This window comes from Mastigoproctus giganteus, chromosome 1 (assembly GCF_048544385.1).
Source record: "Mastigoproctus giganteus isolate SK-2022 chromosome 1, ASM4854438v1, whole genome shotgun sequence".
Lineage (NCBI taxonomy): Eukaryota > Metazoa > Arthropoda > Arachnida > Uropygi > Thelyphonidae > Mastigoproctus > Mastigoproctus giganteus.
Window position 1 is genome coordinate 183,340,870 of NC_143575.1, and position 72,089 is coordinate 183,412,958.

The window sequence follows — 72,089 nt, forward strand, 5'->3', positions numbered from 1 at the left end:
CTCTGTTTTGATCTTCAGTGTTCAAATCCTTTCCTGTCGAAAGATTTCCGTAGACCTTCAAAACTAACAGTTTCATGTTAACATAAAACTTCCGCTGACATAACATAGGAATGAATATAATATTTTCATTTTGAGAACATTACCTTTAAAAAATCAAAATACAACGAATGAAAAGGTCTTTTTAATCTTAAACTTTCTTAAAGTGACCATAAGTATAAATTTTGGGTTCATATTAATCTAAAAGAAACAAGCATATCTGAAAGTTACAACTTTTAAGTGCTCATAATAGCCAGAAGAAATATCATGACAACTGTGACTCTTTTAGAGAGTTTACTATATTTGAATAAATTAACCATTTGTCTTGAGGTAATTTATGTCTGTAGAGGCTCTGGTAAAAAATATTTTTTAGTATGAATACTTCTGAGATTAGTTGGTGCCGATGAGGTCAAGGTTTCTCTACTGAATAGAAGGAAGGATTATCTGTTCTGTGTTTTCAGTGCAAAGATGGGCACTTTGGTGCTTAAATAGACTCTTGATTGGCTATTTTATAATCAGAGGTCCAGGTCAGCTGCGTTTGATACACTGTTAGTGTAGTTGATAAACGTATTTGAAAGTAGTTGTGAACTCATTCACATAGAGAAGATGCTGTTTTGCCAACCGTCTCAAGTAATGCAGTCTATGATGAAGGGCGCTTAGGTTGCCCCGTTTTTTGATGTACGGGTTAAGATCATTTATTTACTCGTACACTTACCATTGGAGCAGATAAAAGTATTGTAGCCAGAGTATGATGGGGAGCCTGGCTCACATCGCAGTGGTGGCATGGGTCCCACTATGGGCCCTGCGGCCAAACAGCCAGAGACATAACAACAGAACAAAACACAATACCTACATAAACCAGACACAACACTTTTTTCTGGCTTTTCAGTTGTACTGCATTCCATCACAGAGTACATACGGTGCAGATGTGGGAAACCGCCGGTGGGTCCTGACCTTAAATACTATGCTGTGGGGATTCTTTCTGTTTGATTTTATTTTGTTTTGACTTCCACCTTACTAAAGTCACAAGCCCCCCTCACAAGCGCAAATCTGACTGCAATTCACAGAAAACTCTAGATTCTAGTGTGTGTAAAGCCTTTTTTTTATCAGAACATCAAAGACACATTTATTTACAAAAATTTACAAACCTTTAATGAACATTATATACAGCATTTACATAAAAAAAACAAATAATTACATACATGCATACCAATTTCCATATATATGAACCATATTACAGTACAATACACTACCTCTCTCTCATCAACTATTCACAATTTACAAATTATTAACATCAGTTTGTATCAGTTGTATCTTTCTTAATATGAATCCTCGATGATTACTCAATCATTCTCTTACTTTACCAATTGTTATCACTTACATCAGTAAAACACATTTCAGCTCTTATTACTCTTTTTGTATATTTGTTTCTAGCCTTTAACACATGAAATCTATTACAACTAGTATCCTCCTAACCTCAGTAATGTTCACTATAAATCCCTCACTCTACCTTAATTACTCTCTAGTTATCATCTTAGTCATCCCCTTTACCATCCTTACATTATTTCATAATCATTTACATTCATAACAAATTATCTCAACCTTTGTAACTAACTTGCCTAATACAACAGTTGCGTTCTTTTTTAAAAAGGACTATCACTCAATTCCTTACAGAGTTAGGTTATGAGTCCCTTGAGTTCAGGGTTCAATAAAAAAAACAGGAACAGACTTGCGTTGCGAAGTGGCCGCTACTTCCAATTCCTTTGCGCTCAGGCTTCCTTTGTGGCAGACAGGCTTTCTTCCATTTCTAGGGCACTCTTCTTTCCTTAGTGGTGGGCAGGCTTTCTTCCATTTCTTGGGCACTCTGCTTTCCTTAGTGGCGGACAGGCTTTCTTTCCTTTCTTGGCTCACATATTTGCACAACTGGCTATTTCTCAACAGGCTGAACCCTAGACACAAGTTTAGTCTCTTACATGACAAAACTTCGGAGGTACATCTTGCGATTTCTTTGCTGGGGACTCCGATAACCCTATTACTGCCCTCTGATGCCGAATCACGTTTTCTTTCTTGCACGTTTATCATAACTTTAAACTTAACCACCGTCTTCACTGCCTTCCGATGCTGGACCACGCTTTCTTTCTCTCACGTTTTTTTATTAATTTTTCTTCATCTTGCTACCTTGAGATGTGAACTCTGGCCACCAAAAAATTTACTTCCACTTCAACCCACGACTTTCTCCCGTTGACCACAGAGAAGTCAGATACAGAGTGGACACTTGCTCCATTACTCCCCCCGAACTTTTCTTTTCCCCCAAGTTTGAAACGCCGTCCCAGGACTCGCAACCAATCCTCATACTCTGCTTAATTTTCCATTCCTTCCTATTTGCTAAAACACCTCACCCCAGCTGTCTCCCTAGCGCACAAACCAACCCTTCTCTAGAAATTTCTTATTTTTTCACATGACAGTATTATGACCTTTTCATGTTTGCCGGTCACCTCCAAAACACTCATTTTCGTGTTCACACTTTCTCTGCTAAATACATCGAACTACCCAAATATCAGTCACCATGACGCCGTTTTCTTTTTAGGAGAACACTGGACATCCACTCATTTCCTGTTTACTTCCTAACGGTGGCTTAGATCAAAAGAGACGCTTCGTAATCCCATTTTACGGTCCTATTGTTCTTTCCCTCAGCAACCCTTTCACGCTTGTTCTCATATGGTACCCTCTACCTAGTCCTACTGTCCCTGTTAGCTCTCTTACATTATTCGAAATTACTTGTTTCCATTTAACCACATACGTCTATAACTTTCCCATCCCCAGATCCAGTGTTTCTTCAAATTTTAACCTTATTTACATTAAAACTAAATATCCAAGCTTACTACTTACTATTTTTAAACTTAATGCTCACTTTCCATCGCCCTTCCTGGATTTATTTTAGCAAAACATATATTTCTATTTGTAAGATCTACTTCTTACAATGCCACTATGCTCGCTCTCTCTGTCCCATATATGGTGTTGGCGCATAATGCCCTTTTGCTGCGTTGCGTAGTAAAACCCGCAACAACAACTAGTAAAATAAGAAAATAACCAGTAAAAGAAGAAATATTACTGGTTATTTTCACGTTGGGTAGAGTTAGTTGTTTCAAGAGAGGATTGTGTCCCTTTTTAAAGAAACAACTTTTTCTTTCTCTCGACCCCTCCTCCAATGGAAACTGTAGTAGTTGTTCAACCTGAAAACAGACAAATTGACGGGAATACATATTCAGCTTAGAGATATATACATGTTGGCGATTGTACAGTGTATCCAGTTTTGGTCTGAGTTTAAGAAGAGTGCGATATGTCCTCTCCACCAAAAACTATGTAGTTATATATGGAATTTTGACTTCTTGTATGTAGGTTGCTGTATGATTGGGTAGAATTTAGGGATAAAAGCTCGTCAGCTGATTTGCTTGGACTGAGACAAAAAAAAAAAAAAAGCATTAGGCAGACCAAAGTTATTTGAGACTGTCTTCGATGCTGGTGATCAGAACTCGGAAAGGAAAATTTTACGGAAGGAATCCTCCTGAATCCGGAGGATAATACGTGCAGAAGGTAGTTTAAGGTATGCATGTTATTACCTATGCACATGATGAACTGAAATGGCATCCCGGCGTCCAATTCAATCTTTGCTGGTTATAAGGCCTGTGGGATAATTTACCATTGTGTCTCCCAAGGACGTTGCCGCGAGGACTCTAGGCTCAACGATCAAAATTATGGTTTAAATCACGAGAAGCGGCAGTACACAATGACATCTTTTCCTTCAGGCTTCATTATTATAGTTGATGTAGCTCGGTCGATAGGATTCTTCAGGAATTTTTCTAGTTTGACCCATCGCTTTAGAAAATTCCTTTCCATCCGAGTTAAAGAACGATGGAAAGAGAGTATCAAAATATTCGTCCACTATTATACCATTTCCGGGAGTAATCAAATCATTCGTACCATGTGAATGCAAAGCATAAAAATGTCATCTTCAGAATTGAAAAAAAAAAAATAATAATAAATAAATAATAATAATCGCAGAGGTTGCACGACGTAATACTTTGGTTTGATCCTCAGTGTTCAAATCTTGTAATTAAATAATAAGATAGATTGAAAGATTTCCACGGACCCTCACGACTAACGTAATTCGTCTTTCGTTCAGTGATTATAATTTATCATTTGAAGGACCTCCCACATAAAACGATCTGGCCTTCAAAGAAAAATAATGCCATTAACCTCATGATGAAGTAGAGACCATATTAAGGAACGGGAGGCCGCCCCTTGGTAGTGTGCATGTAAGAAGAAAGAATGATCCAAAGCCATGCTTTCTCAAACATCTTATCTTGAAGACGGTGTTTTTTGTTTTATATTAAATTTTCGCAAATTCAAAACTTATGATATAAATAGCGTTTAAGACTGTTTCTGATATGAAAAAATTTTTGGATTGTATTTAAGTAATGATTGTCTCTCTTCAAAAAAACCTGCGGATCTGTACATGGGTGCGTTAATTTATAATGAATAATTATGTTGCCTCTGAAGTATTATAAATAATTTCCCTATAATCGAAATAACATGGAAATCATGTTTGATTTTTAATTTCGAACATGGAAATCAAATATGCAAAATACTGCTTATCATCCAGTAGTTGACTGCAAACACCGTTTGTTTCTTTCTCGAGATTTTCTATTGTAAATAATTGAGAAGTATGGAGAAAATACTGCTATTTGTTACATAAGTTGAGTATAAATTTAGATGAATGTAATATATATTTGGAAATATTTCTTCATTTAGAAAGAAATCAATAAAATGGTTTGAGGAAAACAAACGTAAATCTCGACTGATCTCGTATAGTTTTGAGTACGGAACACATAAATCTCTGTTAGTGTCCTTGCAATGCAAAATTGTTAAGGATAGAGCATAAACTGAGACATAAAAAACGAAATTGGATACGCATCTCAGAAGCTGTGGGATTAAGGAAGCGAATTAAATTATACTGTAGTGGAAACTCTTCGGGAAAATGATGAACAGGGGAAAGAATAAAGAAAGTGGTCGCGACTTCTACTGGGTCAGCGGTAAATGAAGTTAATGAAAAATTAAATTTTAAGAACAGTAATAAAAACTGTTTAATGGCTTCGATAGAAATGAACTGATTAAAAATAAATTAAAAAAGTCCTGAAGATACACCGACGCCTCCTGTCCTTAGTTGCCTTCTTTCAAATTCAAAAACAGCTCCAACTAGCTTCATGCCCTTGATTATCTCAGTGCGTATTATAAACAATCAACTTCTATTCCGACAGGGGGCGTGAAATACGTTCTTCTCATTCCCTTTGCCCATCAGTTTCCTCTACAGTGTCAGTGATAACCTTACAAAAGCTGTCTTTGTCAACAGCTTCCAAAACTTGCGAATCTCCATTTCGCTTTTTTTTTTTTTTTTTTTTCCACTAAATGTGTTCCTTCGTTCCTGGATTCATCACCAACCGCTAGTACATTTGTAATGTTGTGACCTTCAACACAATTCACATTTCAAGTGCGCGGAAATTAAATATATTTTGCTGTTTACCTTTCTATTTTTGTACCAAACATAGAAACCACATTCAGAAGATCCACGACTCTCTGCATTATTGTGTTTCCATTTTACCCCAATTATTGCGAAACAAACAACTTGCTGGTGTTGCTATAAATCAATTTATTAAACAATGTTCCTACAATAAGTTTTATTTCAGGCTAGCATTAACATAATGCTTCAAAAGCATTGTTTTCAAACGATGATTAGAAGATTGGTTGACAAAGTGACGCTCACTTCAATATTTTTAGATGCGTAAAAGCATAAAACTACAAACATTTACATACATAAAGTAGAATACAAAAAATAAAATAAAATAAAATACTGAACTAATATGACCCGTAATGGTGTGATAAACTTTGTTTCCGGACCATTGTTTGAATTAAGGTTTCCTTCTTAAAGGTCATCAGCATCGGACAAATGACTTTTAAAGTATCAGTTCTAGAAATTCAAAAAATTACTTTTATTTATCCGCACTGTTTCGATTCGTTTTTGAAAGAAAATTTAGCCTTTTATTTTGTAATATTGGTTCATGCAGATATGCACTGATTAACGACAATGGCCCAACCAAAGTTTAGGCTACCTAGGTTTTTTTGGAAGCTACGTTATCTGAAAACCTGTGTAATTACTATTAAATTCTCTTATAGATTAACTTACCAATTTGTTGTTACAAAGTATACTGGCGGAATTAATTACGACATTACAGCAAAGCAAACGACTATTGTCGAGCCATTTATTGAATACATCTAACGTAAAATATGAGCGAGGAATTTTCATAATTATACATTGATAATGGACAATTTGAATCCACTTCACTGCAGACAGACGACATTACAATACAGTGGGAATAGCAAATACCTTTTAAGGCAGTACTAATTTGAGCTTGAAGTGCTCTGCTTGTATTATTAATTAAACCATATTGCAGTAATTAACTGCGGAGTAGCTGACCCGTTATCGAAAGTGTTTATGAAGTCAGATTGATCGTTGGTAAATTATTGAGGTATCCACATTCAATACACAGTCAATCCAAATGCCTGCTTTCAGTACCGTTCTCCAAAACCGCTCACTTTCTTAAAATATTTCAACATGTCGATGACTTTATCGTTGGCGTGGTTTTCGTTTCTAAGAATTATGCGCGTGGACCTGCCTAAGCGCCTCTTCGGAATGTCTTGGTCAGCTTCTTCATCCTTCTCGCAGATGACGTTATACCACCAATCACAAACACCCCGAAATTCATTAAACACAGTTCCATTTGGACACAGAAAGCTGTAGCGATGAGGCGTGTTTCCTGGACAGATGTGCCATATCTAGAAGAGACAAAGGAATATTTTCATCAGTCACTATTTGCCCTTAGTGATTACCGGTTAAAAATGTAATCCTTTTTTGGTAGTACGCAACACAGTGTAAATGGTATGATATTTAAGGACAGTATTATTAAATAAATAAATATTCCTTTGTACTCGGGAAGACCACATAAGGTCAGTGCAGTTTTATATTTAAATGTTTGAAAACATTTTTATTTTACAAAACGATATTAAATAGCAAGAATTATTTAGAAATATTTCATTTTACCAAACAATGTTAGATACAGTGTATTTAGTAAAATAAACGATATTGTAAATATTCAGTTTTTACTAAACGATGTTAAATAATAAAAGAATAACGATTTTAAATGTAAATAGTTGAAAAAATAAACCTTTTAAAGTAACTTGATGTTGAATCTTCACTGGAATTGTAACTCTTATGTCCTAACCCTATCATTTCCGGATTGTTGGTTGTTGTGACGTATATTTGGAGTAACCTCTTCGCTTACTAATAATTGCATCGTCACGTCTTCGCTGAATCATTTTTGACAGCTTCGACTGTTTATCATACCGAATTTATGTTTCTATGTTTTCGTTCCGCTGTAAATCTTGATTCTGTCAACACTCATTCTTAGTTTTCCATTATGTCTTTTGCGTCTTTCTTTTCTTTTCCCTCGATTGAAAGGGGTCTAGAATGATATATTATTTTTATTATTTCTCTTTCTGTCATCTTGTTCAATAACTATCACGAGATGAGATTAATATACAGAAATACCAGCTGTGCTTGTCACGATTTCTCATTTAAAGTCTTTTCAACAATCACTGTCTTCCTATATAAATGGAGCGATAGCGGAGTTAGTAGGTTTTAGGGCGGAGATGAGGGTTTTTTCCCCCTTTCTCGATAGCTAAAATTTTACGTATCGTGAACGGACATACTGCCCGTACAGTGCACGATATACCAACGCTTTGTGGCCTGAGTTGCCTCGCCGCTTATGCAAACCAATCTAATGTGACCTGTACAAACGAAAAAATAAATATTACCTTATATTAATTGCTACACATACCTGACACCTGGTTTCTGGATCGGCATAGAGACCTGGACCTTCTTTTGTAGTGCAATCAAAATCGGTCTGAGGAATGCTATTGTAGATGGGATAATCCTCACCTGCCACTCCTTTTCTGGAAAAGGCTGTGAACTTACTCACTGACTTCCGTGTATTGATCCTAGTTGTTGTTCGGTCTGTTTTACGATCCCCCGAAGGGCGATGAATATACTGAAAAGAAAATAATAAATCGGGTTGCTATTACAGATATATCTTTCTAATCATAATGTAAAACGAATGGCACACGCTGTGAACAGTTTTCATAAAATGTGCTGTGGCAACACCACTATACTGCTTGACAAAATTAAGAGACCACATAGAAAACGTGGTGTAACTCGTGCAGCGTGCGATGAAGCTGGACAAAATTTGGTAACGTTGTGACCATAGAATAACGATAAAATGAGGAGACAGCGATAAACTTCGGACAGGTAGGTATATGGGACATTTATAGAGGGGTTCTATAAGAATTACCAAAGATGATTACATTACAGAAGTCGATAAAGATGCTCGAGAATACGGTCACATGACATCAGTACAGCGTATGATCCCTTCCAACGGCTAAACAGGCCTCATAGCGGAGAACCATGCTCGATATAAGGACTTCTACAAGATTCTGTGGCAACAAATCCCATTCTTCTACCAGCGCAGACCTTAGCTCACCAAGTGACCGAGGAATTGGATGACAACATGCAATGCGACGTCTAAGGGCATCCCACACATGTTCGATCCGATTTAAGTCTGGTAATCGTGCTGGCTGCGGCAGTCGTTGGATATCTTCAGCCATTATTAGGTGGGCCCTCTACTCTATGGCCCACCTGTACTTTATCCCTGCATTCTGACCCTCATTCTCTATATTCCAAGTGCTCTTTTCTAATAAAACTTTTTTTTTTTTTTTTTTGCTTGGTCTCCGTCCAGAAAGTTCAGGCGACCCTGACGGAGACCAGCCAGAGTATGATAGGCAGCCTGGCTGACCTCCCGGTCACGGTGGCGGGCAACGTAGGGTCCCACTAGGGGCTCAGCGGCCGAGCAGCCAGGGACACAACAACAACAACAACAGAAAAAAAAAAAAAAACACCCCCACAATACTACATAAACTACACTCAACACTTTTCCTGGCTTTTGCAGTAATTCTGCATTCCATTACAGAGTACATACGGCGCAGATGTGGGAAACCACAGGTGGCATCAGACCTTAAATACTAATGCCACTATCTTCGGTTTCAAAATATTTCTCCATCACTTGAGCTCTATGTGCAGTGGCGTTGTCGTACATGAAAATAAAATCTGGGCCACTCGCACTCCTAAAAAAGTCGCACATAGCATTCCAGGATCTGTTTTCTGTACCTCTGCGCAGTTATAGTACTCCTATCAAAAGCATGAAGAAGAATGAGGCCGTTGATCATTATTCCACCTCACACGATAGTACCGTCTCCACCGTAAGTGTCCATTTCTCTGATGTTGGAGAGAGAATACGATGGTACCGCATTCCTAGTTGTCTCCAGATGGAATAACATCTAAAAGCTGTTTGTAGGCTAAAACGGGACTCATCGGAAAACAGAACTGTACCCCATTTGTCAGGGCTCCAATTGACATGTTCATGGCACCAGTTTCGACGAGCCCTGCGGTGGTTCGGGATTAATGGGATGCAAACCACTAGCTTCCTTGCGTAGAGTCCACTTGAATTGAGTTTTCTTAACACAGTCCGGTTGGAAATATTTTCCCCTGTGGCCGCAGCAACCTCAAGAGACAGTTGATGACAGGACGTCGTAGGGTTCCGTCTTGCTGTTATAGCAAGATAGCAGTCTGTTCTGGTTGACATAACCCTCGGGCGGCCTTGGCCAGCACTACTTGTAATGGTTCCTATCTCCTGAAACTGCTTTCATAGTGCCGAGACGACACTACGTTATTATTAAGCCAACATGCCACCTCTGTTGTGACCGCCTGGCTTATAGTCGCCCAATGGTCCGCCATCTCGAAGAATCATCTAAACGATGTGACTTGCCATCCTGGATATGTGGCTATCCCACTGAGCAAGCAAGAAAACGGGAATGAAGTGATGTGGTCGCAACCCGTGTTTTTATAGGCATGAATAAGTTGCATAATGAGCAACTCTGTAAGGTGGTAGATCGATTTCTACTGGATACTCGGAATTTGCATGCCAGGAAGCCTATTATATCAAATATTCGCCTTGGACGGCACTGTTCATAATAAAATATTCATGAAAAACATTTTGTTCTGTTAATTTTATTGAGCAGTGTACAAAGATACATCACGACTGATATTTCTCGAAAAGGTCGGCGTTATATTAATTGTTGAAAACGGGAAAATGTGAAGTATTTATATATACGTTCAGTTTCATTATTGAAATTAAAATGTCGCCTTTATTGTAAGTAAATAAAAAAGAATACCTAGTATTCATGATAATTTTAATTTAAAAAACAATACAAAATTACTATTCTGTTTATCTTATCCTCGGTATAATAAATCTGTAAAAGCAATGATATGGCAGTAAAGAATAGTTCTAAAGAAACTACTTGATGTTATCACTGCACCCGATCCCATATTTACTAATTATGTTTAATCTCACGTTCACTAACACGCGCGCACAAACACACAACTTACCTAGCCTTGTTTCTTATATATTGTGATAACCTTACAACCTTCACACGAACCAATAAGTAAGAAATAATAGGTCGCTACTGTGAGAGCACCTTAAATGCACTTAACACACAAAATTAGGTCAGCAGTCCGTATCAGACATAAAGGATACTTCCTGAAACTTTAATGAAACCATAAATTTCATTGAAAGAAACGAATAGGTGAAAACTGTTGTGCAGACTATACAAACAGACCGGTACTTACCAATTCGTATTAACCATGGTTACGGGGCTTCGGAAAACAAAATGCGGGATTTTAAACGATCAATTTTGTGATAGACACTTGGCTATTTGACAGTAAATTCAAAACAATACTTGAACTCACCTCTCTCTTCCTATTTCTTTTGTTCAGTGTATTGGAATACATTCTCTTGATGTGTGGTGGCGCTTCAGTTGTGGTGATTCGTATAACCGAAGGTTTTGGTACAAACCCGTCAAGGCTGTACATGGCGGGTCTGGTCGGTTTAGGAAGTAAAAGCTTCGGCAACGGTCGATTTGTCGGTCTTGTTGGAGAGGCGGACCACATACGACGGGAGGGCGGTTTCCTAGGGACGGGCCACGAAACTGAAGGAGCATTGTCAGACGATGATAGTTGAATTACGTCCGCCTGTTTTAATGCTGATTCTTCGTTTAAGGAGTTCTCTTCGTTGGTTACATTTGACGAAGAGTTGGAGCTTTGGATTGCGATGCCGTTAGTGGCGTTGTAGACAGGGGTCGCTTTTGCAGCTATTGTATTGCGGGATGCAGTGTTACTGCTGACTGTTGGCTTCTGTTGGAGGCGTGGAGGGATGATAGGAAATTTGGATCTTCTCCAGGAGTACAGTAGCCTGTCCAGAGACCTCTGTCGTCCATTTTTTGTAGTGTTCTGTAATTCAAATAAATCTCTAAGAATTGTTTCTTACGAAAAATAAACACAGGGAGAAAAATAGACAAACAACGCATTACATAATTTAGGATATCAAGGACGTTATCGTACATAAATTAAGGCATTAATTTCATTGCGTTTCTGAATATTTACATACGTAATAAAGCACTTTCATTAGCTTTTCTTAAGAATAGATCCAATTAAGATAGAAATCGTATGCACAGCATTAATCTCTTATATTGTGAGGCTACCACGAGTTGGCTTTGCTGTACTGCAAATACAGGATGAAGTACCCGAACTCCTACTTGTTGTTGTTGTTATTTGGTTTTTAGGAGCATTAGCAACTAAGGCCATATTGCTCCGTGCTGGTCATTCCCTGACCTTTCCGCATCCTCCGTATTTGGTGGTGACGGGCTCGAACCCAGGTCTAATCAAGAAGCGTGTGCTATGCACTGCTGCTCCTTCCCACCTGGCTAGGGAGGCGCCGGACTCCTACTGATGGGGTGACAATCACTGAAACATCTGTTTGGAATAATTATATATCACGTTACAAATAAGCACCATTACACTTTTCTTTCGGTGGAAGTGTTACTTATTTGTTTTCTGGCACTCAAGTAAATCGTGATAGCTTCACAATGTTAGATTCATCGTGTATTGAAACTCTTGCATTAATTGGATAAGCTTTCACCTGTTCTTCTTATATATCCTAATGAAAAAGGCCATGCAGGTGCAGTTTATTATATGTAGTCGTCAGAGATATTACAAGTACACGAGCCTAGATTATCGATGGGTATCTTGTTGCTATATTTTATAACAGAAATCGATTGGAAAGAAATGAGGCCGGAAAGAATGATGGATAATACTCGCGACTCATTGAAAACGACTCATTTAAAGATGTGATTAAGGGTTGGAAACAGAATTACTTACCCTAGATTTGCTATATCAGTTATTGCGAATTATAGTAAAAAAAATTAATATAGAGAGCTTCAAGTGCACTGTCTTGCCAAAAGTATATGGCCAACTCTAACATAACAGAGTAATTCGTTTCGTATGGTGAATATGTTTTATTGAAGGCCCAATTCCTCTGCATGAAGGTGAACTTTTCAGTTCCACTTCTCATAGGAATCTGGAATATCGAAAACAGTTCCACGAGCACCAGTTGAATTTTTTTGGTAACGATTAATGGACACTTCCCAAAATAACAAAGACAACTTGCCGTGTGGCGAAAACAGTTAAGCAATAGTTTCAACAAGCAAACATTTTGTTTTACGAGCCTAGGGATTTCTGGGTGTGCCCGGAAAGAGTTACTGCAAAGTAACCATCTAGTACTCGATAAATGTTATATTAGCGTTGCAAACATGGGAGTATTCAATCAGGAGTTATATAGACATTAGGTAGTAAGCATAGACGAGAAAAAAAGTGTACTCGCATCTACCAAATGCAGATTTTAAGGTACGCAGATACTTTGGGCAGGGCAATGTATAGAAGATCTATTGGGAAACATTTAGAAATCAAATTTTATGTATAATTTATCCAGTTTTGGAATGTAGAAATAGTGAGAACACATAATTACTGAGTCTTTCTAATTTTTTTCTAACAGTATTATGGCATGACAGTGCCCTAATTGGGCAACCACAGTGAAATGATACAAGGTTAATAATTAAAACAACCCATTGTTTTATCATGCACAGGATGCAGTAATTAGTAGAGTTCTGGCCATGTAAGAAACTACAATACGCAATGTATAACTGTCATACCGAAGAACGATGACTATCAATTTATGGCCGTTTTGATATTATTATTCTTTATATCTGAACCCCCTGTAAACCTTCATTGAATAACGCAATCGAAACGTGTACAGGATACCTAACCAGAGTTTTTGTGTGTGTGCACGTAGTTATGTATTTCCGAATTTAACCTAAGGTCAGATGGCAATGAAATAAAAATCCACTAATAATCTCGTCAGAGTTCAGAAAGCATGTCAAAAGAATCATACTAATCACGAGGTTTGTATCATTATACGGCAGAGTTAATTCAAAAACTCAGTTCATTCATTGTAGTGTCCTACATTCGTATGACAGACAGGTATTCACTTAGGACCTCACCAAATACATATTGTATGTTAATAAGGTGGCCTAGTAAAAGTTCCATTTTTTTCCCTTACTCAAAACACTCGTTCAAATGTTAGGTTTCATAGAAATTGTAATATTTTACGCAACTTAGTTTATTAGTAACGTTTTTAGTTTTCGTAAGATTCTCATTTTCATACCAGTTGGGAAAAGCTTATTAAAGTCCGATATACTGTACATTATAATGTGTAAACACATTGTTTTAAGGGAAGTTTATTTCTACAATGATTACATCCCTGGTGCGCTAGTGCTGGTTGCTATGACTACGCGGTTCGTTAGAAATTAATGTTAAAGAGAACAGCCGCTTCCATTGCAATGATAATTAAGTTTATTAATCTGCTCAGAGTACCAGAAGCGGTCGAGACCAAATGAAAGTTCCTCTAAAATCTCGAAGAATTAAAGTTATTGTAGACAGATAATGAAAAGGTGATAACAATGAAATATTGTACTAACTACGCTAAGCGAATACCTCATTTAATATTTCTGTTTATTCTGATGAATAAATGGTGTTTGAGGAAGGGGGAAAAAACGCAAACTGTTAATTGTCTAATGTTCATCCAGGCTTTCATCTCGCGTGAATACCTAAGCGATCACGACAGTGAAGCGTTGTTTATCTAGTTTTCAGATTTACAAAGCAAATTGTTCGTCTTTAATGAAAACTTATTTAAATAAATGTTAAATACATATAGAGTACGTGTTATTCAGTTAATAATGCGCACAATAGGGGAAGTGCACGGCACAAATCTTAGCGTTAATAACCTCTTTATTAAAATTTTCGCAGTGTGCTCTGGTAAAAGAACAAAAGCGACAAAGGAAATGGCAGGGTGCTTCTTCGCGATGCAAAATTATTTCTGCGCGCACAATTAGGTTGAATGTGCAACGGAGAGGTAATGAAGAGTGCTCGCGTCCTCGCATGGAGTACTTTAGCATGTAAATTTTCAACAAGAGATTTAGTGAATTCAACTTTTCTTCGCCTGTCATAGCAACGCCGTAAAAGTAATTGAATGTCAGACTCCTACCCTTTGAAATAATAAGAATATTTATTTACTTTCCGGTACCTCATTATTCTTGAGTACCTGTTCTCAAAGGTTATTGCGTTTTCTCTTCGTTTATCTTACAGCTTTCGAAAGGAGAAGACTTTAATTTTCACCGTATGGTCCGCTTTTGTTCTTAATTCTCATGAACTCCTTTCCCTACCATAGCTAGGATTTGATCGTATCAGAAGATGACAGAAGTTTGTACAACTTTCACTGCTGCCTTTCGCTTTAGATTACTTTTTTATATATTTGGATAACGAGTCTGTTGATTAAGGCCACTCAGCACAGTTATTCAAATAGCCGTAGGTGTAGCTTCGATACTATGTTGGAAAGCTGCCGCGCCAAATGTAGCCAATCCAAAATTGTACTGTTGCCTTGAAGATCAAAATGTAGGGAACAGATCGGTTAGCATCTTAAAAAGGCAAATTACATTCTCAAAGCCAAGTAATAGTTCCTCAGCGTCTGGTTTCGAATATTGGAATCGGTTGATAAGGAGTCGAAATATTCGATTTTTACACAGGCCGCAAAATCGGCTAGCTGCTGCTGCTATTAGCAAACCTTTCTCTAGTCTTGACCAGCATCGATTCCTTGTGAAGTTTGATGTCCGTGTTTCATTTACTTAGTCTGACCGTGGTATTAGATCCGCTATGGGTCTGTAAATGTTTGTTTGTTGTCTTTCAGTGATTTCTGTATTCATTATACATATGAACTGTTCCACAAACCGTCACCTCCTTGCTGTTTCTGCAGTTGTGACACTTCTCCTCCGGACATCCGCAATATCCAATGTAAAAATCACTGCAGTTACAATGCCTATCCATCTATGCAAAGTAAAGACACCTGTCCAAATATGTCTAATTTTTTTCCGATGAGGTTGGTTTAGAAATCAGATATTTTTATAACCATTAGCAGATACACATTGCTTTTTTTAATGTGAGTGATCGAGTGAAGGTTAGGTAACACACTCCAATCTTTTCAAATGTGTTGCGCAGCTGCATAATAATATTTCTTATTCAGATTTTGTTTTCCGTACAGATACTGGTTGAAACGTGCACTTTTAAAACTTGCATTTTAACTTTTTAATATAAAGATGAATGGCAAACTAAATTACGAATTAGGTTTAAATTTTTAAATTAAAAATAAAATTTTAATAAAATTTAGAAATCGTTAATTTTTATTTAATTTCACATAAAATCGACATTTTATTTTACAATTAATTTTAAGTAATTGTAAAATGTTAACGGGTTAATTACGGGGTTTCCACTTGATGTAAAATTACTAGGATTCTACCACAGTTAGAATGTTGAGAGCATAGGTGAGAATTTAATTTTTGCAAGTTTTAGATTAACCAAGCTTCAGACTCAGATCAGGCCATCTCAGATGGTCAGGCCAATTGTGAAATCTAGCTTGATGATATGGATATGTACTCCCTGTCAGTTCTGTTGAAATTGACTTAGAATTGGCAGAATGTAGATACCACAGGGTTGTCCAAAATGTCAAATTACAACGCGGCATTGAGGTTTTGATCACAATAATCACCAGTCTAAATCATGAAAAGTAGCCTCATACTATAAAGCTAAGTTGTCTGAATTTCTTTGTTTCGACGATACACTGCAGTGCACAGCGTTTTCCTGGCATTTTCTAAATCCAACTCGACTGTCAGACCTATACGCTGGTAGCCGGACAGGTTGTTCCATAGAACCATTTTCCATTGTTCCAGCGTCCACTTACGGTGGGCAACGATCACTGGAAATAACATTTGGTGTTCATTGGTGCTACGTGTCTTGTGATCTTCACTACCCTTTGGGAACCAAGACCATGCAACTCTACATATATTATACGCCCTTATGGACAGCTCTTGTGTAGGAATATCTTCGAAGACATTGTAACTAGTCTCATCAGGGTTCGTCGATCGCCCACCGTCAGCATTCTTTGCCCACCGGATTGTGGTTTAAAATCGGCCGTTCTTGTTTGCACAGTGTTGGGCGCTATTGACTTTGGAAAACTGTCTGCTGCTACCACGCACTTACAGGAACAGATTACATGCTGCAACCCCCCCACCCTCCCTCCTCGTCTTATCCAGACGCATCAGAGCTCTGGCTTTCCCTGGTTCTCAGATCCAAAGGCCTACATATGCACAAATAATAAATAAATAAATTTTCTGTTTATACTCCGGGACGACCAAACGGTCAGAGGAGTTTAACGAACCCCAAGATAACATAGAGTTGGGATTAAATACTACTGCCCATCCAGCCACTCAAGGTACAGGACACCAGGGAGATATGACAGACAATACAGTCCCCATAAGATTACAGAGACAGCGACTAGAGGAGACTTACCAAATTAAAGCAGTGCAGACAAAAGACAAGATATTTGTATCGAAGCTTAGTTCAGAAACTAAGGCAAGTAGTATCAAGAGCCTCTTTGCAAATGAGCATAAATTGGAAATTGAGGTAAGAGCGATTAAAACTGAGCATCCTATTGTTGCATCTTTTATAATCACGTGTTCGCATGAATCGTCATTTACAGTACTTGATCGGAAGTCGTGGCCTTATGGAACACTGGTCAAACCGTACAAAGACAGGTATCAAAAGAAACCTACCAGGATCCCACCATACCAACCAGCTGCATAGCAACCAACTAATTCAACAAGTAGAGCTCATAAGAATAGACGCCTCCTCATCTACATCCTTCAGAACACAAGAAGTTTGGCAAAAAAATTACACACGCTCCAGACCATGCTCTTCCTAAGAGAATTCGAGTTTATCTGTCTAACTGAATCGTGGCTGTCAGATGATAAAAACCTTGATCTACTCCTCTACACTGTGCCCTACAATGTCCTTAGCAATTGCAGAGCCAAAAAAAAAGGGGTGGAGGAGTGGTTATATTCTAAACCACTGGAAACCTTTAAACCACTGGAAACCTTTAAAATCTACGTCGAGTAAAACTGAGAATTTGAGGCTATATGTACCACCTTGAAGCACCAGGATTGTACCATCCAGATAGGCTTAGTTTACCTCCCATGTGACCACACCATCTAGACTTTAGCTTCAATCTTGTCTGATGACTAAACTGAACCCAGCATTCCTACCATTCTTGGTAGTGATTTCAATATGCCACTTCCATGCCTCGGCATGGAAGTGGCATATTGCTTGCCTCGGCACTACTGACTTAACATTAACACTAAACTCTGTAGACCTTATAAGACTTGATACGCCACCTACAAGAGATGGACAATACAGTTGTAGCCAGTTGTAAAAACGCAGTTGAAACCTTCTCAGTTTTCCTTGACGTCAGACCACCTACCACTCACATGTACCATCGTTGTCACACAAAGGGGGTAAACACCTCCATAAGCTCCCAAGCAGACGCATCACAATATAAACTAACCTACTCCCTAAGATTTCTCAAGCCACAGGTTGTTATGTCTCACCTGACTGCTTGACTGGCTCAGCATAAAAAGTTTAAATATAGAAGAAGCAACTATTGAACTCTCACAACAGCTGAAACTTATTGCTAGAGCTGGAGCATCAAAAGAACTCACAATATCTGTCCATACCAGAAACCGGTTCAATAAAGACATCAAGGTGGCTTTCACAAGAAAGCAAAAATCATTACAGAAAGTGGCTGAAATGAAGAACCTTAGCCAACCAAGGACCGTGCTCACTTCCTCTGATTAAAGAAGTCGCCCCACAACAATCTTATCTTTTCGCGCATAAAACAGTCTAGAAGGATTCTAGCACGACGAGACCACAAGTTTGATATGGACAAAGACTTCTTTTCAAAATGGGCTGAACTGGCCTTCAGAGAACAGCAACAATCGGCAAATACCGGCCTTCTACCTGTTGTGGACCGATGTCTCCCACAGGCCATGAAAGAAATCACCATTACTAAGGAACAGTTAATTAATGTTATTAACACCTTCCCAAATAAAGCTACTGTTGGGCCAGACGGCTTCCCCCTATTTGCGATTAAAATGTCCTCAATTTATATTGTTGAACCCCTTTTACTTATTTTCCAAAGCATAGTGGAAACTGGGACTGTCCCGTCTCTTTGGAGGACCTACTGTGGCAAACCGGTTCCAAAAAACAAACATCCAAAGTTACCAACTGATTTCCGTCCTATATGCGTCGGATGCTCCCTCCTGAAAATCTTTGAAAAGCTGTTACTCCCAACATTGATCACTGTCTCCGTGACAGACACACTTCGCTGCACCACTGATCTACAATAACAAACCTTCTTGACACGCTGTTTCGGATTCAACATGCCATCAGTAAAAGATCTCAAATAGAGATCATTTTCTTTGACATACAATCAGCTTTCGACAATGTGTCAATTCAAACACTGCTTCATTTATTAAAGAACTACCAGGCAACTGCCTCACTAATCTCCATCCTTCGCAACCTCCTTAATGAAAGGATACTGATAATATCCAATAGTCGCTACCAGACTATGACAACAGTAAGAAGAGGAGTACCAAAAGGTGGAGTGTTATCTACCACGCTCTTTGCACTAATCTTACAACCATTTCTAGCGAGGTTTACAAATTCAGCTCTTACGCTAATGACTTGAAGTTGTTCGTAATCTCTGATGACATTAAACGTGTTCAAGAAATAAATCAAAACACTGCTACACAAATTAATCAACTTGTTGACTACTTAGATATGGCAGGGCTCCAACTAAATCAGAAAAAGTCATCCCAAATATTTATAACCAAGAAGCGGAACAAAAATGATATTGAAATGATAATAAATGGCAATAAGGTCACAAAGGTTTCAACTCACACAGACCTTGGTCTCACCTGGGACGAAAAACTTACTTTCCAGGACCATTTCATATATACAAAAAGGAAAACATATGCAGCCTTTTGGGCGATCGGGCAGGAGCTTGTTGGTTGCCAAAATACGCCCCTAATATGCAAATACATTGAAAAGTGTCTCACTCCCATCGTTTTATACGCGTCTGAGTTATGGTTTTCAGCCCCATCAAGTATTGTAAAGAAATACCTGGCAATTGATTATTGGGTTCTGAGCTGGTTGAACAGGATTCATGGGAACCCGTTCACCATCTCTAGATCTATTCTACATGCGAACATGAACATGACACCGTGGAAGATCAGAATTCTGGAAAAGAACCTCACCACCCTTGTCAAACTGTTAACTAATATGATTGATTCTCCCAACGTGCAAGAAATCATCTTAGCCTCAAGTACCCACCCAAGAGAGCCACATAAACAACGGTATAGGTCGACTCTTACCAACTTTGTCCGCCTTAGAGATATGTTCCCTGCAAACATTGTGGAACATTTCAACAATCTGCAAATTAATCCCAACGAACTATTGGATGACAAGAAATACAGGAAGAATGTCCTGGAAGACTTGCATCGAAGCACCCACTTCAGTGAATCTAGACAAACACGTTCAAGTCACTCTATCTACCAGTCCATCACATGCCATCGACTGACGCATAAAATTCTCTGAAGTTTAAGACTGTGGTTGTCATTTAATAGATTGAATTTATATAAACTTAATTAATTCTCTGTATATATGAAAATGTAAGTTCAAATGTAAGTTTCCTCTCTCTTGTAAATGTGTATACATATGCTATTCCAACTCCACGCAAGCGCATTGTCAAATGTTGTCTATTGTCCTTTTAATATATATATATATATGTATTTTTCACGTATAATTCTACGTACATCCTTCTAGCCAACCAAGCTGTACAGGGGTGAAACCAAGCTTAATAAACTGAATAATAATAATAAAAATAAAATTTTAATTTAGATGAACAAAAGGTAATGGTAGAACGTAACCACTTTTTCTAATGTGAAAAGTAATAAAAGTTTATATCAGCATTTGTGTTCATTGCTTAACCAGCGACCTCTATTGTTTCAGTAATGCGGACTCAAGTAATACATCATTGGAAATATAGCAACCAGTATTTAGCAGTTCCGTAAATAACAGTGCGAGTAAATAGCATCATAGAAATTAATTAACAGGACTTCAAGCTGGTTATTTTATATAAAAATATGATAAAATTGTCAGGAGTTCCATTTTGTAAGACTGTTCATTAAACTAAAATACTGTAATAAATTATCAAACCTACAAATGCTTTAAAATTTAGGGTGAAATTTTTTTCTAAATAAGCTGTACTATTTATTTTATACCTTTTAAACATGAATTATAAATCACTTTATAATTAGTATCGTTCTTTCATCCAATACAGTTATAAACAACTAAGATTGATCTCTGTATCTGTTAGTTTTTAATAGTAGTTTATTGGAAATATTAAACAATTATAGAATTAACTTTTGTTTATTGCAAGTGCCAACAAATAAGTTAGGAAAGTTATTTTCCTGATACCATTATAAGAAATAATATTTTGAGACAGTGAATGAGTTTTCTGATGAAACAAAAACACAAAACCAAAAATCATTAAAATAACGGAGTTAATTTGAATCTTTTTGAATGGAAAATCAAATATAATAACTTTTTTTAAATCTAAAAGAGGTCACTGCAGTGCGTGTGTTTTTTAAAAACTGGCAAGTTAATAAACGAACTGACAACATTAACTTCACCTGCCATTTTCGCAATTGTATCAGTCCCACCGGACACAGGTAATCATAGTACCAAGAAATAATTTATGAGAGTTATTTTCCTAATAGCCTTACGGAAATAATATATTTTGGGATAATGAACGAGTTCTTTCTAGTGAAACAGGAAAGCGAGGGATCGAAATTGATGAAGAGAAGGGATTTAATTCTAATATCTCTGTATAAAGGGAAAAGTCAACGATCAAACTAGGCCATGGCAACTTTTCCAAATCTGAAAGTGGCCATGTCTACTCTTCGGTTAAAAACTGGAAAGTTAATGCATTAAGTGACATTAACCTCTCCTGCCCCTGCATAGCTGTGCCAGTGTCCACCAAAGACAGGTAACCATAGTAACTGCGTAGGAGAAAATTGATGATCTTAAGACACTATCTATCGGGTTGTTGTTCGTCTGATACTGTTGTACACTAAGTCACTGTGTTATGTGAGGCTCCAAGCTTTTAACCTTTTCTCTTAGTTATGAGTGTTAAGGAAACTTAATGAGCTCGTTTCCTTAGCTTCCATAGTTCAAACGTCACTATATTTCCACCTTTTATATTTCTTTCCTAGTGAATCTTTAAAGGATTTACACGCAAAAGAGAGCATAGCAATGCGCAGTATTTTGGAATATTATTCTTTTAATGTGGCATTAAACGTCATTGAGACACAATCTGGTATTAACATGAAATAAATAATACAGGACTGTTTATGATTGTAAAAAGCAGGAATTAGCTTTAGAAATAAGTGTATAAATTTCCAATTTTTAAATGATAACAGATATTCAGGAACACTTGATAAACTTTGAAATAGGTTGCATTATAAATATTATGGGATAAAGATTAGGTACGTTACGCCACTATAGATATACAAACAAAAATAAATGAATAGAATAAAATAACGCCGCAGAGCTTTTCATATATTTTGTCTGTAGAAATGATTTACATGAGTTATTCTGGAAAAACCCTGCCCCCTCATCTCTCCTGAGATCAGTTAACTATAGCCTCCACTGAAGAAGTACCATAATCGAATCTACATCTCTCTAAGCGAGTGACAATCGGATGTTGCCACCTAAGGTGCCACGGTCTGTTGGACTTACACTGTGCCTTTTTGAATACTATGCGCTTCCTGACCATTTCATAATCCAAAGTACTAAATCTTAATTTTTCATTTCATACGCATGCGCCAGGTAATAGCAACCTGCGATATCTCCTGTGTGTTTCTTTGCGGACTCGGTGTACATATCATATACGTTGACGGTTTCCTGTCGCAAAACAAACATCAAAGTATTGCCGCAACCGGTCATATCGTGTTGTAGAGGAGGTGCGTGTTGTCTGTTGATCTGTCTCTCCGTTTCGACGTCTACATACTAATCAGTTCCCCCTCCTTCTATATTCTTCCTCCGACTAGATTTACCGCTCTTACCTGGCGTTCTAATTAAATATGTGCTCCTACCACGCGCTCGGCAGCACGCGGAAGAGACGGCGTTTTGTTCGAACCTGCCCTCCACCGATCTGCTGATAGAAACGACGGCCGTCACTGCAGATTAAGGTACGACCCGGAAAGTACGAACCTTTCACTAAAGGAATGAAAGAAGAAACGAGTTTAGTTTCTTCTTTAACTCTTAATGTACACAGACAAACGCACCAGAAACAGAATTCATTATTCCTAATTATAATTACTCGCTATAGAAATAACTATCGAGCAGCGCAACCTGGGAGATATTAGCAGAAATATCAATTAAATACTTTTCAGTTGCCTTTCTTGTAAGGATTGCTTAGATTTTAAAATTGCATTTAAAATTATTTAATTTAATTTAAATATTATAAATGTTATTATTGTTATAAAAAGTTTTATCATTAATAAATTGTAATTGCTTAAATTTTTATTACAAGTACGCTGTAATTACGGTTATTGTCAAGTTAATGTAGCTTTTTAAAACTAATAATTAAATTATTTTAGTAATTTTAGACAAGCATGATGAATTTCTAATCATGTGCCTTGGAAGTCACATGACTGGTTTTAAGGCGTTCTAACACTGTTGGTAATTTACTCTGATTTGTGGTGCATCTTCGAGAGATTTGCAGTCTTGTAATTAATTTACATATTGTCTGTTCAGAAGATTTGATAGAAACACATCTCTAAGCGTTATTGCGTTTCAATCGCAACAGTTTAATTAAGTCATTTGTTAAGAATATTAATATTCTAATTCGAAACAACAATAGTCTTAGCTTGCGGAGCCAGGTTAATTGGAAGAAATAAAAAACAAAAGTCTTGCCTGACCGTTCGCGTTCACTCTGATTACCTATCTAACTGGTATATAGACGAATTAAATAGTTTAATTGCACATGACAGGAAAGCTGAGGCATCACATTCTTCAAGGGAAAAAGCTTTAAAAAGGAAGCGTTTAGGAAAAGCGAAAAGAGAGAGAGAGAGAGTGGGGGTTTGCGTTGAATGAGGTGAGCAGTTCAAACGGAAGTTAAATGCGGCTCAAAGATCATCAGTTTTCCACAAACGAGTAAACTAGTGTTCGTAGAGTCAATGGCCTGTGAAACAATAAGAGGAAATATTCTTGGCTAAACTCCTAGTTTTGGTCAAATTGGCCTAAGGATCGCATGTCAAAGGAACTGGGATCATGGGCTTTCTAACCTTTTTTCTTCTTTTAATGGTTGATAATTTATTTCAAGATTTACCACACACACATGCATGGGGTAGATCTGTTAATCTTAGAAACCATATGCTTCCAGCAAACCCAATCAGGGTCGACGTCCTAAGAACAGAAGGAAATAGTCGGCCGGAAAACCTCACTGTAGTTTAGTCCTACCGAATCGTATATCCGAAGGTTATTGATAACCTCGGAAATCTATGTCGCCTTTCTCATATTCCACTTCCTCTTCCGAAAGGTAATTAATAATATCTGCAAGTTTTGAGTATCTAGGACGTTTCTCAGGTGGGCAAAATATTAGCGGAACTCGGATAAATCAATAACTCTTCTGCATCTTTAAGCGGATATTCAAGTAATATTCCTCGAAGCCACTAAAGCTCACTTCGCAACTGAGAGCTACAATAGTTTGTGTTTACCAATGGTTAAGACAGATAAATTTTCAACCATTTTAACTTTGACAGCTTGCTTCCATTCGGCAGCAGACGATGTTAAATAACCCATGACGTTTTCCGATCTTACACTAATATACAATTATTTCTTCTTCTTTTTTTTTTTTTCTCCAATTACTAGTCTATTCATGGTGAAGTGATAAATAGAGGTGTCGTGAGCAGTAATGAATACCCTGGAAACCTATAATTGCCACACCCCACAACTACTGCAACCGTTTTAAGAAATGATCCACCCAAGCGTATTTCAATGGATGGCGAGCAGTTTCTAGAAATTTAGGTGGCGCCTCCGTAGCCAGGTGGGCAGGAGCAGCAGTGCACACGCTTCTTGATTAGACCGGGGTTCGAGCCCGTGACCACCAAATACGGAGGATGCGGAAAGGTCAGGAAATGACCACCGCATATCCCCGGAGCAATATGGCCTTAGTTGTTAAATGCTCCTAAAAACCAAATAACAAACAAACAGAAATTTAGGCTTAGTAACGCCTGTCTTTTACCATAGTAATTAGGCCTAATATCTTAACACAACTATAAAATAATTTATTTTATTTTAAATATATATTACTGTGTGTGTGTGTGTGTGTGTGTGTGTGTGTGTGTGTGTGTGTGTGTGTGCTCGTGCATATATATATATATATATATATGCACGAGCATTAAAGAATTATTAACTCGTTTGGGTTGATATCTGCTAAGTTTTGAATAGATTGGAATGTATATATTTTTTAAATTTAAATTGGACAAACTTTTGAACTGACTGAGAGAATTTTTAATTAGCTATCCGACATCCGTCCTTGACAACGGTAGACAAATTTAATTACTTTCGTCAGTGGTCAGTTAAGTTAAGACATGTTATTGAGTTACAAACAAAATTCAGAAATGAAGCTAACAAGGTTAACCACAGATTACTGACGATCTCTTCCGATTTTTCATATAATTATTGATTGCACGAAAGATATGATTACAACCGATAACAGAGCATTCTCTCCACCTAAACGGAACATCTATCACTATAGCTGTCTACGGCCAGTTCCATCACTGGTTTATCTGGGCTATTTTATCTGTAACACTTCCGATAATGAAGTAATATTAACAACCACAAAGGCCCACCGCGCTCAGCTGCTTTCAAAAGCAATAAATTAGCGATTATAGCATGCTACGACATTCCCCGAAATGAACAAGCTACTAGTTGACATAGCTTTAAAAAAAAAAAAAAAAAAAACATTTTAAAGATAACTGGAATAATAATATGCGGAAAGAATTCGTGAAGTTAATGGCTAATTTCATGGATTTTTTTCTTTTTGCCTTTTACCTCTTGTGAGTACTGTATTGTGGAGTTGTATTTCGGTATTATTACGTCATGAACAACAATTACTGAGAAAGAATGGAACGAAATGTATTCTGAAAATATTGTTTGCGCCTGCAGCTATTAAAATTTATGGAAAAAGAAACCTGTAGTATAGAGCTTTTATTTATTATGAAATAAATAGAACTAAAGTTGTTTAAGAGAAAGTTTTATTTGAATACTAACTAAATCGCTTTGATGTGTTATTTGGTCAGCAGAAACAGCCATTGAAAAATGAAAATAAAGAGAAAAAAAAAAGTTATTCATAAAGCCGTTAGGAAGACTGTTAATCAAGAAACTAGTTTTTATAACATTTGATGAAAGTATTTTTTTTTTTTTTTCTTAACAATGACTCATTCATGTAGATGCGCGTGTCTTTGTTATCCGTGATGTGCTGTCATTGTCGAATGATAAATGGAGACTTCATGGTTACTCATTGCGGTTAATTCTGTACCTGGTCTTTAGGAAGTTGCACAATATTTCTTAATAAGGTAGGACGGGCGAATTGCACACAGTAAAAAGAATGCTGTGCTCCATTTTTTCTTTTTTCTTTCTTTTTTTTTTTTTTTTTTTTAATAATAATTGCGGAAAATAGGAGTCATACACCTTGAGGTGTCAAATGAGTATACCACGGTCGTTCAAAAAGTTATTTTGGCTACTAAAGATTTAAGATATTGGCATTATATTAAGTGACTAATATAGCTTGTCTTGGAATCAAGTGCCAAATTATTTCTTTCCTAATACGTTTACCTTACTTTATACAAGTCTAGAAAATTTTAAAGTAAATACTTAAAGTTTTGACACCTTTTATTCGTAGTTGCACGTACAATGTGGTAAAGCTCGAGGGCATAGAAGTATACACGTTTGCTTGGCTATGGTTCTAGCCAGTTACGGTATTGCTATTGTTTTCTCTATCTTGTAAATTTCTCTAATCCTGTGTGGCCGTTCAGGAGTATAAAACATAAAATTTATTTATTTATATTCAATCCAGAGCGTCTGCGTTAATATAAATGCATCCGAAGACTGCACGCGCAACCATGAACTCAGAGTGGAATCAAACTTCCCGTTTGGATGGTACGGAAACGATCAGTGTGGAATGTTGGTAGGTTAGGTCGTTAGATTAGTACCGTTTATTTTTTCTAAGGCCGAAGTCGGAACTCAGGTCTGAGTCCTCATATAAATCTGTTTAAGCGTGTATTTTATTCACTTTCTCCTTGTAGTCGGCACGCGTTTGCAATGCCATAAACGCCTCCTCAAGCATATCCTTGTATGTACTCTGCGAGGTTAAATGCTAATACACCGGAAATTAAACAAATAGAAGACTCAGGAAAGAAACGTGAAACTAAAGTTGAGCAATGAGGAAAAGCGAAACTGTACTTACCGTAGTAATAGTGGTCGTTGAGGACGTACTGCTCCCGGCCACACCTATACAAGGAAAAAGGGAAAAAAAAGCAACAAGTGTAATACATGTCAACGACCCACAAGGGGGAGAGGAACAAAGGGGAGTGTGTCTCCTAATTTTTTCTAAAACACCTGTCAGTAAAGAACGTGGGAAAATAATGTTAGAAATGTAGATTTTGTGATACGTAGAGCAGTGACAGTTATTTTGTCAACTACGTGCACAACAATGCATTCTGGCTTGCAGCACGTGGAATGCTTTTTCGGCTTTTAAATGCCAGTGTGAGTAGGGCGACTTTCAATAAAAACTAATCTGTGTTGTAAATCTGGTATGTAACATATTTTAGAGTGGTACAGACAACTAAACAAATGGGGCTAACACTGTTTAATGAAAACAATCAGGTGCTGTTATCTATAGCGTTATCTGTCTTTCCTGAAACAAAAGCCACGTTTTTCTTTTTGCTGACAAGATAAAAATCCGCAATGCATCTGTTGAAAGTATTTTCAAGCAAATTCCGAAATATGTCTTCGAGGCAACGTGTGACCTGTATTTAAGAAATTTATACCGACTTGTGTGCATAAAGATTAATCGGGAATTACAGTGTCGTACTCCATCATTTATTAAGCCAGAGATCAGTTGGACACTGATTTATTGGTTTCAGCTGTTTCCTTCGAACGTTTTTGTCATTTACATATAAAATTCGTATTCAAAGACAGAAAGAGGCCACGTATATTTCAGTTGTGATTAATACGGAGACACTGCCTAGTTTTCCAAATACGAGTAGGTTGTAAATACGGTCAGTGAATTAGCATTGTGAAACATTTGTTCATAAAGCAGTGATACACAGTACTCACAATCAGGCCAAGGACGTGCAGGTGCTTAAAAATCGTCCCCCCCCCCGACAAAGGATGACGGTTTTAAGAGAAATATAATAGTTCAGAACGTTATGAAGGTCAGGTGCATGCACGGGGAAAATCTTAGTGTTGCGTTTGGCCGCAGAAACTCGTCTATCCTTGAGGAGTAAGTTTTCCATTCTTTTGCTGGTGTAGGGTTGCTAGAGGACGTGGGATTATTGTGAACTATTATCGTAATGTTTACGCTAGATTGTGTTTCTGTTGTCTACTAGTGAAATAAAAGGACAAATTATCTGTGATCGTCCAGTTTCGTTAGAAAGCAGTCGCATTTGTGACACTGGTGATGTGTTATTTTTTTATACCAGGTATACATATAAGATTTTTCAAAGGAATTCTGCAAAGTTGATATCGAGTACGGCATACTCGGCTGGTCTCCGTAGCCGAGTGGTCAGGAGCGGGAGTACAGTAGCACACGCTCTTTGAGTAGACTGCGTTCAAGCCCCTGACTGCTAAATACGGTCGATCTACCAACCCACACTAGACCAGCGTGGCAGATTACGTATAGTCCATTTCCTCAGCATGAATTGAGGAGTCTTCCATCCTGCAGTGGGTTGATAATGGCTGCAGAGTTTCCCCCTTTTTTTTTTTTTTTTTTTCTCTCCCGGCATATAAGTTGCCTTACGGGATAATGAACGTATGCAGGTGCACACATTCAGCAAGAAGTTTTAATGTATGCATTCATGGAAAAGATCTGAGTTCGAATTCTGTCATGACGCGAGGAATTTTTATGGGCTTTTTTTTTCCCACCACTTGGCTTATTTATTCGGTCTCATGTGTGGGTGGCATATTACCCCCCCCCCCCCAAAGAAACTCGGGTTTTCTAAAAAAAATATTTTATTGTGAAAAACGCCTTCAGTTTTTTTTCCCCCCAGCTGCCATACTTAATTACGACGCCTATGATTCTTTCAGTTTGTTTATTTTTTGGTATCCCTTGATTATAAACTGTATAAAATCGTCCTTTTTTTGACCTCATTTGAATCAACATCTCATTACCATCACTTAAATTCATTTCTTAGTCCTTTCGGTCTGCTGATTTTAGAGATTGCTCTGATTGTTTTTACTTTTTTTCCCTCGAATCCATAGCCTAACTTTCCTACTACTCAAGTCAATTTTTCCTTGGTGTCTTTAACGTTCTTAAGACTACCCGATTCCTTACATTTCATTATACACTGACTTTCCAAGTTATTGGAGAAGAAATTTCGTTAGGTTTGTCCTCCTACAGTGATGATGATCAAAGCGATCCTTGATGTAGGCGCTACAAGGTGTGCACCGATATCTATGGTTCTGTACACCCATATTCTTCCGCAGCTGGTAGTACTTTCTGATGTGCCATTCCAAATAATCCCTCAGGTTCTCGATTGGATTCAAATCAGGGGAATGTTGAGTGAGAACAATATGGAGGAGAATTTTCAACATGTAGGGGAAGTTTGAAGAGTTAACTAAATACACAACCCCCCTCCAACCCAAAAGTCATAGGGCACCCGTCTGACTGGAGTAAATTGTTTGAGTAGCACATTTGGTAGACTTGTCATCCTCTCCACAGCGGAAGAGAATGACGATGAGAGGAAAGACCTGAGCTCTAATCTCATTGATGACATGAGGAATTTTTATGGGCCTTTTTCACAATATGGTCAAGTTAGTTGGTCTCAGGCGAGGTAGCACGGTTTTTCGTCCAGCATAAAAAAAAAAAAAAAAAAAAAAAAAACAGGCAAATCAATCGCAGAACAGACGCAATTTACAGACGTAATATATATAGAGCGCAATATGGCCCAAGTCGCTGATGCGCCTAGAACCATAAAACAAGAACAACCGTGATTACGAAATATGCAAATATTTTGACCTGCTTCAAACTTACACGTCGAACAACAAGTCTACGGAAAGAGCTAAGAACTTTATAAGGGAATAACTTTTGAATGACGTGGTCAAAATGTCCGGGGGTCCGGTGGTATCCCTACTGTTTTATGGAAAAAATGCGGAACCGCACTGGTAAAGCCATTAAAATTGTTCTTTGAGAGTGGAATCTATCCAGCTCAACTAAAAGAGGCTTTTGTTACCCCTGTTTATGAAAGAGGAGACCCATCCTCACCCAACAACTACAGACCAGTTTGTCAATTAAATACACTCTGAAAAATAATTGAATCCATTGTAATGAAGCAGCTATTCAAATTTATGAAACTTAATCTGTCGGACTATTCTCACGGATTTATCAACGGTCATTCCACCTTCACATTTTTTTTTTTTTTTTTTATTTATTAATTGAAGCGGTCCCAGCCAATCAGTGGCAACCCCGCTGTCAGTTACACATAATTTAGCAGTATTCTTATATACTCCCTCTCCTGTTTGCCTAAGTACAGGGAGGGAAAAACTGCCATTGCCAAAAAAGATTGACATGAACAAACTGAGAATAATCAAATTACATAAAAAAATAAATATACATATAATTAAATTTCAGACAAAGTCCAAACTTTATTGGAAAGAGCTGCGTCTGTTCTCAGTCTGTTGGAAAGCCAGCAGCACAAAGAACTGCCGAGAACAGAAATGCCAGCACAAGGAGCTGCCGAGAACAGAAATGCAAGCACAAGGAGCTGGAGTTGCAGTGGATATAGCAGATTCATGCTTCCACCAATGAAAAGCCTTTGGTGGAGTAATGAAAGAACTAATGCGGCATTACACCATACCGCATTACAAATCCAAGGCTTCCAGATGCAGAAGAGTCTTCCGCCTAAGAAATACTGCAGTTGGAAAGCCAAGAAGTTCTCCTGTTTATCAACTAGAATTGTCTCGCAGCCTTCTGCCATAAGATTGAGATTACTAATCCGGGATACCAATTCAATTCGTAGATCGCTGTACTCCTCACAGGTGTACATAATATGATCCCATGATTCTCTTTCTCCACAATGGCAACTAGATCTTTCAGTGATTCCTAAATCATGCAACTTTGCATTAATCGAACCATGACCAGTCAATAAGAATATAGCTTGTAAGTTTGTTGCAAACCACTTGAATTTTATCGAGGATGCATTTCTTAAATCTGAAAAAAAAATTTTGTGTAATGTGCCCTTTATCACAAACACTCCAATGCTCTTGCGAGACTTTTACCAAAGCATCCCAGATCTTGCCCTTTCCTTCCTGGGATCGGCCAAGATGTTCACCTCTATATTCATAAAAGAACAGGGAATGCCACGGCGGATGAAGTAAGCCAACGCACAATACACCAAATGCAGATCAATAGGCAATTTTCCTGTCACAATCTGCAAGGCTGGGGTCGGCACAGTTCTGCATCCCGCTGCGTGTGTAGCACAGTGGTATCTTCACCGTCTTCCCCCCACCGGGTGGAAAAGGCCCGGGTTCGAATCCTGTTTATGACTGGAGGAACTTTAATGGGATTTTTTCACTCCGTGGCTGAGTTAGTCGGTCTCAGGCGTAGATAGCAAGGTTGCCCCCCAGAAACGGGGGTATTGTCCAGCAAAACAGACAAATGGACCCTAGAACACACGCAATTTACAGACATAATACACAATGCACAGCAGATGAATTTAAATATTTGGGTGGCCTAATATAATAGTTTGGTTTTTTTTAGTTCTGGATGCCATGCACATCCTAAGGAGCCTTACTCTTTGAATGGAACTGAGTTTTCTAGTAAATACTTTTCCACTTACATGTTCAAACCAAATTGGTGCCCCATACGTTACCATGGGGATAAATTCACATTCATATAGCAAGTTCAACGCCTTACCTTTTATTCCCCAGCCAACCCTAGTGATTCGAGTAATCATCCCATTAAATTTCCTTACCTTTTCTGATAGATATGTAAAATGTGAGTTGAAAGTCAAAGATCTGTCAAATATAATGCGTAGATATTTTAATTGCCTTGCCGATTTTAGGCTCGACTCATTCATTCTCACAACTGGGGGTCTTCTACTCGAAAAATGACCCTTGAAGACCATTGTCCTTGTTTTGGTTCCTGATACAGTCAGTTTATGTAACCTTCACCAGTTATTAAGTTAAAAAAACCTGCTGTGACCTGGTTTCTAGTTGCATCCGTGAATTTCCTTCAATAGACAGCACAAGATCATCGGCATATGCCACCATTTCTGTATGCTCCAAGTCCCTACGCAACCAGTCCTCCAAAACTATGTTCCACATTAGTGGTCCAAAAACCGATTCTTGTGGGCATCCCCTGGTCACCTCCCGTACAATAGAACCAACCGACGACTTAACAGTCACTGTACGGTGCGTAAAGTAGTCCTTTGCCACCCTAAAGATCTTAGTTGAACAGCCTGCAAGTCGTAACATCATAAAAACGCTGCTCTACTGAATGGAGGCAAAAAAAAATCCCTCAAAGTCAATAAAGATTCCCAGGACATACTGTTCGAGCCTAATATATAGTTTCGCAATGCCCAAAGCGCATCTTCTGTTCCACGACCTGGAGTAAATCCCTATTGTCTGCCAGTCCAGTGTAAGTTTTTTTTTCAGTATGGTCAGTAATCTGTCTCGCCAGCATTCTTTCAAACATCTTTCCTAATCCAGGGAGGAGAGCAATAAGTCAATAAGATCGTGGATCTTTCTTTGGTCTAGATGGTCCTTTCAGTATCAGCTTTAATAAGGCATCCTTCCATGTTGATGGAAAGACCCCGTCACACAGAGAGCTATTAAAAACTTCAAGAAAGATCCCCGGTGATCAGTCGATGAGCCAGTTTAATGACCTTTCCTTCAATGAGGTCCATCCCTGGGCATTTATTGTTCCTTATGCGTTGCACTGCATCACAGAGTTTAATCAGGCTAAAGAGATTACCGTCATGTACCCCAGAGTAAGCATGATTAAGCATTTTCATCAAAATCTGTTCCTCATCATCTTGCTCAGAGATAGTATCTCCAATCAGATGATCCAAAATCGTGGACATACTTTCTCACAAACTAGTACTTTTTTCGTCAACACATCCAATAGAGTATGCCGTATCTCTATTATATATTTTAGTCTTGTCAGTACATAGCTTATATACAATTTCCTATGGGTTCTCATTGCTCACTGTTCTAACCAACGTTCTCCAGCCTGTTAATTTTGATTTAGATATCATACGCACGTATGCACGCCGTATCCTCTGATACTCTACTTTAAGGACATTTACTTCCTCCTCCCCATTGTTACGCCGACTATTTTGTAACCTTTTCCGCGCTTTATGAACCTGTACAGATATACTGGTGTGCAAAATTTAAGGACCAGTCAGGTTTTCACTTGTAGCTTCTCATAGGAGTGGCCTGAATATGGAAAAAGCATACCAAAGAAGCTCGTGAGGTACAGAAATGAAGGAAACAACACCGACACAACAACGGAAACAAAATGGTACAGAGGGACTTTATTCAAAAATGGCAACATAGCACTGACTACCATGATACAGATGCATCACTGCCAAAGATGGAACAAAGGGAAGAGGTGGTCAGCAGTAGGAGATGTGGCCATCCCTAATGTCGATGCAGGCCTGTCGTTACTTAGAACAATGTTGTTGATAAGTTCTTGCGGTAACATCGTCCATTCCTCTGTCAGGGCCATCTTCAGCTGGTGAACATTTTCTGATGGGTGTGGACTTGCCGCTTGACTCCCCAGAGCGTCCCATATATGTTCGATGTGATTTAGATCGTTGGAACGGCCAAGCCAATCCATACGAACAATGCCCTCACTTTCAAAAGCATATTAACAGCTGCAGTGCGATGGGGTGTGGCGTTATCATCCATAAACACGAACTGGGGGCCAATGGCACCCCGGAACAGACGCACGTGGGGAAGGATTGCTTCAGTACAGTAGCGTGCACCGGTTTCAGTACCGCCTTCCAGTATCTAGACTTGTGTAACGTCCATCCAAGATAACACCCTCCTCACACAAGAACACTTCGACCGCCATATCGATCGCTTTCAGTGATGTTTGTGGGGTGATACCGTGTGCCAACCTCTCGTCAGATTAGCTGACGTCCAGAATCGCTGCTGAGACTGAATCTACTCTCATCAGTAAAGAGTACCATAAGTAAAGATTTTGTGGTTGCAAGCTTTAGAAATAGTGTTGGTCCTTAAATTTTGCACACCAGTGTATGATTTCGTTTGTATCGAATATATCCCAAGCGCTTGACGAAGGAAAACAAGTCGACTCCATCTTCTTTTACTTAAGCAAAGCCTTCGACAAGGTAGTTCATCAGAGAATAATTAATAAACTAGATCATTATGGTCTCAGAGGACAGGCTCTAAACTGGATTGCAAACCACTTGGAAGGTAAAGAAATATCGGTGATATTTAAGGATAAGGATGAGTCCTCCATAGGACTCATCCTTATGCCTACTGTTATTTCTTATCTACATCAACGATCTGCCAAGTACACTTGGAGACTACCAAATCAGAATTAACATATTTGCAGACGACATAAAAATTTATAAAGCAATTCGCAATACCAATGACTACATCATCCTGAACGAAGCTCTTCAACGAGTTATTTAGTGGATGAAGGAAAACAAAATGGTAGTCAGTGAAAATAAGTGCGAGCTGATAAGTTTTTTCAATGCACACACACAAAAAAAAAAACTTCATTTTCTTATTCTTTCAACAACAAGGCGATCAAAAAAGTTAGTACAACCAAAAATTTAGGTATCTTCATTAAAGAATCGCTTTCCTTTTTGATATTCATGTGAAGGCAGCTAGCGAAAACCTAGGCTTCTTAAAAGAATTAACCGAGACTTGAATCAATTGGCACTTTTCATCTTTCTCTACAAAATTTATGTTTGGCCAGCCCTAGAATTTGCCTCACAGGTCTGGTCCCCACATGCAGCTTACCGAAAATTACAAATTGAAAATATTCAAAAAAGAGCAATACAGTACGTTTGTTTTAAAAGTGGCCTTGAATACAATGAGAAATCTTACCAAGAGTGTATTCTTTGGACTTGAAACGCTGAAGAAAGAAGAGCTAAAGCTGACTTACTCCTTTTTAACCAGCTGTTAAATGGTATCCTGAAATGCCCTCATCTCGTCTCACAAATAAACTTCAACGCACCGACAAGAGCTTTAAGAAACCATCCTATGCAAGAACTAATTATGGATACAACTACTATAACAGGACTGCAAGATCAATGAAATCTGGAGATATTCGATACCCCTGGACCCTTCAAGAAACAACTGAAACTACTAACCACATCCGTTACCTGAACGTTAAAATTGACTCTTCTTGCAAGTTCTAAGACTGATTCTGTAATGTGTGTGAAGAAATACCAGTGCTCAACCTTCCTTCCTGTTCACTTCAGTCTGACTGATCCTCCTCTTTATTTATTTATAGATTTCAATTTACTGTTTTGTGTCCTCTTTATGTTATGTACATTTACTTTTCTCTTTACTTTGGAAATTTATACTCCAAGCTGGTGCTTTGGAGCTGTGTAATGATGCTTTGCAGCTGTACCCTCAGGCACGTTTGATTGCTGTTTTGTAGCTGTTAATAATAATAATAATAAATAAATAAACATAAACACCTATTCAGTCCCAGTGCTAACATACTCCTTCGGGGTCATTGATTGGACTAACACCGAGCTGGAGGACATCATGAGAAAGACAAGGACAATGATGACCAAGAGCCGCCAACACCACCCGAAATCTGCCGTGAAGAGACTGACAATTGCCAGGGAAGGAGGAAGGGGCCTGATAGACCTCATTGAGCAACAGAAGACAGCGTTAGTTACCCTGAAGGATTCCAGAAACACACAGCAGCACTCCACCAGGCCATAAGGAAGGTAGACAAGCGGTATACCCCACTTAACCTAAGCGAGGAGTCCCCCCAACAAGGAAGTACAAACGAAGCTAGAAAGATGGGTAGAGAAGACACTCCATGGCAGACACTACAATGATCTCCAACAAGATCACATAGATAAAATTGCTTCCAATGCATGGCTCACGAGCGGGACGCTCTTTCCCGAGACTGAAGGATTCATGCTCGCCATCCAAGACCAGGTAATCAGCACGAGGAACTATAGAAAATACATCTCCAAGGAACCCGCAGCGTCCGTCCGATGACACGTGTCGACGATGCCACCTGGCCTCAGAAACGATCCAACACATCACTGTGGGATGCACGGTGATCACCCAGAATGAGTACACTCATAGACATGATTATGTAGCCAGGATAACACTTCAGAAGCTACCAAGGAAATACCAGTTGGTCGAAGAAAGTGTACCGTACTACAAGTACGAACCCCAGGGAGTACTAGAGACACCAACCCACAAGCTATACTGGGACCGCGCCATAATAACGGATAGGACAATCCCGCACAACAGACCGGACATAATCCATGTGGACAAGAAGGAAAAGGCTACCTATCTGATTGACATAGCGGTACCCAACACTGGCAACCTGCAGAAAGCCCATGGGGAAAATATCAGGAATTACACGAACCTAAGACAGGAGATCAAAGAGTTGTGGCATATGCAACAAGTAACGACCATCCCGATCATCGTGTGAACCACAGGTATGGTGCCCAAGACACTACATAACAGCCTAGCAGCAATAGGTCTTCCAGCGAATATCTACAAGGAACCCCAGAAAGTCGCAATCCTGTACATTAGTAGGATAGTCAGAGAGTTCCTCGACCAACAGTAACACCAGACATAACAACAACCACCCTGTGTACTTGGTAGCAATACCCGTCACGAGTGGAACCCCCAGTCATAATTTCTTATGGGTTTATTAATTAACTATATAATATCGGTGTAGATACACCACAGTTTTCGTAGGTGGATACTACCACCTACGAAATGCCTTGTGCATTTCGTCTTCTAATACATTATTATTTATTCACCATTTGTCATCTCTCATATTGTGTAAATAACTTCGCAACTGCGATGGCATGTTGCATTACCAGGGTACCTGTCCGCCCACCTACCGATGATGAAGCCAACTAGCATCGAACGATCGTCTGGGTGGTGGTATCCACTGAAAATAAATAACAGTAGTCTTCTCTACTAGAGAAGCGTTATTTATTCGAAGTAGCGCAATATCAGCTATCTCGTTGTGAAGGCTCCCCCAATATGAGATACAATTAAAACGATGTTTTACACTACATACGTAGTTCAAATTTATGGGTAAACTATGGTATCTCTATACCGATATGTGAAGTTACTTTTGATTTTTAACAGTAAAAGTATTATTATTATCCGGCACTTAGATAATCTAAAAGTTCTAGTAACCTGCATATCGATATTCTAGAACAGGAGTAGTAGGAATCACCAATTATAGTATGGTCCTTATAAAAAAGTAACCCATCGCGGTCCGAATTCCTTTTGGTATGAAAATTAATAAAAAATGAAATAAATATTATGATAACATACAGTGTATTATTCCTTTTATTACAGAACACTTACTTGGTGTTACATAAAGCGAGGAAACGTGCATTCAACATAACGTATGATTGATTTTTTAAATGCCAAATTAAGGGAACCTACAAAAATGTAAAACTAATAGTAATAGTGCGATAGTGACCAAAAGAATAAGAAAATGTGCAGTTTTAATAAAATAATATTAAAATTTACCTGTTTCAATTGGACTGGCACTTGAAATGTTCCCTGATCACAACTTTTTGCTAATATGAGGGGCGTTTTAAAAGTTCGTGTAAGTGCCAAACATTTATTTGAGGAGTCTGGTGTGACGTGTTACTCTTCAAAATACTCCCCTTTATAGTCAATATACTTTTGCCACTGATGCTGCATTGTATTGATTCCACCTGCGAAGAAATGTTTCTCTGGTGTCTTCAGGAATGCATCCATTGCAGCAGTGACGTCACTGTGGGTGGGAAAATAGATGTCAGCCAGTTATTTTTATTCTTTTTTAAATTGGTTTGGTTGGTTGATTGGTTTTGATTTTTTTGACGCAAAAACGACTGCGGTTATACTGTGCTAAGTAAACTTTAAATTAGGAAACATTTGAAAGTCCAATGGTGCTAGATGTGATGAATATGGGGAATGGTCCAAGATTTCAAAGCCACATTCAGGCAGTGCAACCTGGCGCCTCCGTAGCCAGGTGGGCAGGAGCAGCAGTGCGTAGCACACGCTTCTTGATTTAGACCGGGGTTCGAGCACGTGACCACCAAATACAGAGGATGCGGAAAGGTCAGGGAATGACCACCGCATATCCCCGGAGACATATGGCCTTAGTTGCTAATGCTCCTAAAAACCAAATAACAACAACAACAGCAGTGCAACCGTAGCAATGATAGATATGTGAACAGGCGCATTGTCTTGGTGGAACAAGACTCCTTATTCATCCTTGCAGAAACATTCTGCGTTTTCCCCGGCATTTGTCTTTGATGTTCGCATGAAAACACCCCACAAGGTCTGTGTAATATGGCCCCGTGGCTGCTTGGCCTTTGTGAAAGTAATCCACTAGCAATAGCCATCAGCATCCCAAAAAACCGATGCTATCACCTTGCCAACAGAAGAAATCGACTTGACTTTCATTGGAGGGGGAAGAAGGGCTGCGTTTCCATTGTTCAGACTGCTCCTTTGTTTCTGGCTGAAAGTGATGGATCCACGTCCCAGCCATGGTTACAAACCTTTCAAGTAAATTTTCTGGATCTGCTTGAAAAATATGCGAATTGTCACTTGACGTGACAACTCCTGTGCTTTTTTTTGATCTGCTCTCAAAAAGTTTGGGACCCATCGTGCTTGCACCTTTTTCATAGGGAGAACCCCCTTTATTATGTGGTAAGCACGTTCAAATGAGATGCCACCAAAGACTCTGGCAGTGTACCGAACTGTCACTCGTCACCAGACCATGCACACTGTCAATAACTTCTGGAATGATGGGCGTTGCAGATCTTCAAAAGGGGTGATCATCTTCCAGGCTCTCCCTCCCTCATTTAAATTCTGCTGTGCACTTAACGATGGAATGGGAAGGTACATCCTCCCCAGTGTTCTAACGATATACTCATGAATTGCTTTTAGCGTTAATCCCCTTTTTCCAAAATATTGAATGACTGGACGGTGACTGATTTTGTCCATCCTTCCACATTCGCACAACTTTATTGACTTCAGGAGCTGTAATTAAAAAATACCTTACTGAATACTGCGTGAAACTTGGTGAGTTGATATTTTAACAATTATACATTTTAAGTACAGAAAACTTTAATACCCTACCATTATCCTGACATACTCAGGCCACGAACGTTTCAAACGCCCCTCATATTTAGCATAATAGACGCTCTTTGTCCTATAATTTCTTAATTTAGGCTTCAATATGGCATTGGATTATTCTTCTACCGATTCCTTTTCCTTCATTATATTAATTTTATTTGAGTATGTTTCTTTTTCTGTATTATTTGATAATGGATTTCTGTGTACACAATGAAGCTTTCTGAAATATCATTGGTAGCGTTTTAAACGATGCATTCCTTCTTTATTATCAATTCTCTGCCGATGCCAAGAGTATTATACGATCACAAACCAAGCATATACAGCAATTTTCGATAACTTACAGATAATTTAATAAATATTGGTCTTTAGTTTTGGCAATGAGCATTGACCGATTATATCCCGAAAATACCTAAACCGTTGGGCCAGAACAACTCACTCACGAACTCTTTTGAGAAGTGAAGTTTTCGGAAGCATATTTTATGTTCTGCACTTTATAACATAAGTGATGGGGTTTTGATCGAAGGTTTATAGTAAATAAAATAGCCCTTGGGAGGGGAAGGCAGACACATCAAGAGTATACATGATATTCTATTATTTTTGTATGAATATCAGAAATGGTATTGTTGGAGATTCACAATCCCTGTTCAGATGGACTATATTCGATAGCATATGGATTTGATGGATAGCAAAATGTCCTCTTCCGTCGTCAACAGTCTTTTTGGTATACATCTACAATTCCTCCCGCTTGCCAGACTTTCTCAAGTTCGGGGTCATTATCATCTCATAAATACGTATTTTGTATACAAAAGTCCACTTCGCCTTTGGCTGTGGCCGGACTTCTTTCCTAGACCGCTTCCCTGTTTTATCGACATTCTTTCTTCAACGACCCGTGAGCGAATTTCTCCAACCACATTCGGCCACCATCTCACGCGACAACATACCAGGAAGAACCTAAACTCCCTTATCAAAGTTTGCCACGCCTACGTGTGAAACAATAGGAACACTAGGCATGAGTTCAGCTGTCCCTTTCCATTGCCTTTGCAAGATCGTTGTTAAGAGCGCTTGCCAGTCCCTTCGCCGAAGGCCTTCAATCTGACAACCGACGAGTGACGTTCCGTAGGCGTAAAACCCGACCCCCTTACCCCCCAAACCTTTTTTTTTCTTTCTCTCTCTCCCCCTCTCCATTCGCCATCATATTTCTTTTTTTTTTTTTTTTCCTTTTTTCTTTTTTTTTTCCATGACTCCAAGGCGTTTTGCGCCGTGGGCAGACGGCCGACTTGAGATTATAGGAACTGTATTAAGAGTTCCCGGATCCTGTTTGCTACGTTGACATAAGGTCACTGAACCACATACGGGATACGAAGAGTAATTCGAAGAATTTATTGGAGAAGATTAGTGTGTGTGGCACGGAGGGTAACTTAATTAAGGACACTTTCAGTCACCTCCGAAATTTCAGGAAAAAATGCGTAAAAATAGTCAAAATTTAATTGTGATGTGTGGAGAAGGTGAAACAGGTTAACAGGAATGAAGCATTTAAATTTACTGTTTATTGCAAATAGCGAATGTACAAGCGGAGACATGATCTTTCGCAGCAGTTCCTTGAACATCCCAGATGAAACTATGGTGGATCCATCGCTAAAGATTAAGTGAAATCCAATTGGACCTAGCACAGACAATGCGGATCCAGAGAATGGATTCAGTTCCTTTCCAACGATTTTAACGATTTTAGAATTTAATTAACCGCTGCAGTTTGTACAGTGCTGTATGTGTGTATGTATGCGGATGTACTTGTTTTGGGTGGCACCTAGACGTTTAGTCGAACTCCACCTTGGAAAATCTGTGTTGACAGAGAGAGAAACTGTCTACACTCTACAGCGATCAACACCCTGTCAATCACTGCCCATTTCTAAGCATGATTGCAGTTTGTACAGTGGTTACGGTTTCTGCTCTTCCACAAGGTGTGAAAAAGGCTTACTTTCGAATCCCGTTGATATGGAGGACTTATTGGTTTTTTACGCCGTGGCCTAGTTAGTTGGCCTTGATCTAGGAGTACATGGTTATTCATTTCATCCAAACGGGCAAATTGACTAAAAGTGCATTCAATTAATAAATATATGATGATGGAAAAGCTTGGTTCCATCGCGAGATATTTCTTTAAGCCGAAAGATATTAAACTTACACATTCCAGCTGTCAATTACAAGTCGTCCGTAACCTTCGTTCATTAGATTACTCGTTCAATTTGGAAATGTGCGCATGCTCAATTGTTGGGCGGAGGTGTTTCACCTCTCATTCTAAAGACGTGATAAATTGTTACTCCAAATGCTTCTTTCGTTGACTTACCCAAAAGCAAAATCGTTAGAGGGGTAAAAAAAGAAAACTTGACTTCATCATTTCGAATTGGTGTTAAGGCAGTTTTCCTTTAAGAACAATCTTTTCCTAAATTATTGGATCGCCTAAAGCTTGCCCTTATAGGTACGAATTACTTTTTTATTACCGGTCGTTGATATTTATTCTGGAGACATTAACTTGTTTGGTTTATTCTGATACTTCCTATATGTGCCTAATTCCAGGCGCCAGGGGGAAAAGCAAATCATTTTCCTATTTAACGAATGGAAAATAACATCACCCATATTTTAAACATGGATAACAACATGAATGGAATACGTCACAGAAAAATATCTCAGAATCAGGAAAAAACGTGATCAGTCTATCAGCGAATAGACTCTATAAACATTAGTCATATTCCAAACCTTATTTTATGCAAGCTATAACAAAAGCTGCTTAATATAAGTATCGGTAAAAGATGCAATGTAAAATCACGTTATGATTATGAAGTGTCTCTTCTGGCAGCAGAAAGCAGTGCCAGACTGTATTGGGAATTGTAATGAAAGCACAATTTTGAATATCGTCTTCGCAATTCCATGAAATGTACTTCAGCTTTAGATCAGTGAGAAATGAAACTCACTGCGTGACATCAAACATCATGTGCCAGAACTTCACAGCGGTGATTGCCAAGCAGAAATACGTCTGCAATATGTGTCCAGTGAAACAGCGCTCAACTTTTGGGAAATTTGATTGTTGACGACCTGGCCTTGATCACCGCCCATTGCAATATCAGGGAAAAGTAACTATGGTTGGCCTCGTTCAACAGTTAAAACTTCCGTACCGAAAGCAGTCTATCAACTCTTCCATCAGCATTCATCAGGCTGCAGCAATAATGAGATTGAATTAAAATCTCTGTTGGCACACACCGCATGAGTCAAATTTCATCTATATTATATATAGAATTCCATTCATGTTGTGTTCTTAAAGTAGGAAGTAAGCAGACACGGCTGAAATGTTGTCGGTGTGTCCTACTCATCGCATTGATCATCTGGGAGTTACCATAAATGTAATGTGGACTGAAAATTCGATTTTTACGTGCTAAGGAGTGTTAATGTACGCCGAGGAGGTAGGCGTAACGAGAATAATCTTCCTCTGGCAAACAGCCTACGTTGTACAATGAAATAAGATAAGTGTAAATCCAGTAAATATCTAATTATGAATACTTTGGAGCTTTCGAGACAATCGTGTCTCTTCTTCAACAGAGTTTGAACTTAACTGATACAGTTATGCGTGCAGTGAGGCGTGTGAAGGCACGTTATTCAGTCATTAAACTGGCGTTAATTGTTGCTGCAGGGACATGATCAGTTCTTCTCCAACGCTTGTCGAGGTATAAAACGGTTGTCTCCAAGATGGGGTGCAGTCTCATGCCCTTGCAGCGGTCCATGGCTCTCGAATTGAGTGACTCCAACCATAGGCGGTGACGGAAGTGCCTGGAGTGGTCTATTAATTCGTGGTCTCGTTTGGGATTGAGGTCGTGGTAGGTAGCCCAGAAGTGCTCTGCGATTACGGACTGGTCGGTCTCAGCAAGGCAGATTACTCTGTCGTGTTCCACAAGGCGGTCTTGAAGACGTCTGGAAGTCTCTCCTACGTAGCAGCTGTCACAGTCTGTACAGGTTATGCGGTATAAATAAATAAATAAATTTTCTGTTTATACTCCGGGACGACCAAACGGTCAGAGGAGTTCACAAGACAGACAGAATACAAGAAACAGCACCGTATTCAGCAATCACGGGCTTGAACCCCGGTCACTCAAGGCACGTGTACTTATATTACACTGCTGCGTAAGAGACGGGAGACAGGGGTCTTTACACTGGAGACTAAAAGGCTTCTACTCTGGAGGCTTCTACAGGGCAACTGTACGCATTTTATGCAGTATTCCCTGAGGATTTTAGAGATCCGGCCTGACGCGCCTGGATAGTAGGGAACGTAAGCGGTAGGTATATTGTCCTGGGTTGATGGTCTCTGGTGGACTGTGAGCTCTTGTACTTGCAATAGGCACTTGTCTAGTACGTATGTTGGGTAGCCACAATTGATTAAAAATAAATAAATAAATAAATTTTCTGTTTATACTCCGGGACGACCAAACGGTTAGTGGAGTTTACAAGATACACAGAATACAAGAAACAGCACCGCATTCAGCAGTCACGGGCTTGAACCCCGGTCACTCAAGGCACGTGTACTTATGCACCCGCGCGCCTGACCACTAGGCTACGGCGGCCTCCTCTGTCCTCACACGAGAAATCTCGCTGCGCCTAGCTGCATCTGTTCTGGAATAGCTCCAAGCTCTGGATAATAGAGTGCGGGCAGTGCTGTTGAGATGACGGGGGAATGGCCGGATCTGTAGTTTGTGAATTGCCCGCGTTGTGTTGCATTCCTTGCAAGGATGTTTCGATCTCCCTTAAATATTTAAAAACACCTTAGAAAGTGGGGTTAAAATGTTTTGTAGCAACATGTCATATTGGCAGAGGATGATTCTGTGGGAAACTTTCTTTGTATCGGTAAATCAGAAGGTAACAATTTTCATTGCTATATTGGTGTGTTGAACCATTCCGGCGTATCCCGTCTTCCTGCACTTCACTTAGTCCCGATCATTCAGACTCTATAACGTTTTACAACAGCCCTTCCAGTGGCTGTTGTAAAGCACCGTTGATTACCTGCCACTGCATTACCCCTGTGAACTTATATGGACTGATTTATGGATATTTCAGGGGTTGGAATGGACTGAATAAACCGCAACCTCCATTCCAGAAGTCACACGCATTGGTAATGTCGTATACACACTTTATTATAAAAAAATAAGATAATTTATTAACGAACGTTTCCTTTCGTAAAAATTTCCATTTCGAATCCTGGGTTGTTTTTTTTTTTTTTTTTTTTTTTCACAGCCCTTCATCTGTGCTGGACTACATAACAATAGAAAAATCTTTTTGTTCTTTAGTTTTCACCACAGGTATAGATTAAGCTTGTTTTACTGTGTTACGTGAGGTCTAATGTGTGAATTTAATTAATGCTATTGTTCGTTCGTTCATTTCCAGTGGTAATAAAGAATATTTCTGCCACCCACGTTAACACATGAAAAACACCTGTTACATAATGAGGCTCGCGAATGATGACCGATTTCGTGGTTGATTTATATTGCGTAACTGTAATCGACTTTGCCATATAATGAAGGCAGTGGCGTAGCCAGGGTAGGGTCAGCAGGTACATTGTTACCTTCTGACATCGAAATCTGGTTTTGTGGCGCCTTTTCAAAAAACAGTCACGGCTTCTTTTTTTTTTTTTTTTTTTTTTTGTGAATGTACCTGCTGACAAAAAATCCTGGCTACGCCACTGAATAAAGGTATTGTTTTAACAACCACAAAGTACATCTCTAACTTAGGCTGATTAGTGTATATACAGTTTAATTTACGCACCCGGCAAGTGATGCCACCGAAACATTGTAATTTCAAATAACGTTGTTTTCCCTGAGAACATTACCAAGGATATTCATGTTCTGCTATTCAGGTGCTAACGCTTCCGTTATCTTGCGCGTGGAACATGATTACGGTGACTCAGTTTGCTCGTGCCCTTACCCCTTATGGGTTGAATGTTAGCCGGTATTTGAGAGTTCATTTACCGCATGAGCAGCGATGCGTGAAGTTTCTACCGTTAGCCCTGTAGGAAGTTTGACCACATGTAAGTGGTATGTTGCAATTCTAGGGGGTTTTGTTTTTTGTGTTATGCGGACTGTTTTACCTCTTTAATTCCTTTTCCTCACGACAAGTCTTTCTCAGCTGTGTGTCGTTCTCTGAATATCTTTTTCGGTGTTCCAAATGTTCACTTCGTTTTTGTGATTGTTTTGGTGAGTCAGTAATGAAGGAATTAAGCCCCATGCACATTTGTTTTTATTATTTATCTAGCGCTTAGCGCAAGCGCTAGATAAATAAATAAATAAAATCTAATGCGGACATCCCGGATTAAAAAAAATTAACTGCTACTGTAGCTGAGTGATCAAACGCAAGGGCACAGTGTACAAAAAAAATTAACCATAGTTAAAGCTCAGCTGACTTCTAAATACGGCGATGTTCTTACATTCTTTCTACCTTCTGAACTCGCCTGACCCTATATGGACTTACCGGAGTATAAAGTGAAAATTTATTATTTTTTTAAATCAATACGTCGACGTGATAGTTCATAATAATAGGCCTGCTTCGTTTTGTGTACTCATATGGTTTTTGAATAGATTAGTCCAAAAAGGATTAACTTTCAGGAATTAAATTTTTAAATGCTTAAAGGGCAAGAATTACAAGAAATTCATGAGAATGTTGCTGCGTATGGTTAAGGTTGCTGCCAAAACTCGCTGTTATAAAGGGGTCAAGAAGGAAGGGAAAGTGAAAAAAATGTCGATCCAAGAATTTTGAAAGAAAGCTTACTGTAACCATATTCTTCGACCATCCTGGTCTTTTGCTGTTACTTTACTTTAAAGAACTCAATTTGGAATGCAAAGTTGATATGTTGAGCCGCCTGCGTCTCAGCATCAAGCGCGAGTGATAAGACAGCTGACAGAAAGAATAATCCTGCTTCATGATAATGCATGCCCACTCGTTGCTAGATTCGATTGAGGCCACGCTATTAAAGCTACGTTCATCAGGCACTCATTTATCCTGTACAGTACATATTTGTGACCATGTGACTTATGTTTTTGGCTTGTTTTGTAAAGTTTTAAAATGGCTTTCAATTCTGAAGTCAAAACAATCGAAATAATTTTTGATTAAGAAATATATAATTTAGTGAAGCAAGGGGGTCTTATGTCCAATTTATAAAGGTAACGTTTAGTTTTTTAAAATATATTTTTAAAAGCCTTAAACGTGTTTTAATTGAACAGCCTTCGTATTTACTCGGAATTACATAAAACTTGAGTTTAAATTCTATTGATGGCTGTAGGAGGCCTCCGTAGCCGAGCGGTCAAACGCGAGAATACCATAGTACACGGGTTCGACCTCTGAATGAACACTTACCACAAACAAAAATACAAACGACTTTATTGGAGGTTATGTTGCTCTGTTTAGTCGTGCAATATATTTAATTTGTAATTTACTAATCTTTCCTGGTTGTTTAATAAATATGGCTTATTACTATTATTATTTATTATTTATTTTTTTTCGTTTTCGGAAAATAATTTATAATTCCTCAACAAAATGGTAAATTCGAAATTTTACTGTATCTCAAACATTGAACTGTATTATAAATCTACTGCAGCTGCGATTTTTTTTTTTTTTTTTTCAGCAATAAAACAATAAGGTGTAAAGAAAGACATACAGAATTCTAGCAAAGACACCTTGTAGTGTAGGGTGTTCTCTTACTTAGCTAAACTGTCGATCCTTGCATAAGTAGGTCGAATGCTAAATTGATGGAGTGACTAAAGCTATATGGGGAATAAGGTTCAGAGAAAAAGCGTCAAAAATTAAAGACGCGATCGAGGACAGAAAGAAAAAGCCAACTAAGAAATTAGGACAAAGAAAACTGTTAGTAGCAGACATGAGTGACAACCAAATGGATGGAAACTTGTAACCATCAATAGGAACAGAATCATCTGAATTACAAATGAAAACGTAAACGAATGGGGAGCAGTTAGAACACGGAACATGCAAGACAAAACGATATTTCACTTTCACAAACGTTTCGATTGCTAACTATTTTGAACTTTCATCAGAGGGTATCTCCATTCGGGATATAAATTTCTGAGCAAGTGAATAACGTGCAGATTATGAAAGGGTCCTTTTAACTGATATCCTACAAAGGGAAGTTAATAAAATGAAGTGGTGCCAATCACTAATTGAGGTCGGCAACTAAATCATACTAAATGATTGCGTGCCATCATTAGATTCGCTCTGACGCCCAAATAGTTCATCTCTTTTTAGCCAAACGCACATAAAGAGGGCGTGAGCAGGTCTCGACATCCATAGCGCTAACATCAATTTTGTAATGAGACAAATTCACTAAAATAATGATTGGATTTTAGATAAAGTCGCTGCTCGTGGTTACACCCAGTAAGATACTTAAGCCTGCTATACACAAAAAAAAAAAAAAAAAAGTTTCCAGTTTGGATTTTTTGTTTTCTTTTTAAATTGATCCAAACTGGAAACTTTTAAATTGGGGTGATAATAGCTTATAGACAAATGCAGCTGTATTCTTCGAGTGTGAAGTGCCCCTGGGTAAACTCTGTAAACTTCAACAAATTAACTCAGATTCAAGAACAAACTAAATCAAGTTCCTTGAAATCTGGATATTTCGAAAAATATTGGTGACAAGAAATGATTATATTATTTTATCAACAGTAATAAGGTCATAGAGAGGGGAAACATTATCTTTAAATGATTTTATATTTATTCAGGAAAATCATTGGAGATGTTTTTGAGAGCACTGATTCAGATCAAAAAATATTAAAAAGTCAGCAGTTACTAAGTGACTGTTGTAGAAATATCGGTTACTTTAAGCTTTGAATTGGCTTGAATGTAGCTTTGAATTGGCTTGAATGTAGCTTTGAATTGCAGTATCAGGCCTATCTTAATTTGTTAAATGCTGTTTCCGAGAATAAGGAATTATCAAGTATTTTATGAATTTGACATATATTGGTAACTGACAAGGGAGCGAGAGAGGAGGAGGAATCAAACTGTGTTTTAAAAATATATATTAACTGCCTTAATAGTGTAGATTCTGAAATCCTGTCACAGGTATTCACTGTTAGATAAATAATGCAGCCAAACCAATTATAATTGCTACTTACCTAATCCCGTCTCCAGAATGCAAATCCAGAGAACAGCCCATACAACGGAGAAGTCCCTCATGGCTCCGCCTGCACAGCTCTCCGAAATGTTTCAGACATCTGAAAGCGGAAATAAATGATACTAATTCTGGGTGTCAATGCACAGTTGATAGTGCAGTAAAGGTCTGATCATTTGGTGTTAGTGTTAAGAATCCATGAACCAATCGAAACTGTTCTAACAATATTCCCAGTTGGGTGCTAAAGTATAAGTTAAATTTTTAAATATCCTACTCTTAGTAATTCGAATAATCGGTAATTCATTCTTTCACTTAGCACTTTAGAATAGCGTTTGTTGGCTTCTCTATTTCCATCATATTTCATATTCGTAAACTTTTTTTTTCTTCTGAATAATTCCTCTGCAGTTTGTTTACGTGCTTTGACTTCATCCTTGTTTATCGGCACGCCATTATCTCGTTCTTAAATACACTTAGTTGCATTTAAGAAATATGATGAAATAACTCAATTAGTTTTCTAAATTCAAAAAATAAAAATGTTCCTATTGGTTGCCAGTTATGAGTAATTCCTATCATTACAAGTATAAATCTATAGCAGTGGAACTGATAAACGACAGACGATAAGCTAAGATCACGACATCCGTAGTTCGTGTCTGGAACCATGTCGCGATGATCTTTAACTGCACCCTCAAGTCATAGAGCCTGCAGGGCCACGTGGCTGTGCTGTGAGACGTTAATCTGTCTTAGATCATCCGATTTCATCTGCCTAACATCACTAAGTATGGCATTATCTCTAAATAGTATTCCATTAACGAAGAAATATAACATGCTTTATGCAAGCGATGATTTCAAATATATTACATGCACAAAAGTATAGGAGTCCACTGGAAAAGCAATACATGTACCAACTTACTGGATGAAATTGATAGTTTATTTTCAAAACAGTCTTTCCGTTTTAAGCATTTTTAATACATTAGCACTTTGAAGCTGCTGATGTAGTCTAAAATTCATGTCACACTGATCAATTAAAGAATAAAACTTATGTAGCGCTCTGGACTTCCAGATAGGAAAGCATCAGGAACCCTGATCTTATAAAGAAATATATTTTACGATGTGTCATCCCCATCACACTACACATCTCAAATTTGGTCCTCTGCCCCGGAAATTATTTTAAAACTCCTAGAATTGGAGTTACTGGCACCTGAGTGCCCTATTTCAAGGGAGGGCTATTTTATATGCTAACCTAGATGTTAGTAACGAATGGGCCTGGTGTACTGGGGGTCCATGGTTGAGAGAGGTTGGGGTCCATGTAAACAATATTTATGTAAATATCGTTTCTTTAGATATGGCTAAATTTTACGTCAAATCGGATGCTTATTCTTTGAATGTAATAACATTTAATATTATACACGATTTCTTATCAAATCGGCGGCTTATTTTTTTAATGTAATAACATTTAGTATTATACGCCATTTATATTAATTAATAATGTAAGCTTTAAGTTGATTAATAAGTCATTTATAATTGATAAGTCTATTATATATTCTGTTGTATAATAGAATAAGTATGGAATATATATACTTTCTTTGACACCTCCTGGTCAAAGGCTGTAACTGGATGTCTTCAGCGAAATTTTAAAAAAATATATATAATAATAGTTAAACTGCTGTTCAAGAAATCTGTGTTCTTATTGACTTTTTCCAGTTTAAAAATTTGCTTTTGTTTTCTTAGCTACTCCTAGAAAACAGCGTGCTTCACTTCTTTAAATCCGTTTATATCGTGCTGGACATCCTCTCTATGTCTGTTACAGTTCACTTAGCGGAACAAGAGACCTTTTGAACATGACTTTTAGTACGCTTCAGTGGTCATGTGATCTTGATGGCATATATCCGGCCTTGAAACTGCTTCATCCGTACAGGATCTACACCACAGTGCTCACACACACGTCATGTCAACCATCGAAAAGAAAGGGAAAACACATTGCAACTGTTATTTATAGCTACAGGAGCCTTCTACTTAGAAAACTATCGTTTATAATTTTCATGCTGAAGTGGAATCACATTACTTGCGGTAGATGATCACCAAATTAGTTTAATGGTCCCGAGATCGATCGTGTCCCAAAAATATTTCGGTATTCGCAAGTACCGTGTATGATCTCAGATAATTTTGTAGTAAGAGGCAAAAAAAAAAAAAAAAAAAATGATATGCATGAAACAATAAAGAAAAAAAAAATCCAAGCCTCATTTTATGTAAGGGAAAAAAAAAAAAAAAAAAAAGATGACCGCCCGGGAATTAACGGTAGCGTGTGCTTTAAGTTGATTTAAATATCTACCTTTTTTTGCATATTTGAAGTGCCCTACCTGCTTCATTGTCAACTAAGAGAACGCCTACAATCGCTGTTGCTTTTGGTGTGAAAAGACTTTTGTCAGAACCTCAAAGAAAGTTTCGTATCTCATTTAAATTATTAACCATCTTGAAAGAACCCCACTGAATGTATAGTCTCGCACCCTTACAGCCAAAACAGTTGTGGAGAGGGGGTAGTAAGCCAAGGAATATGGACATAAATTACCTTAAGAAAATGCTTGTGGAAGAATTTATGCATGCATGTTAGAGTTAAGTGCAAATAATCTCTTACGTCCTTGATACTCTAGGAGGAAAAACTTCTCTCGAAGCAGTAAACAATTTGAGAATGTAGGTAGAGTATGTGTTAATATAATATGTATCTGCAGTAAAAGCACGCCATATCCGAAGTAGAAACTGTTGTCATGACAACAGTGCATCAGTTGCTTGGGGTGTATGCGTGCGTGCGCTTTGAAAATTCTGTTCAAATTGAATTTCTTCGTGTAATTTTATGTGTTACTTTTTTTTTTTGTAAAAACCCCAAACACGAACGGTATTAGAACCCATAGTACTTAGCCCCGTGTGTGGGTTGAAGGTTGAGAAGATTGAAAGAAGAAGATACTAGTTTACATTAGACTTGAATTTCTGTAGAACTACTAATTAATATTCCTCGTAATAGCCTTCACACTGACTCATTATACAGGGCATTTCAAGAAACAGGGGTTTAAGCTATTTGTCGTCTCGGCCTTTTCTTAAATTTGGGCTTGAAATATTTGAATTTTATGGAAAAATTGGACTGAGTAAACTCGTTAAGAATTTACTATTTCTAAATTTAAATTGTGCCTAATGAACTTTTTTTTTCTCAGTGGAGAAGTTGTTACCAGTCCTCTATTTATTCTAAGAATGTTATCAGTATATTTCTGAAACGAATTTTCTAATAAATCGATTTTATTAGTTTAAAATGGTTGTGTGTGATTTTCACTCTTCAGTAAAGCGTTTAATTGTGGTACAGCTATCTGAAAGGCAGTTAATTGTCGCATACCCCCGTGCTACAACCGTTGTGTTCGATTTTATTTGAATAAAAAAAAAAAAAAAAATCGGTTAATTCCAGAAGCAACCGATGACGTTTTTAGAATGAAGCGAAAATTTTTTCCAGTGGGGGAGAAAAGTAATTGTTTAGACAGAGTTGTAATTTAGAAATAGCAAAATCGAAACGGTAATAATTAAGCCAATTGTCATCATATTCAAAACTTTCAGCCCAAATACGACTAAGTCTAGACAAAGAGCCTAAACCTAGAAATAAGCGAGATAAACTCCAGCGCCTTTTCATCTAAACACTCTGTATTAATAAATCAAATGATATCTATAAGTAAATATTCAGTACACACAGCTTTTCATTTAATTTCATTCAATAACTGAGAATGTGAAATTATTTTAAACACTCATTAACATTCGTTCATGACTGTTGGCATGTCGGTCGCGACCAAAAATGCTTTAAAATTCGGTTTATATCATGTATGATATTTTGTAATTAAAATTCAATTACCGCAGACTAATTAATGGTAAAATTTATGTACAGTCTAAACTACTCTCAAGTTGATTTTGTAATTAATTATTTTATTGCGACAATATTTTTTATAAAAATGTTGTCGGCAATAAAAAGAAATAAAGGAATAATTTTATATCCTTTCTTATTATCTTGTGTGACTTACATTAGTCTGTCTCTATATCTCTGTATATAGTTCAACATGAGAAATGATGGTCAGATGAAATGCACAGATTATTGTAATCGGTAATTAAGTTATATGTTTATGGCTCGTATTAATAAATATCTGTAGGTAGAACACGCGTGTGTATAATGTCAAGATACAATAATATACTGCATCCTACTTCAAATTATGGTTTTACTGTATTACAATATTTACCACCACTATGACGCCATCGAGCCTGTTAGCCAAAAAGAATTTGCTTATAGCTTATTAAATAAATTCCGATATAATCGGGTATTTCCAAATGATTGAGATGCATGGGAAACTCGTACAGATGAATAATTTTAGTTCCCCCCCCCCATTTTTTATGATATCAACATTCAGTTTTCTTAATCTAGCTAAAGGTGAAATGAAGAATATATAACTAACAGTTACTATTAAAAAAAATCTCAAAACTTGTTGTTATAATTACAAAAGATTGACTTACAGGAATGTCTCTTATTACTCCTAAGTTTGGGATTCTTCGATGCCACTCCTGTCTCTTCTCTTTCCGAAGATCACTCAAAACGCTTTCTCCGATGTCGGAGAGCAAAGAAAACGTCCTACTTTTCGGTCCAGTGTATTCGCGTGTTGCTATCTGTGTTTATGTGCGGTGTGCCCGTATGTATGTCTGTATGTGCGCGCACAGTCTGTAAACACTTTATGGTCCTCAATGGCACCTGTATTTGTCACGGATGCTGAACTGTTTTGGAGGATAACATCCGTAGTGAGAGGCACTCGACACATGCAAGAAAGACGCCAAGCGAATGAACTTGCCTGGCTGCTGGCGAATAACGGTGTCCCATTTATCGGGTTTATGCGTCTTAAAGCTCCCCGCGCACCTGTAAAAGGTAACGGTGGCGCTGTTGTTCGAATTGGAAAAACGAAGTGGACCATTTTGTCAATTTTTTTTTTCCTTTATACCTTCAGGGGTAGAAATATTTTCTTCATACAGTGGAGTAATCTCATGGTATTCTTACGTTTGTTGTTGGCTCAGTGAAAGTGGAAGATTTTTTTTTTTTTTTTTTTATTAAGTGATAAAGATTAGCTCTTTCTCATTTGTCTTGTCAGTTGCAACTGGATCAAAGAGCACGCAACGCTTAACAGAATGCAAAAGCATTCTGGGGGCATGTGTAGGTGTGCAATAGAGAGATGCATTTAGATCTTGGACTCTGGGGATGTTTCCCAGTCGTGATCATAAGTGCTCTTAGTCATTCCTTCTCTCTCTCTCTCTCTCAGTAATACGCTTCTGGAAAAGTCAGTTTTTTATGGCTTTCTGGGTCTCTTATATATATCGAACTGTTCAAAATAACAATAGTATAAATTTATTCTTATGTTGAATAACCGTATTACTATTTTACAGATGATTTATTAAATTATAAGGGAGCATAAAAATGATCTTTATTTTTAAATCTCTTTTAAAAAAATGCAAGGCATCCATCATTGTCGTATTCGTTCATGAAAAATTTCCAAAAGCAAAATGTTCAGGTATTTGCTTAATTATTAGGAAGATAAATAAAGATAAATTCTGTTTATAATCTGGGACGGCCACGTAAGGTCAAAAGGGTTCACAATTTAGAGAGAATACAAGGACATTACTGTATTAGTTGTCACTTCGGCCTGAACTATGGTCACTCGTACGCGTATTACTGGACGCGCTTGACCAGTCGACTACGGCAGCCCTTTGTTTCATTCTTTTCTTAGCACTTATTTTTAGGGTTAGATAACTATGTATTACAATATAATTAAATATAGAACAGAGTACTTGAGGGACTTCATCCTTAAAAAAAAAAAAAAAAAACTGGCGAACCCGCTGTATGCATATCTGTGCTATTGAAACTGATTCATTAGTGATTGCAACTGTAGCACAACGGAAAATAATAGAACTCCTTTAAAATGCTCCTTTGATCCACCTCCGGGCTCTGAGGGTAACTTGCTGATATGCTATGCAATTCGAATACAACGCTTTCAAAAATAGAAAAGCTTTCTCCCCATTATTTATCCTCAACTTCACGTGTCAGTTGGTAGGTGGCAGTTTTTGTGTGAACGGCAGCCTGCAACTTGTTCGGAAGACGAGGGAAAAAAAGCGTCCTTCATTGAAATTCCAACCGCGAGTGCCATTGCGAATTCCGCCTGCACGTACACCACCCCCATTGAAGACAATTTCACCTTTAATCCCAATTTTGGGGGTATATAACCTCTTTCATTAGGGTTGCAAAAGGAAGGATGGATGCAAATTTTTTCTTCCGTTTTGTTTGTATCCAGGCGCGGTTCAGAGTGTACAGAACACCAGGCACCTCTCTGCTGTTTACTGTTCACTGAGTGGGAAATAGAGTAGAATTTATGGTTTTTGTTATCATACTTTAAAACATTTCGATTACCGTATTAAGTATTTTCTTCAGGGGTAATTGTGCACAACCTTATGAGAATAAGTAAGACTATAAATTAACTGCAAATTATGACTCACTTTACTTCATGTTTATTTATTTGAGCTATTTAGATTAATTTGAATAGCTTATTTCCAGTCTATAACACCGAGCAGCTAATCAACAGTCTTTATTAGTATTCCAGAAATCTGAAGATTGTGAGATAAGACACTTAAAAGAAAAAACCTGCATTTTGTCCTCCCCTGTAGATCTAAGTGGTTTTAATACCTACGATTATGACTTATCGTGTTTGAATATCTCTACCAGTCTGTTCTTCTATTCATGACACGTTTGTCAAGTGTAGATAAGACAATAATCTGATTTTTTTTTAGTTTGTTAAAACATGGCCACTGTCATTTATCAGTTGCTTACTCTCTCCCTTCTTTATCCACCTCGGAAGGCGGTTGATATCCCTAATGCACCAGCCCACATGTCTCCATGTACCCACCCAGCTAATGTTCTTAGAGTATATCTGAGTATTAATTGAGTAGATATCGTAATCAGTTGGCTGTCTGTTATGCCTTGTGGCTTACTAAAAACAAAGTTGGCCATGCAATTACAGATGGAGAACATGTCTTCCTGGCATTTTATCTCTTGAAAAGATGAATTAACATAGTACAAACGAAGTTAGTTTGTACTGTCTGTTTTGCTGATCGCATTTAAATTGCTTTTGATTGTTATTATACAGAAAATTCACAAACTTTAACAAATAATTTAAACTGCATTTAACGTACTTTATTAGGCTATACTTAATTGATAATCATAATGCGCTTATGGTACCAGAAACATTTTAAAATCAGCTGTAAGCTAAGAACACACAAACCTAAAGTATTCGTTTATGTTAGTGAATTTTGAAATCAAATTCCCGGTTTTGAACAAACAGTTCGATTATTTTTTATATACTGTAATTAGGCTTCTCCTTGAACACTTTTTAGTGGCGTTCGCATATGTATATGCTAAGCGCCTATTGTTTTCACCATGTCCGTCCGCCAGTATGTAATAGGGACTCCCAGTGGAGGATTTTCATGAAATTTTATATTTGGGCTTGTTAAAAATATTTGTTTGGCCAAACCAAATTTCATTAAAACTGGACAAATAAAAATCCGACAATTATTATTTCTTTTTTCCATACAATTTCTGTGGAAAGAAACGAAATTAAATGTAGTTTTAATGCAGAATCGTTAGCTTTAGACAGTCCGTGCACGCTTCGCGTTTATTTTTATGTAAGACTCGTGAACGTGATGTTGCTTGTCAAGAGATACATACTGTATATACTGAGAGAAAAGAGAATAAAAATAATACGGGAGGAGAGTAATAAATATTATATAGTTGTAATTAAACCAAATGGTTAACTTTAGAGAACATAAATCTGTAGAGTTTTATTCAGTGTTCTATAAAGTTATAATATTAGTAATTAATTGATAAGTAGATAACTATATTTACTTTTCATTTCTATTAATCACAGAAAATGAAAAAAACTCATTTAAATTAAGAAAGGAAAAAAAAAAAAAAATCGAGCGCCTAAAATGTAATGCACTACATACGATATTGGATAAACAAGTTTGACGTCTGGAATGAATTTCTTAGTTATGAGGCCCTTGTCCGTCTCTTCTCATCTTGCCTGACTTGTTATTAACTAACTTGTTTGTAATAATTCTGTTGAATTGTTACAAGAGGCTTAATTGTCGCATAGTGTTAGGGTCAGGCGCCACTCGTTTCCCACATCTGCGCTATATTTACGCTTCTTCTTTTTTTTTTTTTTTTTAAACACTTTGTCAGAAAAGGATTGGAATGCTGCAAAGTTCTTGGCATTTTGAATCAAAATATCGAGGTTATTAGTCCTAATAGGTTGAGTGCTGTTGAATAGTTCTTGTCTGAAGTCGTCATAAGCCGGGCAATGAAGCAGAACATGCCTCCAGTCTTCTACTGCCCCACAAAAACACAAAGGGTCAGGTTCAAGTCCAGTTTTACACAATTTATCCCGCAGTGAACCATGTCCAGTTATTAAATATGACGTTGTCATTGAAGGATAAAACCATCCCATAACTTTCTTATTTACAGCAAACGTTGCGTCTTCAATGAACTCCCTGGTAGTGAGTCCTGTTTCACTGGATTGCCATCTGTATTTCCACTTTTCAGTGAATTTTGTCCAAAGATTAATTTTTTCCTTCCGAATGTCCGTGGCCGGATTACTTGCAATGTCTAGGATTTGAGTTGCCAAACCTTTCTTTAAGTTAGAAATCATACCTCGGTATGCCACATAAAGGTCAATCGGGATACAACCTGAGATCACTTGTAAAGCATTGGTTGATGTTGTTCTGCAGCATCTGTGGTGTGTTGCCAATATCATCTTTCTCTGCAATGATAAGAGTTTGGCCTTCATTGTGACGTGAGTAACCCTAGGAAACCATATGGCTGCCGCATATACTACAATTGGCAAAAATATAGCCTTATAATATAATGCCAAAGTTTTGTGCTTTATACCCCATTCAGCTCTTGAGAGCCTAATCACATTGGCAGTAAACTTGTTAATCTTTTCAGCTAAATTCTTTACGTGGGGGATAAAAGAAAATTTATCGTCAATTAAGAGACCAAGATATTTATTTTGAGAAACATAAGGAATTTGGACATTGTTGATATGGCGTTTAGGAGGTCTGTTATAATCCAGTTTGTTGTTGAAGATCATCATTTTTGTTTTCGTCTCAGAAATTTTTAATTTATTTATTCTAGACCATTCCAGCAAATCATCCAGGATTTCTTTCCCATGTGTTTCTAGCAAAAGTCTTGACCTGCCTGGTATGCACAGCGCTAAATCGTCGGCATATGTTATTTTATTGCAAATTTGACTTTCTTTTAGTAACCATTGGTCTAAAACAGAATTCCAGAGTAGAGGCCCAAGGACAGCCTTGTGGGCATCCTCTGGAAATGAATTTTGAAAATACCAAGTGTTGCGAGATGACTTTTATCTGCCTATTTGAAAAATAAGATCTAATAACCTGATATAGTAAATCTTCACATTCTGCCTCTCGAAGTGACTTGACGGCGCTCTCCCACCAGAGTGTATCGAAAGCGCCCTCAAAGTCGATAAAAACAACCATCATGTATTTTTTTGTCTGTAGTTTTACATAGATTCACCAATTTTCTGATGGCATCTTCAGTGGAGGAGCTTTTCTTAAAGCCGAATTGTGAATTAGAACTCATATTACTTGCAGCCAAAACCTTCTGCATCCTAGGCGCTAATAATCTCTCATAAAGCTTTCCAAGATTTCCTAGAAGGGATATTGGGCGATATGCCTTGGGATCCGTTGCCAATTTTCCAGGCTTTCTGAGCATCTTTACTAACGCAATCTTCCAAAAATTTGGAAAAGTCCCCTCTAATAGACATTTGTTGAATACATTCAACAATATATGTGGAAAATGTTGGTAAAATCTTTTGATTGCCACATTTTCAACTAAGTCCATTCCAGGACATTTTGACAGATTGATTTTAGAAATTGCAAGTGCAAGTTCATCTAGACTAAATAGTTCCGTGTCATTTGATCCCTTGTAAGATCCGTTAACGAACCTTATCTGAGTTTTTTCGGTTGTGTCTTGCTCTGGGTGATCATCAGGGAAAAGTCTCTCTATAATAGCTTCAACGGTGGAGAGCCAATCAGTAGTCAGACTTCCGTTAGAGTTAACAGACCTATATATCTCAGGAGTTACAAGTTTGTCACGACAAATTTTGTATATTAATCCCCATGGATCAGAATTACCTGTATGAGACACTAGTTTCTGCCATGAGGATCTTTTGGCTTCCGCAATAGCTTCGAAATATTCCTTACGTAATTGACAATAGACTTCTTTTAGTCGCCTAACGTCTGTTTCTGTTAAGTACCTGTGCCTCTGGAAATTCTTCCTTGCATCTATAACCCGTCTTCTCAAAACAGATAACTGGGGATTCCACCATGGGGTGGAGCCAGGTCTCCTAACTTTCCTTTTAGTGGATTCAGTCAATGCTCTGTAAAGAGTGTTTTGCACAAAGTAAGCATATTCTACTGCAGTTAAACTGTTCAATTGTGCAATTTTATCATCTGAAAATTCTTGTTGCAAGACTTGCTTAAATTTGGTCCAGTTCGTGGTTCTCATAGAGAAGCGGTTTAAATCCTGAAGGTGACCTGAAGAACCACCATCCCTAACATTTAATACTAAATCAAAAGTGATAGCACGATGATCGCTATTGCATACATCCGGGCAGACCATCCAGTTTTTTACATGCTGCGACAAGCATGGAGAGGAAAGGGTAAGGTCTATGTTAGACCGTCCGTGAACGTTCCAAAAGGTTGTTGGCATGTTGGGAAGATTATGCACATTCCAATGGTTAGTCAATATAAATTCTTCAAACACAGAACCTCTAGCGTCGTTGCGTTCGCTAAACCAAAGTTGAGATTTTGCATTGGAGTCAGTTGAAACCAATATATTTGCACTAGGAAAAGTGCTTAAAATTTCTTCCAACAGATGCATTGTTACCTCAATATTATCATTTGGAGCGCAATATAAAGAAACCATGTAGAAGTCTAAAAATTGGGTAGAAATATGGATGCAGGTAGAAAAGAATGTACAAAAACGAGATATGACTGTTACAGTTAGAGCTCCATTAAATACAACAATGGCAGTTTTTGGCTGCTTGGATTCACATGCGACGACTCTAGCTAATACCGGATATCCAACAACGTGATATAACTTATCCGTTTGTCTATACATCGAGTAGGGCTCCTGAATAGCCAAAATGTCTACTTTATCCTGCAAACATGAAGCTCTTAGTTCATCTGCAACGCAACGTGAACGCTGCGCGTTCACCTGCATTATTTTTAGGAAGTATTTGTTGGTAGATCTATTGTAATTTAGATGGTTTATTTGTGTATTATTCATTAGCAATTTTCAGTTTTGCAAGTTCAGCTGCCTTCTGATATTCTGGACAGAGTGGATCCCTTACAGAATGTGCATTGTTCCTGTTCCTCCTCTTACAGTTTATACATCTCGGGGGTTGTTCTTTATTGGGGCAATCTGCGTATATATGTCCCCCAGCTGCACAATGACCGCAGGATACAGTCTTGTGGGTGCAAAACTGCGTGAGGTGGCCAAATCCCAAGCAACTGAAGCATTTTGTCACTATTGTAAATTTCCTGTATTTATGGGCTGAGAATCCCAAGAAAATTCTATCGTTTTCTGAAATATGTCTAAATAATCTCGGTGAGAAACCTATCACCCAATTTATCACTTTTGTCTTTGTGCCGGAGCTAAAACGTAACATCACCTCTTCCTGAATCTCTTCAAAGTAAAGCCATAATCTTTAAGATTTTTCATAAAGATGTCCTCTACTATTTCTTCCTTAGTCAAATCTCTTGAAACGTCATAAACTAATAGTGTAGGAAATGTCATTTTTGGTTTGTCCGACTGTAGTCCAACATCTTTAAATGTGGATGATTGTCTAAGCAGCTCTAAATCCTCCTTGTTAGATGTTTCAACTAACACTCCATTATTTCTTACAATTCTGACGTTTTTAATTTTTAAATTTTTATGTTCAGAACGCAGAGATTTGGCTATTACTTCTTTAACTTCCAACCCCGAGGCCAACTTGGAGTCGTCCACCGATCTAAAGATCTCCACATGCTGAGGGGCACTGATTTGTGTTGTAACAGTTTTAGCTTCCATAAGTATCCTATCTCTAGAGTCAGTTATATTATAATGCTCCCCTCGTTCCACTCTATCTCCTTCAGAATACATCTGCTTCGTTTGTGTCGAGCTGATCCTGACTTTATCGGCGTAAGATGGCTGTAAAGGTGGTCAAACCAGCCTTGCCACTCATGATTTGGTCAAACATATTAGCTCTTACTTGTAATTCCTTTGTCTTGACTTTTAACTTCTCATTTTGAATTATCAATGACGTGGTAATCGTTTCCATCTCTGCCCAAAAGCTATGGATTATGTTTGAGGCTGCCTTAGTTACTTTATTGGTTTCAGCAGCCATGAAATCACTCAAGTTTTTCTTTATTTTCGTCAAAGCCACCTGCATACTAGCACTATCTGCAAGGCATTCTGCATCAATCGTAAAAACTGGGTCTAATTTAGACTTATCAGTATTCATTTTATCCGGAAATTCTTTGTCTTTTATGCCCTTATCCTCAAGAACACCCAGATTAACCTGAGAAGTAGACGCGTTAATTTCAGAATCGCTTTGTACAATATTTACACAAGAAGTCGTACTTTCAGCTTCGATGTCTTTGTCTCCTGACTCAGAACTTATAGTTTTATGAGAAGTGGAGGTAGGTTTAATGCGATCCTGAGCCAAAGGAGGTAAATACTGCTGTGTCAGTTGAGTAACGTGATTAGCGAGGGCGTCCGTAAGCGTAGTTATCAACTCTCCATAGATCACTTGGCCACTCTTATAGCCATTGCCTTTATCAGGATTCAATATTATAGAGTTTTCTGATGTGGTCAGATTTTCCCTTTGAGAGATGTCTGCGGGTGTAATTCCTACACTTTCCTGATTTTCCTGACATCTCCAGATGTCAATTCTTTAGTTGTCAGATCTGGTTTTGTGTTAGTTCTCGCGCTGCCACGACAAAAATCACAAGACCATTTCAGTCGCCTTTCTTTCTTTAACTTTTTAAATGATGGACCTAGGCAGGCTGTGCAAAAATTACGGCTACATGTACAGCATTTAAAGATGGCCTCAGGGTTCTGGTGACAGATAACGCATTCCTGTGTCATTTTAGAGCTGATATCCATTTCAGATTGCATACTTTAATTTTAACTCGCTTCTGCACCTGCCTCTGCTTCTGAAATTTACAAAGATACTACTCGGGGTCTATTCTTAATCCTCTTGTCTTTGTTCTTAGATACTTGTTTCAGGAGGGTTATCTCCCTCGAGTATTAACCCTACTCAGTGCCGCGAGTACTTACTAGTTTAGTGCTTTGCTATTGGCCAGTATACATCAGACCATTCTTATGATTTTTAGTCTTACAAGTAACTGGATAACTTCTGCATGTGGTAGTAAACCTAAAACATACAAATAAAAATTACCTGTTCATTGCTTGCTTGTTTAAAGTCGCTCATATATTCAGGCATCCTCTTAGCTATCCATCAGTATATGACACTATGTGGAAACTTTTAGTAATCCATACTTTAGAGAACTTTCTTAGAGGAGCACAAATCAAGAACACTATACCCTACCCGCGCTTGCGCACTCTCTCGCTATATTTACGCTGTGAAAAAATACAGTACTACTGTAAATGCCAGAAAAGTGTTCTATGTTGAATGTGTTGGGTTCTGTTCTGTTCTGGCATTTGGCCGCAGGAGGCCTAATGGGATCCCATGAGGTGTGTATGCTCTTTGTTCTCTGGCTGGGCTTCGTCAGAGTCACCTGAGCTTCCTAAACGGAGACCAAGTATTAAAAAAAAAGGTGTGTGTGTGGGGGGGGGGGTAGAGTGCGGTAGTGTAGGGTGTACGGAAAAAGAAGGGGGTTGAAAATAATAGTAAGGGTGTAAATGTAGGTGAAGGTATCCCCTAAATTGAGAGTGGAGCGCTTTCCCCACCAGGCCAAAAGGTGGAGGGGATAACTCCAGGGATGGGAAAAAGCATCACAGCGAGAGTGCTGAGTGTGACTGACGTTTAGCGGTAGAGTGATATAGACCACTGGAACCTATCCAGCCATATGGCTGGGTTAGCAAGTAAATTTACCATGCGTGTTCCAGGGTGGGTTAGCAAGTCGAGGTAGGTGGAAGTTCTAAGTCGATGTTAGTAATAATGTCAAGTAGAGATTTGATTTCCGATTTGGGCAAATCCATCACGGGTTTGTATCCCTAGCTTGAGTTAGTTGTAGAGTCCTGGGCGTACTCCGTTAATTTGTAGCGTTGTTCGCCAGAAATGAACAGGTGCTCCTGTCCTTGAGGTATGTGTTGGAGTCGGGTGACTAGCATTCCTCGAAGATTGTCATAAATTGGGAAGTTATAGGGAAGATGGCCCCAATCTTCTGTTTCTCTACAAATACAGTGCAGGTTATTGATGATTCCGAAGGTAGTCAACTTATGATTAATATAGCCGTGTCCAGTTATAATATATGTACTGTAGAGGCCGGGAGAGAACCAAGGCGGCGACTTTGGATAAACAAGTTTGACGTCTGGAATGAATTTCTTAGTTATGAGGCCCTTGTCCGTCTCTTCTCATCTTGCCTGCTAGATTTGTAGTAGCATAGCAGCTAGTTTCTTCTTTTCTTGTTTACAGTCATTGAGGGTGTCTTTGGTCTGTCCAAAGATGGTGGGTGGGATGCCGCGCATCAAGCAATAGTACAATTCTCGACGGATAACCTTTAAGTCAAGGGGGAGGCCACCCGCAAAAACCTGGAATGCCGGATCGCTGTGCAGCAGGCCCTGATAATGGCGAGCAAGATACTCCCCTGAATTGTTTCTAGTTTGCGTTTATTGCGAACAGTTATTGCTCTATGGTACCAAATCCTGGATCCAAAAGATAACAGCCGGGAGGCATTTCCTTTTTTCTATGATTGGGTTCTTCCTTGAAAGCCTCTTGTAATAATTAAGCTGTACACCTCTGTTCAGTAAGCGCCAAGAATGTAAATACATTATTGTCTGTTAAACTAAATATAAAGAAACGCAGTTGATCATATTCAGTACACTCGTAATGAACATGGTAGTCGTTTCGATTGATTTGAATGTATTTATGAGGGAGTGAGTATCGTTACCAGTTTTCAAATTAAAGTTAAAGAAACATTATTGAAAGAATATATGAATTGAATATGTTCGTATTGAAGGAACGTATTATTTAAGTACCATTTGAGGATGGTTCTTATGTCATGCATTCTGTATGAATATTAATGTCTCCTATTAGATATATATGAAAGCCTTACTAAGCATATTATAGGATGCAAACTGTAGAAGAACTTTTATCTTTATTAGTCAATGGAGGATTTATTCCTCTGACTTTGCAAGTTCCAGCTATACAGATTACCAACCATGGGCTCAATTTAGTTGCGAGAATTACCATTTAATAAGGTCTATTCGGAAAGAATCAAAAGTGATGCTGTAAGAAAGAAAAAAAAAATATATTTTAAAGGTGCGGCTTAAACTCCATCAGAACATACTCCTTCTGCCATTGGTTTTAAGGACCTCTTAAAAGCAGATTTTGGACTCATACGGACTTCATTCAGTTTTGTATTATAGATTCCACCAGCAAATTCCCTTTTCAAGGTTTTCTCTAGTCATGGAAAGAAAGTCATTTGAAGCCATATAGTTCCATATTACTGTACTGCCAAGTCCGCTGAGATAGTGAGAACCGTTCGATAATGAAACGATGCAAGATTAGGAAAATGTGAGCTGTAAACCAGATGGATAGACATCATTTTAGCAAAGCTTCATTCTCACATAGTGCCTTGTATCGTAAATAAAATATCATTCTCGATACTACGGAGGGTTGATTCAGCCTTTTGATAACGATTTTGATAATTAATCCTGCTTGTGACGTATGGCAGCAATGTAATTTTTTTTCCCGCACGCGCAGTCCCAAACCTTACGAACAGGTGTATCAATTGTAGAAGTTGTTTTAATGTCGACATACCTCGGAAATTGGACCCACGGTTGGAAGGTTACATAACCGCACCTTCCGAAGAAGGGTACAGTTATGCGAAAATTATTGACAGGTGCAAGTCGAAAAATTTTAGTGTATCGAAGTTCGGTATCCATAAAGGTTTGAATGGCAAAGGAAAATTCCGCGAAGCTGCTGCAAGTGGGCGGAAAACACCGAAGAAACTGCAACCTGCTTCAAGTCGAACGAGGGAGGTAGTACGAAAAGTGCAATCGCTCGTTGTCGGTGAAAATCCAAAAGCCCAAAGAGCTATAGTGTCACGTGTGGGAACACCCCATTCAACTGTTTGTCGCATAACCAACGAAAATTTTCAACTGGAGAAGAAGCACAAGGCCCTCGTACACCACCTAGGAGCAAGGCACGTTGTAGAGTGGCCGGTAAATTCTTGAAAACTCTACGAAAAATATCTGTCATCTGAAAGGTGGAAATTCGTAGCAACATTGGACGAAGCGTGGATGTACCTCTCCTATTGCAAAAAAATTCGAGCAATTTATTACCGTCCACAGGGTGACAAGGCCTTTCCAACATGGGCGCATCAGTGCAAGGAAAGTTTTAGCCGAGGTTTTATGGTTGTAGTCGGTTTTTGTTATAATGCAAATTTCAGTTGCGTCGAGTCGCTAAAAACGTGAAAGTCAACTTAGTGTATTACCAGACTGAAGTTCTACAGCCGTTGTTTGAACGTGAAATACCCACATTGTACGGTTCCGACGTTGAAAAGGTCTGGGTGTACCAGGATAAAGCATCCAGCCACAGTCACGTTCTACCAGTGCTTTTTGCGGAGAATGGAAGTGGTGACTGGTATTCGTTCGATCCCGTTTGAAGATATACCTGTTAAATCACCTGAAGCCGCTCCCATGGATTTTTGCGCATTCAGACTTTTGAAAAGAGCTCTCGGAAACCGCCGCCCCAGTTGAAGGTTTGTGGAAAGTCTGCCAGCAGGAATGGGACAAGATCGACTTGGCAGTTTTGGAGCGGGCTTTACTTCAATAGAAATTGCGATGCCGTGCGATAGTCCATGAGCAGGGAAAACAAATAGAACACAACCAGTGGCGGCGACACGGAATTTCGTAGTTTTAAAGGACTCTCAAAATCGTAATCAAAAGGCTGAATCAACCCTTACTCCAGCTTAGACTTTGTATAAGCTGGAGTAACTTTATGCTTTTTTGGGATAAAGGGGGTGTAAAAGATAATTTTGTATACACACTATTACATCTGTAAGACCTGAATCTTACAGATGTAATAGTGTGTATTACATCTAATAAAAAATAAAATAGAAATATTTGTTTTGCTAAAATAATTCCAAGAAGGGCAATGGAAAGGGAATATTAAGTTTAAATATAGTAAGTATTAAGATTGGATATTTAGTTTTAATGTAAATAAGGTTCAAGTTTGAAGAAACACTGAATTTGGGGATGGGGAAGTTAAAACATGTGTTAAATAGCTGCTAAATGGAAACAATTACTTTCGGATAATATAAGAGAGCTAACAGGGACAGCAGCCAGGAATAGGGCAGTGGTACCATTTGCAAACGGGCGAGAAAAGGATTACTGACGGCAAGAACAATAGGGCCGTGAAACTGGATTATGAAGCGTCTTTTTTGATTTAAGCCACCGTTAGGAAGTAAACAGGAAATGAGTGGACGTCCAGTGTTCGCGTAAAAGGAAAACGGCGTCAGAGTAACTGATATTTGGGTAAGTTCGAAATATTTAGCAGAGAAGGTGTGAACACGAAACTGGATGCTTTGGAGGTTACCGGCAAACATGAAAGGGCCATACTGCCGTGTGAAAAAAATAAATTCCTAGAGAAGGGTTGGTTTGTGCGCTAGGGAGCCGGCTGTGGTCCGATGTTTTAGCAAATAGAAAGGAATGGAAAATTAAGCAGAGTATGAGGGTTGGTTGCGAGTCCTGGGGAGGCATTCCAAACTTCAGAGAAGAAAAGGTTCGAAAGGAGAGTTAAGTGTGGTAGGGAGAGTTCTTGAAGATATGTGGGAGAGATAGTTAATTGTGTTTTTTTGTGCAGGGCACAGAGTTAGATAGGAGAGCTTAGTAATGTAGGCCCTTAAAGAGTCTGAAAGGAAACTCGCAAAGGAACTGCTCATGCCTTCTAGTTCCGACCGCAGAGAATGAGCCAAGTACGTACACCTGTGAATATATCGTCTACATAAGAAGGTGTGTCATGTCAAGAGTGCCCTAGAAGTGAACGTATGTCTGTCAGCCTCAAAGGAAAACCGGAGTGTCCCAGATGTGAACGAGAAATGGAAATGGAAGAAAGTCTGCCTGCCACAAAGGATTCCTGAACGCAAGGAAATTGGAAGTAGCGGCCATTTCGGAACGTAAGTCTGTTCCTGTTTTTTTTCTCGAATCCTGAACTCAATGACTCATAATCTAGCTCTGTAAGGAATTGAGTGATAGTCCTTTTTAAAAAGAACATTTCTGTTGTATTAGGCAAGTTAGTTACTGAAGTTGAGATAAATAGTAATAAATGTTATTGCTCATGGATAACGAAAGGGTGGTACAGGGGTAAATAAAGGAAAAGTAATAGTATAAAGGAATTAGTAAAGAAATTACATTTATAGGAGTAGTACTGTAAGGATAGCAAAGGCCTCCGTAGCCGAGTGGTCAGAAGCGACAGTGCAATAACACACGCTCTTTGAGTTAGACCGGGGTTCAAGCCCCTGACTGCTAAATACGGTCGATCTGTCAACCCGCACTGGACCAGCGTGGCAGATTATGGTCCATTTCCCTCAGCATGAATTGTTGAGGAGGCTTCCATCCTGCAGTGTGTTGATAATGGCTGCAGTTTACCTTTTTTTTTTTACTGTAAGGATATGTTAACCTATATCATTAATTTAGGCCAGGTGCTAACACAAGATAACATATCAGATGAGGAGTAAAAAGAAAGAAATTTTATTAATAGAGAAACCTCATGAGTAAAGAGGGTTGATTAAGATGGTAACTAGAGAGTAACTAAGGTAGAAGGGGTGATTTATAGAAAACATTATTGAGGTAAGAGGACATCAGTTGTAATACACTTCGTGTGTTAAATGTTAGAAAAAAAATATATAGAAAGAGTAATAAGAGTTCAAATGACTTTTACTAATGTAAGTGATAAAAATTGGTAATGGAAGAGAATGATTGAGTAAACATTGACGATTCATAATAAGTAAGATACAACTGATACAGACTGATGTTAATAATTTGTAACGGAAGGGGAACGGCCTTGAGCATAGTTGATGAGGGAGAGATAGTGTATTGTACTGTAATATGGTTCAAATATATGGAAATTGGTATGCTTTGTTATTTGTTTTTTATGTAAATGCTGTCTAAATTGTTCATTAAATGATTTTTATTGAAAAAATGTGTCTCTAATATTCTGCTAACACCCGCTTTACACACCGTATAATCTAGAGTTTTCTGTGAATTACAGTGAGGATTTGCGTTTTGTGGGCTGTTTGAGACTTCAGTAGGGTGGAGGTCCAAATCAAATCCAATCAATCAAACAAGAAAATTAAAAAACAAAAACAGAACCCCACACATCAAAGTCAGCGTATTTGGTAATTAGTTTTGCTGAACGAATCAAGTCAGGACAATGTCAACAGACAGTACAGAGAGTATATCTAGAGAAACTGATGCATCTTCACATCTCATGTGATCTCCTGCCACTAGATCCCTTTTTTCGCTCGTGTTGTTGTTACACGAATGCAATTAAGGTTATCTATATTAAAAATACTTATGTGGCATTGGTTTCACTTCCAATGGTAAGGTTAAAAAGAATAACTGAAGTCTCACAACGTAGCGCCGAAGTGATTCTAACTATTTCAACATTAATGCCGGTGCAGTCATGGTATTCCTTATGAGAAGGTGAAAATGAGTTGATCAGTACTCTTAGAAGAAAGATAATTTCTAGGTCGGGAAAACAAAAAAGAGATGACAGCAGCTTCCAGTGTTCGCTGTTTGAAGAACATGTGATTGAATGTGTTTAATTGAATACCCTGAGGATGTTAAGTGAAGACCTTATTTAAAGAAAGATCGCTCTTGGAAATTGGCAATGTATAACGATTGACATAATTGGATGTAATTGTGAAGTAACTGTAAGTAGCAATTTGTATTCCGTGGTTGATCATGGTACTTGACCTTCACTCGTCAAGGCATCTCCTTTCTTGCCAAAAACGTGATAAGACTGGTAAGCTCTCCTAGTGAGGAGTCTTATTGAGAAAGTGTACTCGCTGCGTTAAAAGTTCAATGAAACCATTCGCTAAAGACGTTGAAGAACATGTTTTCAGAAACTCATCTCTGGATGAGGTTCACTAAGGTGAGGGGGAGACTCTCTAGCTTAAGGCACAATCAAGTATGACGATTTATTTGCTTATCATCAACCACGGAAAGAAAATGAGGCATAATTTTGTCGAAGGTGGAATACTGAGTAAACCTCACATAGTACTTCAGTAGCTTTTGGAACAGAAGCACCACCCGATTAGGTCCAACTGGATTTTGTTTTATTCAAATTGAGTTTTCGTGACTGTGACTGGGAAAGATTTTCAGGACGTAAGCTACAAAAACAGAGTTACTTTATAGAAAATTTAAGATTGTTTTTTTAACTTGATGCACACAATGCATAAATAACATTTATAAGAATGGGATGGGTGAATATAAAAGTAATTTTCGGAGTTTGAGACCTTATCTCTCAAAGTACTTGTTGGAAAGCGTTGAAATTTTGGATTATTCCTATACGTATTTGGCATGCACTCGAACCCATGCCTTTATATGAGAACGTTCCACAATTTTACTTTCTAACAAGTACTCTGCACATACAAGGGCCCGAAGTTATTTAAAAGCACCTTTTATACGTGGATATCAATTTTTATATATTTTACTTAATTATTTAAGTAAAATTTAGATAAAATTAAACTGTATTTTCAAGTAACACGTAATTCCCAATATTAACAGACACCATGTTTAATAACAGGGGAAATTTTAGGCTACAGTAGACAGGAGAGCATATTCTTTGCATCTCTTCAACTATTAATGCAGTTTAAACCATCACAAATTCGCAGAGCCTTTAAGGTATATTTTAATGGCCCAGATGAACTAGAGAATAAAATGTTCATTAATCTAACGTATGGATACTATTATCTACCTAGAGCCTCCTTAGCCGAGTGGTCAACTGCGAGGGTACAAATGCACGCGCAACTCAACTCGTGTAGATCAGTAGCCACTACCAGGATGGACACTTTAGTAGGGTGGGGGGAATTTTTCTTCATACATATTGTATGAAGAAAAACTCTTTGAATACAAATACGGGTGGATAATAAAGGCACTCTCTCATTTTTCTCTCTCCCTTTCTGTCGGTTAAATCACAGTGATGTCCGTTAACAGGAAGTTCTGTACGCAACCCTGAACCCTGCATAACTTAACTGCGTTACGTGTCGAAGTGCTTTGATGACCACTAGTGATAAGCGTATTGCTAAATCCACACTGTTTATAGAAGAGGTTGCAACACGCTTTCTCATCCAAAACAGTTGACAATATTTTAAACCTTTCTGGATCCTTGTACGTTCCCAGAACACGCACGTGCAGTTGCTACACACATATCTGTATGATTGTCATGATGTTCTGTATAATTTACGTTCACGAGTCGCAAAAGTTTTTAGCAAAACGTGGTCAAAGTGGTTAGCGCAAGATTATTCTCACGAACTGAATATCAAACCGAATCAAGGCCAAAACATCAATTACATATCTTGGAACTGTTTAAGATACTCAATGATGAGGGTCCTTGAGCAACCCCCATGTTTCCCAGGTTCTACATTATATAGAGTCATTTGAAAGACACGAACAAGGACGCGATAGATGATACAGGCTCCCCCCCCCCTTTTTTATTCTTAAAGATAACAGCGTTCCGTGTCGGGTTGTTCAAATATTCATTGTTTTCTCATGGCTGCTTTCTCACAGTCGTTTGCGCTTAACCCTCCTTTTAATTAGAGAGTTCTTTCAATAATAATTGGACTGAATAACGATCCTTCTGCAGCCAAAGAGAATTTTAAAGGCGCTCTTTGTTTTTATGATCAGACATTCTTCTGCACATCTAAGAGGTTGGTTTAAGATTACACAAATTAATTACAAGGAATTAAAACTCCGGTCACTCTGTGTGTACTTTAATTAGTTCTATTAATTACTATAATATTCTTTGAAAATCCGTTGTCGAATGTAAATTTGGAGGGGGGGAGTAATTAACGATCCTGAAGCAACTAGAATTCTGGTTCAACTGCGAAAACTACTGTGGCTTATGATTATTCTAATTATATTGTTTATTGTTTGGGACTCGTGCCATGTTCTTATTTGCGCATCACCAGTTATATGTACCTTACATCACTGCCCATTAGAATTAATTAAATTTGACTCGAATTAATTAATGTGTATGAATATTAACCATGTTTATGACGTATGTTTCATCTATATAATTGACATGCTTCCTAAGACGTTCTTTCATCTTTTCCTTAGGTAACATCTGAGAAGTTCACAGATATTAGTGTAATTATTACAAACTTTATATTACTTTAGTATGGAGTTATCAGTTTTCGCTTACATTTTATATTTCATTTCTTAAACAATCTGTACTTTTCCAAGTGAAAATCACTCAGTGGGGTTTCTGCGGACTGTGCTAATTGTATATCAACTCAGTTCATTGTCTTGAATAAGGCTAAGAAAGCATTCTCAGGATAGACCATACTTCCCGTATTTTAGTTTTAATCTAAACGTAAACTTCGAAGTTGCATTTTTATTATCTACTGTGTAGGAATCTTCTTTACTAACAGAGCACTAAAAATTTGAAACTCTTGGTTGAGGAGTAAAGCATGTCTCATATACGGTAAAGGGACCCAATAACACCATTATTTTAATTTAACAGTTACTTTCAAGGAGAGAGAAAACACATTTTTAAAAATCTTAAAATGTATATTGATTTCTGAGGTTTACATATTGTATTTACTTATTTATTGAAAAGACTTCTGCTGATCAGAAAGAAAATTTAGTCGAAAAGTGTCGAATGGCGTCACTATGTCCACATGGATATCATAAATGATAAAATTATTGTTCAAATAAATAATTGGAGTGTAAATACTGTGAATTTATTAATGGCATGATTGTAATGCTCATCCCCAAAACCTCTAAGCCTAATCGTTCCGTGCCGTACCGCAGTGGTTTTCAACCTTTTTTTAATAACGTTTCAATCTTTTTTTAAAAGTGGTTTTCAATCTTTTTTTAAACCGCCATCTTCCTGAAGAATTCATTTGTGATAGTGTCAGAATCCAAATGCCCTTCATCTACCTTCGAGGCAATCCACATCAGATCTAAACTGACAAATAATTTTCTGGACATCATCTCTGTCTATATGCCTCATAAGTCCTCCATGGAAAGATATTCTGAATTTGTAAACTGGCTATCACTAAAATCTCAAAAAACAACTCCATTATTATTGGTGGGGATTTTAATTTACCGCTACCATATAGTGATCTGTCTAGATTTGTAATATCACAGTTTGAAAGCTTAAGTTAAAAGCCTTTAATTTCATCACCTACTAG

At 38.1% G+C, this 72,089-nt stretch overlaps 1 protein-coding gene across 1 annotated transcript; it reads right to left on the bottom strand.

Annotated features, from left to right (window-relative positions):
• Window positions 1–6,135: 6,135 nt before the first annotated feature.
• Window positions 6,136–53,221, bottom strand: LOC150091352 (uncharacterized). Its single transcript, XM_090383379.1, has 6 exons — window positions 52,896–53,221; window positions 48,367–48,465; window positions 27,132–27,175; window positions 11,009–11,548; window positions 7,989–8,198; window positions 6,136–6,927 (listed from the first exon to the last, which is right to left on the bottom strand). Exons 2-6 carry the CDS (start codon window positions 48,425–48,427, stop codon window positions 6,661–6,663), a joined length of 1,122 nt encoding a protein of 373 aa, XP_090239505.1. The 5' UTR covers window positions 48,428–48,465; window positions 52,896–53,221; the 3' UTR covers window positions 6,136–6,660.
• Window positions 53,222–72,089: the final 18,868 nt, after the last annotated feature.

Coding starts and splice junctions, on each gene's coding strand:
- LOC150091352 (XM_090383379.1), bottom strand. CDS start 48,427: ATGAGGGACTTCTCCGTTGTATGGGCTGTTCTCTGGATTTGCATTCTG. Junction 27,176..48,366: donor CATTCTGGAGACGGGATTAG/GTAAGTAGCAAT, acceptor TTCCTTGTATAG/GTGTGGCCGGGAGCAGTACG. Junction 11,549..27,131: donor CAACGACCACTATTACTACG/GTAAGTACAGTT, acceptor TTTGAATTACAG/AACACTACAAAAAATGGACG.